Source organism: Archocentrus centrarchus, chromosome 17, assembly GCF_007364275.1.
Source record: "Archocentrus centrarchus isolate MPI-CPG fArcCen1 chromosome 17, fArcCen1, whole genome shotgun sequence".
Taxonomy (NCBI): domain Eukaryota; kingdom Metazoa; phylum Chordata; class Actinopteri; order Cichliformes; family Cichlidae; genus Archocentrus; species Archocentrus centrarchus.
In genome coordinates, this window is record NC_044362.1 from 29,206,442 (window position 1) to 29,278,530 (window position 72,089).

Sequence of the window (72,089 nt, forward strand, 5' to 3'; positions counted from 1 at the left end):
GAAAACATGGTGGCGCGGTGGTTAGCACTGCTGCCTCACGGTTAGAAAACCAGGGTTCAATTCCACCTTGGCCCAGGCCCCTCTCTGTGTGGAGTTTACATGTTCTCCCCGTGTCTGCGTGGGTTTTCTCCAGGTACTCCGGTTTCCTCCCACAGTCCAAAGACATGCACTTACCGGGGTTAGGTTAATTGGAAACTCTAAATTGCCCATAGGTGTGAATGTGAGCGTGGATGTTGTCTGTCTCTCTGTGTTGGCCCTGCGACAGGTTGGCGACCTGTACAGTGTGTACCTGCCTCTCGCCCTATGACAGCCGGGATAGGCTCCAGCCCCCCGTGACCCTGAACAGGATAAGCAGAAGTGAATGGATGGATGGACATGCAAACACTTCTGAGACAGACACACGATGTATAGTACATACTGGCACAATACATGTTTGACAGATCTCTGTTGTTTCAAATTGAACATGCCAAGTTCTGCACTTACCATTAATGACAGCTGCTGTGTTTTTACTGTGGTCTTAGGAGCCTGAAAAAGAAGGCCACTGGATGTCTTTAAGTTTTTGAAGAGGTTTCACCTCTCATCCAAGAGCCTTCTTCAGTTCTACTAGGGTTTCAGTCCCAGGTACTGAAACCCTAGTAGGGGTTGCCTTCTTTGGAGGTACTCATTGACCTACTATTAATCATGTGCATCATCACATTAGCCAAAGGGGTCAACAAAGGTGTGGGTCATTACCACCAGGAGCTTCAGTTGAAACCATTGAGACCTTGCCCCATCCTGTCATGTGACCTACTGAGGTCACCTGAAACAAGGTATGAGTGGGGGTTAACCATCACTGAACTTAACAGAGGTGGTGGTTTATGACTCCAGCTGTCAGCCATCTACATTGCAGTCTTGAGAGCCCTTCCCAGGCACCTCAACCTCAATGAGTCGCATGAGAGAGTGAGGCAAGGTCTCCCAGTAGTTTCACCCGAAAATCCCATGCCTTTGTTGACACCTTGGCTCATGTGATGATTAACAGATGATCAACAACAGTCTCCAAAGGAGACAACCCCTGATAGGATTTAAATACCTGGGGCTCTCCATCTTTTGGTTTTATACCAGAAGAAACCTCTTAGAAGCTTCTGAGCAGTGAAACATCTTCAAAAACTTAAAGAAAAGTAGCCATCTCCTTTTCTTTTTCAAGCTCTTAAGACTACCATGACCCAGATGACTGAACCCACACAAACATGTGTTTTGACCGTGATTCACACCTTTTGTCACAGTCATACAATGGGGAAACAGCCCTCACCTTCCTTGTGCTTAATTTATGGTACCACGATTGTGTCACTTGGCATGTCTTTATGCTCCCATGCAGTTCTCCAAAATCCCAACTGTACATTCCTTGATGCGGATGACACTGTGCATCAGTCATCTGCTGTGACCGGCTGGGGCTGAGGGGAGAGAGACAGGACAAAAGACATGCTGTGGAAGAGAGACAGAGATTAATAATAACTAGTGATTAAATGCAGAGTGGGGTATAACCAGAGTAAAAAGAAGTGAATGAAAAGAAGCACTCAGGGCATCATGGGAACCCCCCAGCACCCTAAACCTATAGCAGCATAACTAAGAGATGGTTCAGGATCACCTGATCCAGCCCTAACTATAAGCTTGATCAAAAAGGAAAGTTTTTAAGTCTAATTTTAAAAATAGAGAGGGTGTCTGTCTCCCTAATCCAAGCCAGGAGCTGGTTCCACAGAAGAGGGGCCTGAAAGCTGAAGGTTCTGCCTCCCATTCTACTCTTAAGTATCCTAGGAACCACAAGTAAGCCAGCAGTCTGATACAGTACTATGAAGTCTTTAAGATAAGATGGTGCCTGATTATTCAAGAAGACGAAGAAAAAAATTTGAATTCTATTCTCGATTGAACAGGAAGCCAATGAAGAGAAGCCAATATGGGAGAAATCTGCTCTCTCTTTCTAGTCCCTGTCAGTACTCTAGCTGCAGCATTTTGGATCAGCTGAAGGCTTTTCAGGGAGCTTTTAAGTAACAGTAGCCCGCTGGCTGGTTGTACAACATATTTTTACCACTGTCCTCATCTGACAAGAGAAGCTTTCTTCAGATAAACAGTCAGTGGCTGCCAATGGACTGCCAACATGCTACTGTATCACTGCTAAACCATAATTTCCCCTTCACCCTGTGAACACTTTCCTGATGTCTTTATGGGCTCAATCACTACTTTCAATTCATGTTAAGGTAATTTCAGAAGTTATGGTCATTTCAAGAGTCAGAAAGGAGGATTGCCTGGGATAAGTGCTAACGAGTTGTGAATCAGAAGCCCTGACCTGATGAAAGGTTTTAAAACACCAAGATGGCAATGGCAAAACATTCGGCTCACAGTGGTGGGTTCGATCTTTTATGCTGCTTCTGCTCAACAGATATGTAGACAGCTTTAGCTTTGCTATCTGTGCTGACCGTCATTCCTCCTGCTGTCTGAAAATTGGTTGGCTACCTCTTCCTTTATGATGGCAAACTCTGAGCACGTCTTCAATGTACAGGTGAGCATCAGAGGGTTAATCATAAATACATGTGTGTGCACAACCCTGCTGAGCATACCAAAACACCATACCAGGAAGCTGTCGTCTACACACATGCGTGGACAGTGTGGCTGCAGTCATATCATCCTGTCTACAGCTGTAATTTTCACCCGTGGTTTCATCTCCGTCTCCCCTGATCTATAAAAACCAGTGAAGCCACCAGAGCAGATGGCAGAGATCTGGCTGTACATTATTTTATAATCACATTCAGCAGGAATACTGGCCGTCTGACACCAAATAACTTTCTCCGCCCAAATGAAAAGTGTCACGTATTTAACACCTAGCCAGACTCTACTTTCATCACACGCACTCACTGCTAATTAGAGAAATTAAATTCACACATGGCCGAAAGAAAACATGTGCAGCCATAATGAGATCTGACCCATATTCATTTCAGCATCATTTGGTTGTTTATTCCCACTAGCCACTCCGGGAGATGGCAGCTCTTTTCATTACCTGTATATTAGATGTGAACCGGCTTTCTTGTTTATAGAAACCACTTAAATGTGACACAGACTCAGACACAGCCCTTCCAGCTCTGCTCCTTCATTTACTTCTTTTTAACGTCCAGCAAGCTGTAACGATGTCAGTTTATGAGCGGCTGACAGTCCTGGTTCTCTCAGGATGATTGTTTCATTATATTTATTTCAGTACATTGTTCCAGTTTGACCTCTGCAGGACATATCTATTAAATTTTAAGCCTGCTCTGGATCACCCAGCATACTGTATTTTTAAATGACTTCCTCTGCAGCTTCCTCTCTGCAGAAAAGGTCTCAGGTTTTGCTGATATTCCATTGTTACATGTCACTTTTCACTGGCATGGCCTGATTCTTCTTTGTCATAGTCTTTCAATTGAATATATGCTACTACTGAGAAATTTATTAATGGCAGAGATAACATGCCACTCTTTGGTATCATATGCTACTTTGTAGTGGCATCTATACAATTAGACTTAATTTTACAACCAGAGGAGTTGCCGCATGCTAGCCACTAGGAAAAAATGCAGGTTTAAGGCACTTTATTTCTTTCTCTTTTCAGATCTGGAAGCCGTATCTGTTTTATATATGTATACAGTTTTTGGCCTAAACCATAAACAAACCATCCATCAGAAAAAGCCAATTGGGATGAAACCCAATTACACTTTGTAGCAGACTGAGGTGAAATAGACGCCACAGTTGAAAACAAATAAGCTAAACAAAAGCTGAGATTAAATAATATGAGGACAATTTTCAGTCCAAATCTTTAAAAGGATTTAATGACGAGGTTGCAGGGTCAATTGCCATTTTTGGAGCCTCCTTAAGCAGCCCTGTAATGCCCCTTTTCTTTAGCATTTCAATGGGAACCATACAAGACTGCCTCCCAGACTGAGCAGTAGAGCAGTTACAGTCCATTGAACAGTGTATAAAGTCTTTACAGGCTGCTTAAATCCTCAGTCAGTAGCCTCTCTGTTTGTCCACACTGTTGGCAGCTAGACTGCCTGATGAAAGGCAATCACTGCGGCCCATCCGTCTGTGCTTTCAGGTGAGAAGGTTTCATTATGCTGATTTCCCAGGAGCCTCACCTTTCTTCAGTTCGCTCCTTGTTGGGTCATTTCTGTTCAGATTCTGAGACCTTCTCATTATTCTGCAGCACAGTACCCGAACATACGGCTCAACAAATGATTTCAACAATGCTCCCATAATACCTGCTCTTATTTTTCTATTCTAACACCCACCTACCCACCCATAGTATCATTTACTTTTATATTCCTCATTTCTGTAAAACCACCAGCAGCCATTAATCACGAGTCTGAATGCTCACATTACTTGTTTCTCATTCAGCCCGCAGGCTGTCGTGGATGCCGCCTTCCCAGAAGGCCGCTGGCTCGCAGCTTGTTACTGTGTCAACTAACTGACCACCCACAACTCTGCCTGCATGCCTTGGCCTGGCCCCAGAGGCTCATGGGTAATCTGTCATCCAGTGTGTGTGTGTGAGTAAACAGAAGAATATTAATTTTTTGTTTGCCAAAACCTCAAATCCACCCCCACTCAGCCTTAATTAACTGTTTCACTGTAATTTAAGGAGCTGATCTAATTATTTCTCTATCCGGCCAAAATGGTAATTAAAAAGTTCTTTCCAGGTCTGAAGCTTTCGGGATTCAAGGGGGCCATGATGGTGCTAAAGCCTTACAGGATTTTTACAAACTGGAATATGGTTGCGTTGTGTTGTGTTGTGTTGTTCAGTCCAATCTTGACTCCTCTGTTTCATGTCCTGACTTTTGAAACCCACATTACATTTCAAGAGAGAATCTAATCACTGCTTTCCAGTCTCGTGATCTCCGTGTTTACTCCAGCAGCTGTGGGCACAAATGAATCCGAGCAGCTTGAAGTAATCCTCATCAATTCAGCACAGTGTTTTCTCAGCAAACATATTGCCAGTGGAGAATGTCGTGATTAGAATCGACTAGACAGATATTAACATGACAATGAACGTGTTCTTTGGTCAAGAGTAACATTTTCAAGGTGCAGAACAAGTACGCAAACACAGAAGCTTCGAGCTATTTGAGTCTGATTACCCATCATGAGCTGGAGCTGCAGTTTGTGCATCACTGCGGCAAGAAGTAACAGGAATGGACTGACACTTTTAATCTGGGTTCACTTCACCTCAAAACAATCACTTTCACAGAGCTCTAGGTCAGGGGTGGGCAGTGCTGATGAAGAGAAAGTAAGTGAATGGCCAAACACTGGAAAACTGAATTGTAACATAACACAAATAGTGCTCATTTACATAGAAACTCCATGACTATGATTATTATTTATTATTTGCCAGCTGAAAAGTCCTCTTGTTATGGTTATGTTGTTGCCAAGACTTGGTAGAACAATTTCATAAAAACAAAAATGTCATTTTCTGATTATCTAGGCTCTAGAGTTAAAGTTAGGGTTTGGCTTGGAATTTTTACTGATGATAATGCAGGATTTACATTTGCATATATATTTGCTTATGCAGACCCTACATAGAGGGGTATGCAAACCTATGCGGTGGGCCAGGACAGGAAGGAAGGACAATGGGATTGACGACAAATCGGCGTACAAAGGAGATTTTTTTTTTTTTAAAGGCGGTGCACATTTTTCATTGTTTTTAAACACTTAATTTCACTTAAGCTGTTTGTATATTAGAACTTAGCGCTTCTCCACAGCTGGCTCATATCCAACAACAGCAGTAGCAAAAGTAGTCCACAGACTGGATGTTTGTGATGCTGCCCCCTGGTGAAAGTAAACAGCTACAACATGTAGACCGTGGTCTGCAAAGCTGTCCATAGGCTCTACATAGGACCAACACACAACCATGTTTAAGCCATTAGACCTCAGAGCATTAACAAAAGTCTGATTGTGAACCATAAATGTGGCAGTTTATTGCTCTTAAAAGAAAATATCCCCTCATAGTAATCCAATCAGTTATCTAAATGTAGCTGGTGAAACAACTTCAGTACATGTCCAGAAACATGATTTTTAGGGGGCAGGGCTGCCTGGTGTTTTATTCAGGCAGAAAACCTGTCAAATAGGCTGATTTTATTACCTTTGGAAATAGTCATTCTAGCTTTTTTTTCCTCTTTCCATTCTTTATGCTACACTAAAAAAAAAAAGGCTGCTGGGTCTGTTTGCTCTCAGTATGAGAATGAAACATTATTTTCTAAATCCCACTGCAGCGAACCATCTGCAACATCTCCAGATGTAACATAATCTTTTTTTAAATTTTCAGTTTTCCTCCCACTCCTCCGCACGAGCCTACTCACTGGCTAATTGGACAATTAGTCGCCACGTATTACAGGATGTGTATTTTTTTACATTTTAAAAGCTTTTGTGATAAATTTCAAACAGAATGCAAATCAGCCACAGATGGATTGTGGTAAGAAGTAGTCGTTAATGCTCAACACACATTATTGAATCACTTTACATTTTTATTGTAACTTACCATGGTCCGTCTATAATTTGATTATGTTATGGGAAAGTTTTCAGATCTTCAGATGACCTTTCTTTGCACTTGATAGATTTTCTTTCCTACACAGCACAACCTTATTGTTTTTTAATAGGCAGAACAATGCTCAGACAGGAGCTTTACAAGTTGAATGCTCTAACATTTATTAGCATAATACATATACAGTACAGCGCTGCTTTGTTTGCCTTAAGCAAATGCTGATTATAATTAGTGAATTAAATTACAGGTCTGCTGCGAAAAGAAACAGTAAAGTAAGAAGATAAAAAGCTTATTATTTGTTTAAGCGTGGGAGTCTGTGTGTGTGTGTGTGTGTGTGTGTGTGTGTGTGCGTGCGAGTGTTTGACCTTCAGCTTGTGTGCATGTTTATTTCCATCACTGTATATTCGTTTTTTTAGAAACCCCAAACAGAGAAATCTCTCTGAGACCTGCACACTGCCTTCTGTAACTTTTGCTCACTGTACTTCTGCACAAATCTGGTGGAAAAATCAAAATGGCGACTTCACAGGGATGCATTGCTAATCTGATTGTTCTGACCTCGCTGCTCTTTGCTAACCTGTAATGGAGGAACTCTACACTCACAGAGACCATGAAAGAGAAATTAGACTCGCAGAATGAAACCATTTTAGCGCCACAATTTGCATAATGAACTTTAAGCTGCTGATCTCTGGCTGTGTCTTTCTTTCTGCTTCACTTTCTTTCTATTTTTTTTTTTTTCCTTTTTTCTTTTTCTGTCTCCCATAACAGGCTGCAGCCTGCTGATAGCAGACCTTCAGTCAGAGAGGATGGAGCTGTGATGTTTCTATCAGCAGACAGGCGAATGAACGAACTTCCAGCTGAGCCTCTGAAGCCACATCAGCTCTCTCCCTCCTCTTCCTCCTCACCCCTTCCTCTGTCAGCCCTTTCTTTTGTCTCACATTATCCCCCTGTGACTCTTTTCTTCTATTTCGTAAATGGTTAAAGTCACTCCTAGAATGCGTTTTATTCCTTTATTGTCCCCTTTGACGCTTTCATCACAGCTGTGAAACGTTTCCATGTGGAAACAGCAGAGTCCCATTAATCATTTCAGTCGATTGTCCAGTTCTGGTATCAGTGTTTGAATGTTTGATGAGGTTTGGACTGATAGAGGATGTCGGGTGGAGTCCAGTGGGAGTCCGTCCAGCTGCTGTTGAAGCGGCTGCTGCTGCTGCTGCTGTTCAACAGCCTGAAGCTGTTTGCCTGATCATTAGCTCACCTGATGTTACTACTCAAACACACACACCTTATTTTTTGGGAAAATTAGACCATACAAGAACATAATATGTATGAGAGAACAGAGGCCCACCAATTAAAATAGATGTAAGCCTTTAGAGTAGCTCTGTTGTACTTTTACTTGCAAATATAGTGTTAAAATAATGGATTCACACATTAAAAATGGCAACTCTTTGAATATGGTGTGTGTGCGTGTGTGTGTGTGTGAGAGAGAGAGAGAGAGAGTAGTAGTGAATGCTAAATGCTCAGTTTGCTCAGTTTGAAACATTATTTCTTTTTCTGTTATTGGCTCTGTGTGATGTCACAGAGAGGGGTCATCCATAATATGGTCATATCAGTCATACAGCTCTGACTGTGAGCACAGAAGCCCCGCCCGCCCACCTGCCGTTCAAGCCTTCTGTTTGTGAGGACCAGCCTATCAGATGAAAGTTCTCTTAAAATGATGCCAAGTTAAATATGGAGCTGCTTTCCATTGGATGTCCACCTGAAGTCCAACTGCTATTAACGATTAACAGTTGGACTACAGGTTTTGACTGCTGGCACATAAACAGGAAACAATGCGGAGAGCAAAAGAGGCAAAGTATTTGCAGAAATGCATCATGCATCAGATAAAATTCAGGTATTGTTTGATAATTTAGCTTTCATTACCTTTTTATATGCATAACCAAGAAATACTCTATTACATAATTCTCTTTAAGGGGCAGTTTTGTAAGACTAAACAGTTGTGATGTTACATGTTAAATTGTTTAAATATCATTTAAAAAATATGCACTTAATAAACCTGTAAGCTTTGTGGGTGTGTAATATGGTACAAATGCAGTTACACACACCGTGTCTTGTATTATAAATCTTATCTTTGTGACAGCAATTTAATTTAATGGCTGAACCCTCAATAAAAAAGTTTACGTGGCAGAAAGATGGGAGAAACATGGGCAAGAAGAGGTGCTGGTGTGGGAAAGTGGACGTAACAGATGAAGGGAGAAAGAAAATCCACAGAGGAGGAGGGAGCTGTCAAGGTGAAGGAGGGTAACAGTTTTGCTTTTTCCTTTGTGTAGCTCCCCAGAGGCTCTGCGTTTATCTCTCTTCCTCTCCTGCTCCTCGCTGCTTCAAATAAGAGATTTCCTGGTGATGTTTCTACCTTTCTGCCTTCTCCAAGTCATTTGGTATTTATTCTGAATCCAAAGAAAGACTCACTTACTGAGAGTCTGGTTGTGTTACTGTGTCCATACTGTTAATGCTCCCTGCCAGCATCACTTTTTTACTTTTCCACCTTCTGTTCTTCTCGGGCTGTTTTTCTTCTCGTTGTCATCTCCCGCTTAGGGAGAGACTGATCTCCAGAATGTAATGGGATTACACCCAATCTTTCAGAGTTTGTTTTTTTTTTGCTGCATCCCTCCTGTGGATATGGAGTCAGAGACAGGCTGTCCTCAGTGGAGCAGACCTCCTCAGGTGTTATGGCTCACCTGTTTGACGTGACAGAAAAAGCTTTCAGACTCCACTAGCATGACCTCGGGGGGAGCGGGGTATTGTTTTTGGTGTGTTTGTCTGTTTCTTTGTTTCTTTGTTAACAATATTAGAGCATAACTACCAGTGCTGTTCATACCAAATTTGCACAAAAGATGGACAGTGAGCCCCAGATCACCTCAACATTTTTGACATAATTCGGTCAAGGTCAGAGGTCAGAGATCATGTTCTTCTGAAAGTCTTGTGAATGCAATGATTCGAGAACAAAGTGAGGTAGGATGTTTAAATTCACACCACAGAAGCTCAGATGAGTTTGAATCTCAGCGACTTTGACCTCAAGGTAAAGGTCAAAGGTCAAGTTTTCTGAAACTCTTGTGAATGCAGTAACTCAAGAACTATGTCACCTAGGAAGTTCAATAGGACCAATATGTTCTGAGACAAACAACGTTCAAATCGGCTAAAATGTCTGCCTGGGGCCGGTTTGTTGTGCCTGGCACCACTCGTTACTCATTTGGTGAAGGTGCCAGAACGCTGTTCCGATCATTCCACCCCACTTTAACCCCGGGCCTTTACACGTGGATCAGACGTTATTGATTTCAGATTTTCCTCCACTTACCAACCTGTGTGGAGCTTTAGCATCCTTAAGCTAATTGTTTTGGTTTCAATGCCGCAGCTTGCAGCCCACCATTCTCTTTTGTGTCACTAAAGATTTAAAAACACTACACACTACGTGCTCAGCACCAGACAGCAGACAGACAAAGTTTGCAGCTGGGTAACGATTGTAATTTAGCAGCTAGAGGAGATGCTCATGGAAACTAAAACAGAGCTGGATTAGATACTCATTGTCAAAGTGTCTGAAAGCAAAAAAAATACAGGTGTTACTCCCTATCTCCTGATGCACACACATCACTCAGTGCAGTTTTTATGTACGACACATATTTACAAAATTGTAATTGTACATTAAAGCTGTTAGGGGAGGGGCTCTTTCTGTGCATATGAGGAGAAGCTTTGGCTTTGGAAGCTCTAACCCATTCACAGAGCATCAAATGCTGCCTGGTCTGAGGTTCATGTCCTGAGTCATGCCTTGTTTTTCACTTATTTTCACTGTGTTTTCAGCTGTGGTTTTATTTGATTTAGGCATCAAAACTACTTGTATACATTTAGGAAAAGATAAACTCATTTACTATCTGCATGACCCTGAAACATTACATTAAAGGCACCTGTGCATTCAAGCTGTCCTCACCAAGCAAGTCAGGAACCAGGTTCTGTCTACACCTTAAGAATATTTGCATCCCCACGTATTGAGCACATAAGTAGAGAGAAATGTGTGTTTATGCCAGTTCTAGTTTCCTGCTTTTGTTGTTGTGATTTTTGAATTTTGTGTGAATTCTTTGTTACACAACTGTTTAAGCAATTAAAATGAACTTCCTCCAGGACTCGTGTTTGTTAAAGGAAGCCTTCAACAGAGCACTAATGCAGACAGAGTTCAGTGACTGGCTCTCCTCACTTCTCTAATGTTGCAGTATGTTTAAAATGAGATAAACACCATGATGTCTCCTGACTGCTCCCGTTGTGTTTGCCAAATGGAATCAGATGAGGAAACTTGTGTTCTCTTAATGCCACCAAGCTAAACGTCTCATCAGAGAACAATAAAACAGATTTCATATGCAAATAACAAAGACACACGCTGCTAAAGCAAATTAACACTTCCACAAGGGTCATTTGTGCCTGGTCTCATCTCAGTTTAGGAAGTTCAGATAAACTCTTCTGGTAATTTCGATGATTATTGCATCTTTTCTGGGATTTCCTGTGTGTGAAAATTCCAGTCATTAAACGCAAAAATGCTTTTGGGTTTCAGATAAACCACATTAGAGGATTCAAACGGCCCTTCTGGAAATGCAAACAAAGGACAAACACACACTGATTTGGACAGTCTGAGGACACGTGAATCACAGCAATGAAGCATCCTGCCGAGACTCCTTTCTGCATGACCTGCACTGACACGGGTCAAAGGATGAGATTGTTTTGTGGTCACGGGGAGAAGAAAAATAAAAACTGAGTTTGGAAACTTGAGGAGCCGCTCCACAGCCGACTGTCAGACACTAATTGGTTTTGCTGCCTGAGGTAGAAAACAGAACCACCGGTCCACTGGAGCCACGGTTGCAGCAGCAGGTGATTGACAGTTTAGGGGTAAGAGCTGGAGCTCAAAGTGAAGCAGGAGGCCGGGCAGAGTGTTGGAAGGGTGGCAGGGTGTGCGCAGGGGTCTGAGCCTCGCAGTGCAGGATGATGCTGAGGATCTGATTAAGACTGGAAGTGGGCCAGAGGGCCGAGTCTGGAGCCACGACAGGGCTCAGTTCGGCAAAATTATAGGAAAATCTCTTTGTTACTAACCTTTATTAATATTTAAAGTGGACCTATTTTCATTATTTTAAGTCAAAGGTTTACTGTTAAAATGGTGGATGCTCAAATTATGGGGTTCGTACAAGTACAGTTAATAAGTGTACTAAAATAAACCCAGACTGCTCTAAAAACTGGCCTGTTTTTCTGCTCTTGGCTCTGTATGATGTTAATCTTTAAGGGGAATCTCAATCTAATGCACACAGCTCTTGCTGTGAGCATTGTAGCCCCGCACACCTGCTGGTGAAACAATTGGTTTGTGATGGGCAACCAATCAGAAGAAAGCTGTCAAGTCAACTTCAGTTGACCCAAGTTCTGTGCAGGCCGTACAAATTATACGTGACTCATAACAGTCGTTAAGCTGAAAATAAATGTACATTAAAATACACAACAAAAAAACATAAACTTCAATTATAAAAACATAGTTTAGGAGCTGTACAAACGTCCTGTATATGATAAAAGTGATTTAAGGAGTGCTGATCATGCAAAGCTGCTCTAGTAGAATCCAAGACTTAAAACACTGAGTTGTAAATAAATATAATAACGTAGGTCCGCTGCAACATCTAGTTGTGGTATATTTTGTACAGATTTTAAGCAATCCATCATAATGTCATAATAAACATTTTCATAGGTACAACAACTGTCATGCAAAGTGACACTGTTTTACACGGTTTAACTAAATTGATACAAATAGTTGTCTCAAATGTTTTACAAAAATAAATCTGAAGTTGAAATATATTGATCCCTCAACCTTTAATGAAGTGCCTGGGCTGTATTTGGCCTTGACTGCAGCATTGACTTGGGGTGAGTCTGGTTGCCTCAACTCACCCACAGATCCGCCTCATGTGGACATGATCACCCGGTGATTTTTTGAATTTGGTGCACAAAATATTTGCATGTGCCATAATTAATTTGCAAAGGCCATACATAAGCCAGATTAGGCCCAAACATGCCTGCTGTCTGGGTGGCCACAGTAATAGTATTGAAAAAGTGCATGAAGTTGGTGATTTAACTTAAGTCTGGTGAATATTAAAACTATAAATGTTTGCTGCCATCAGCTAACCAAGCCACATAAGACTGTAGCAACAAAGTGCATTTTATTTTGTGCAGCTTTTTCTCTTCTCGAACGTTAAACAGGCTGACTGTTTTGTCTTGCAGCCGTCAGGGGACCACACAAACACTGAGACGGGGTTTTTAGAGATCCCCTCTTCCTGTGCCTCCAAATGATGTAACGGGAAGCAAAACTCCCAGCACCTGTTTTGTGAAGAAAAGTATTTTAGAGCTGACCTGAAGCCTCAGCAGTCTTAAATAGATGAATTAAGCTTCCAGCCTTAAAGCTGTTTTAGTGCCAGTTTTCCTTATTATGTTTCTCTCTTAACTTACAGGAACAAACAGAAGGTCATCATGGATACAGAACTTCTGTTCATGGTGACAAGTATATTCAACAATATATATGTGTTTTAAAGCAACATATGAAAGACAATGTCATACCATATCATACAGCGAAAACCCCCAACAATCAGATGACCCCTATGAGCAAGCACCTGGCAATGGTGGGAATGAAAAAACTCCCTTTTAACAGGAAGAAACCTCCAGCAGAACCAGGCTCAGGCTCAACCATTTTGCATTCAAAGCTACAGCAACAGTGTCAAAAGAAGCGGTGAATATGACTCCATCACAGCTTTTATTAAGAAACATGCTGCTGTCATCAAAATTTCAATTAGTGTTTTCTTTTAAAGGCTTATTTTCAGTATTTGATATGCTGCCTTAGTGCTATTTAAATTTTTGATCTTTTTTTCATAGAGGGGTGTTTTTTTAGAATAAACTTTAAGGAAAGCGTTAGAGAAACTAAAATCAAGCTGGGTGTAGAAATTTTTTTACCCTCATTATGTACAGCAGGGGGCAGCGTGCACATTTAATGTTGCAGACTAAAGAAGAAGAGCAAAAACAAGAACTGGCAAAAAACCTGTCCTCAGGTACAGAGTTTCTACTTCTTATTTGAATGTTGAGATAAAACCTGTGAAATGTTTATCAGCGTGGGCGGGCACTAAACTGAGGTGGGCTGCATTATATTGCTGAGAAATTTAGAATTTTAGATGAAAACATCTGCTGTGGAAAAACAGTATGAGAACCAAAGGAGACTGTCTTAGAAAGTTTCAACTTTATGCTGTCACCATTTCTCTCAAACTCACTAAAGCAGGGCCGGTTTCACTCCACTGTGTCAGTATAACCCTCAGTTTGTGCTTTAAAAAATGTCCCAATGGGAGCTTTCAATCTTAAACATTTCTTGAAGATAGATTCTCTGACAACGTTGGGCTGAGGTCACCCTCCATCGTGTTTGGCTCACAGAAAAAGTTATCTTTCAGGTGTCTGAAGTGGACAAATGTTGACAAGTTTGCTTCTAGTAAGTTTTCCATCCCTGATTTGGAGAGGTCATGAACAGCTGTAGCATGGCCTCCATGTCAGACTGCATCTGTGCTCCACTTTTGAAATGTTTGCTTGATTCCAGCGAGCAGAAAGTGTCATTGCTGCTCGGTGAGCTGCATTTTACTGTAGCAATCTGTCTTTCTTCGCCTGAATTTTCTCTCTTCTGTCTGCTTTGTAATATTCAGCTTGCTGTACTGATATCCAAACTTTGCCTCTGGTTACAACACAGAATAACTTACTGATTACTTCAATAATTTAGTACTCCAGTGGTTCACTACAACTTGAAGCAAGGAACAGAATATTTAACTCACAATCAGCCTTCCTTAAATGTACAAGACAGCTGGAGTATCGGGGGTGTTGTATGCTTTTAAGGTCTAATTTTAGACTTTTTCAAACTCAAACAAAGACAGTTTAATGCAGTTTCATTGGAAGAACAATCAAAGTCAAAGTCAGACCTTAACCTGATTGAAATGCTGCATTGGGACCTTTAAAAAGCACTGTGTAACCTAATGCTCGCAAACTTCAATGAACTGAAGCAACGTTGTAAAGAAGAGCACGCCAAAATTCCTCCACAAACATGTGAAAGACTCATGAAGTCATATAGAAATTAATTACTTCGTGTTCTTGCTGTTAAAGGTGGATCTAAGCTACTGAATCATAAAGTTTGCCTAGTTTTTCACAGGACTGCATCGAGTCCTATAAAATGTTTCTTTTTCACAGGATTGTATGTGCTGTTAAATCATTGATGCTCACATTAAATATAGCCAGAAATTTATATAATGAGATCAATACATGCACAAGTAATCCCTGTGCGCCATAAACCTCACAGGCCCAGTATAAGTTAAATAAGGATTATTTTGAGTTGTGAATTGGGGTCGTTCCATCTCAGATCATCAAATTTTTAGAACATTTTCTGTTTGACCATCAAGTTTGAACATATATAATGATTGCTGTGGAATTTTAGCCTCATATAGCAAATACTTTTAAGATATATACTTTTTAAATGGTCTGTCGACACCAGCAGGATTTTTCACACTTTGAAATGTGTGAAACATGAATATCTCAAAACCTATTTAAGATTTCACTGGTCTCTCTTATGGTAAAGATGAATCAGGATCAGTTTTACACACACACACATCTATATATATATATATATTTATATTTATATATATATATATATATATATATATATATATATATATATATATATATATATATATATTATAACAGGGTCTCACTTCTTTTCCTCCCTGTTGAATATATATATATATATATATATATATATATATATATATATATATATATATATATATATTCAACAGGGAGGAAAAGAAGTGAGACCCTGTTGAAAATAATATTGAAGATTTCACTGCACTCAAAGATCAAAGCTAGAGCTGTGAAAATATCTCCTGATTTAGCTTTTTTAAATTTACCTCTCATACCTTCAGCCTACCTTCTTCCCACTGGCCAGTAGGGTGCAACTTTTCAACTATTATTCTTGCTCAGCTAGTACAGTAGTTAGCATTTGCAGACAAGTCTGCATCTTCCATGCAAACTACAGTCGACAGCTGTAATCTGCTAGTGACCAAAGCGATCACGATGAGGTTCAGCACTTTATTTGATTCAGTTTCGCCTAGCAGCTGTCAGCAACTGCCACCAACTTCCAGCAATGACTCACCAACCAGTCAGGGAATACATGTTTATTTCCCCCGTGACTGGTTGCTAGATGGTTGGTGACATGTCTCTATGCCTGTGTGCCTGGGGCCTAAGTAAAGCTAATAATTTTATTGTCTCAATCATTAGTTTTATGTCTTATTGAATACCACATTGTGCTCATTTTGTAAATTATGGTTCCCTTTAGAAGCTATTTGGGTTGTCCTGGCTTGTGTTTGCTAATTCCCACCTTATGAGCATTCAGTGTCTCAGTTTCTTAGTTAGATCCACTCTTTGTTTGTCACATTTTTGTGTTCAGTTTGAAAACCATCTCTCAGCTTCTCAGTGCAACCAAAGTGGGGCTTTTCAGTGGCTCCAAGACTCTAAGTAAAATGAATCAAATCCTATTTGAAACTTTTCTTTTAAAGTGTTTTTTATTGCCCATCATATCTTGTTTTATCAACCTTTCTATTATAACTACTTTCTACTACTGCACACATGATGTCAGTGAGAGGCATGAATCAAATCTTTTGTTCCTTATTGCCATTAGGAGAAATGCACCATTGTAGCCAAATTTATAAAACTATTTTCAGCTTCTCGCTTATTCACAGGGGGTCACCACAGCAGGTAGCGGCGCATGTTTGGTTTGGCAGATTTATTTTATTTTTTTAACACCGGATGCCTTTCACGATGCAGCCCCAAAGGGATTTGTGTCTCCTTCCGGGATCGAGCTGGGGATCTTTCACTCGTTACCCAAATTTATACATGAAGTAAAACGTCTGGAGCAGAATGGTGGTTAGTGCTGTTGCCTCTCAGCAAGAAGGTCCTGGCTGTAGATCCACCTTCTTGGAGTTTGCATGTTTTATTTGGTTTCTATAAAGTGCAGTGTTAAATATCAGTAAACACGAGTCGTTTTTGTACACCTTTGTGTTCTTTCAGTTTAAATAGGAAATAAATATTTTTAAAGTGGGCACGCAATAAGTTGGCCTTACTGACAGCTGGGTAGAAGTTAGGGTTACAGGTCAGTTCTTCTAGTTAGTTCTACATTCACCCCAAGTCCTAAGTTTGCAATGCATCTTTTTATTATCATCTCTTGCGCAGCCTTTTCAACTTTAGTCTTTAATTTTGTAGTTCTGTTTTGTTTTTTTAATGCTTCCTCTGTAAAATGAGGCCTTTTTTACTTTAAGCAGTAAACAGCACAAAAGGCTAGGCTGGTATCTCATAGTGTTGTTCATTAATTATGAGTTCAAGCCGCCTTTGTTTCTGTGGACGAACACGACACTTAATACAGGTCCATTTCCTTCCCTTCTTTAAGCCTTCTTTCTGAAAATACAACTGGCACAAGTGCTCAAATTCCTACCCCGTGCCTTCCTGTGATAACATTTACAGAAAAAAACTAACCAGTTTCTGGCACATGCTCAGTGGATTCACATTTGAAAATGCTTCCAATCATCTTAAAGCATGAAAGCGTCCACACCCCGTTGCTTGCAGCTTCTGTATTCACAGTTCTGCTTCAAGGGTATTTTTGGAGCACTTGTCAGGGACAATCCTGCAACTGCGGATAAATGCATAAGCTACACATTTTCACTATGTTTAATACTTTTACTGACAAGGAAAAAGATAAGCCATCATCCTGTTATGATCACATAAAGCTGCATTTTTTACTTTTTATTTTTTTGCTACATTTTCCACCATATCACACCCCGCACTGCCCTCCTTCCAGTGGTGCTGGAGTGAAGAGGGGTGTCATGTGACTTTGATATTGATGAATTTTTGGACGGTGTTGGGTTCAGTGCAGTCTGCAATTGCTGCTGCGGCTTTTACTGTCCTGCTGCAATTGTAAAATTGATTCCAGTGTCTGCTGAACAATAACAATGCAAAGACAGACACACAGATGGGTTGCTTAGCTTCCCACACAGGCAGGCAGGCTCCCAGATCTCATCTCATTCAACAAAGAAAGGGCCGTTACATTTGCAATGTATGGGAGAGGGGAGGCACCACGGCAGCAGTGAGGAGAGCACTGCTGCACCTCAGGGGATTATTGAGAGCAATGGATAGAAATAAACAGCCTTAATATAGACTGAGCTGTCAGACAATGATCCATATATACTGTAAATGAAATCTCCGGAGAGCTGGGAGGCTCTGATAAAGGGTAATAACACACATATATGTACTCGCATTCACGAAAAGCCTGGATATATGCGTGAAACAGGTTACCAAAGTATCATGAGTAATCTGTGACAACTCAAGGGAGTACTGTGTGTTTATGCTTTACTATCTCATCATTTTAATAGACTGCACCAATCCCTACACGGCATATTTATACAGCAGAATACGAATACAGAATCGATTGAGTTATACTTTGCTCTCAGTTTCTGCCGCTGCCAGAATGATTCCCTCTGCACAGCTATGCTAATCTGCAGCTGCAGAGAGAAGTTGAAATAAGTAAAACTGACAATATCAGCAGTGGGAGGTCCACAAAAAGAGAGCCCCACTTTAAAACAAAGTCTGCACACCACTGCACTCCCGTAGTGTGTTAATAATAACTGCTGCACTGTGCTCTTCCTTGGGCAATTTTTTGGGTACAAATGGTATTTTGAATTCTCGCATATGACACAGTCAACATCAGACATTTTTGTGTGTGGAAAAACTAGTAACGTCAGCCACCCCACAAAAATCCCACGTTGCACAACACTTGCTGGCAAAATACCATAGGAGTGCAGCAGCGTGTTCCAATTTTCTTCCTGTGAAGATTTAACAGTAACGGAGCACTTTGTTCTCAGACTGCAGGCTTACTCGTAGTTCCTAGAGTTTCTACAAGCAGAATGGGAGGCAGAGCCTTCAGCTGGTTCCACAGAGGGACCATCTCCTGTGGAACCAACTCTCTGTTTGGATTCAGAAGACAGACACACTTAAAACTTGACTTTTCTTTTTTTTTTTTTTAAAAAAAACACATTCTTTTTATTGAACATTTTCAAAATTATAACAGTCCAGTACAGTGCATTTACAAATTATTTAAAATATGTAGCAAGTCCAAAATACAACCACAGCAGTGTCCTTATTGGATATAATATTTCAGGCAGTTGCCTTCTGAGTTCTCAGGTACTCCAACACTCTACCAAACTTTACTGTAAAAAGGTCCTTCTGATGGTTAATATGGAACCTTAGCTTTTCCAGAGAAATGTAGTCTGATATCCAAGATTTCCACAAATATATTGAAGGGGGCTCATCTCCCACCCATTTGGTCATAACAACCGTGTGACCTAACATAAGCAAAAAATGTATAATATCCTTATGTGATCTTGCTGATTCAGGGATAGGTCCCAGTAAACATAATATTGGATTAGGCTGTATTTGCCACTTGATTATCACACTAACCTCGGCGCATTTAACCTTTTCACATTCCCAGAGGCAGTGAAATCTTACCCCTAAAATAGTCTTGCATTTTGGGCAGTTTGGAGAGGCTCTTGTTGTGTATTTACTATACATGTACGGAGATATAGAGACATTTTGTAGGATATTATATTGCATTTCTCTGAATCTGTTACATATGGATATTTTTGAGGGTAAAATTACAATTTCCTCCTATATTTTAGTGTCTATTGTTGTCTCCCATAATTTCCTTAGAAATGATAGTCTGTATTCAATTGTTGCAACTTGGCATAAAATTTGGATACAAAGTGACCTTGTTTGAAACTATCAAGAAGAGTCTTTTCTAATAAGTTAAAGTCATCTGGGCAATTGAGAGTACCCATTTTAATATATGTGTAGTGTCTGAGCTGAAGGTATTTGTAGCATTCCTTCGTTTGTAGTTGTATGTGGCCTGTAAGGATATTTTAAATGTTTCCCCATCCCAAAGATCGTACTTACATTAAATTCCTGCTTCATACCATTAGATCCAGTGCCCCACCACCACCCTCGACTAAATCAGGATTATCAGTCACTGCTCTTAAACAATTCGGTTTATGTTTAGCATCAAATTATTTCCATAAAGAAATCCAGGTACTACACACATTAGTAATTAGTAATCGCTATAATTGGTAATTCGCTCCTGCATTTATCAAATAAATTGATAGGAGAGTGCAGTTTGGAGAAGGTTGCTTCAATCTCAAACCATGGTGGTTTAGGTTGAGCAGTTGCCCATATTGAAATAATTCTGGCTTGCATTGAAGTTATATATTTTGTAATGTTGGGGAGGCCCCAGCCTCCTTGTTCTTTGGGTAGTTGTAAAATATCTAATTTAATTTCCTGCCAGCTCATATGAAGTCAAATAAAGCTTTGTTTCAGAGATATAGAAAGCATAGATAGAGGGTAAATAATTTTGGGAAGAATTATCTTGATAAGATTGATACAGGAAGCCTCTTCAAGCCCACCATCCAATCCTTAATATGTTTTACCTTGGGGTTAACATTTTCAGCATAAAGTTGACTAATTTTAGGTGTTATTTTAACCCCCAGATATGTGAATCCTTCTGGTGCCCAACAAAAAAGGTTTCACTAGTGCTTGGTCATAGGAGTTCATCTGGTTATTGGGGTGCTCTCTCTAATAATGTTGGGTCTTTATCTTACAGTATAAAGCACCTTGAGGACAGGTGACAAAACTGAAGCCTTATCTTTTATTTTATCTTTATACTTATTTTTCCCTTTTAATTTAAGCTGGTTTCACATCTGAACTTTAGAAAAAATCAGCAGAATCAGGTCAGGAGAGGTCCACATTTGTCCTTTCTCACGTGCAGCATTTTTCACTATTAGACAAGTTTCGCTTTATTAAAGGCAATACAGTTGACTGAGTAGAGCATGCAGATGGCAGTGCACGACTTTCCTTCACTTGCTACAAATTTACTGCATTAACACACATCACAGAATTTGTACTGGAGGCCTGACAGGCTGGTAATCTGTAGAAAAGTTCATGGCTGGAGTGTTTGAGTGAAAACAGATTTACTTGGCAATTTATCAGAAACTCCTGTGTAATCTCGAGCATTTCAGCACCACACCTCTTCCATAAATTTCCAGAAGGCACACATGCTGCAGAGATGAGCACTATGATTATTAATTAAATTTGCTTTCACTCACCAGTTAGGTTCAGACACCAAAAAGCACTCAGGCTGAGGAAAAGACTCTCGTTGAGTTAAATATTCCCCATTAACAAAATTCACCAATAGACAGCTTTGGCTCTGACTTCATCAGCTTTGACAGAACAATAGTACAGTATATGTATTATATTTGTACTACTATAAGCTTAGGCAGTTTCACTTTAGTTAATTCCGTCTGTTTTTTATTTAGCTCCAGCTAACAACAGTCCTCTTAACATGCTTTATATTGTAAGGTGAGCCATTTGAGAGAGAGAACCCCCAATGATCCCCAAAAGCCCTTTGCGATTGTAAGGAGGAAGGGGAGGAAGTCTCTGCTGTGAGCATTTGGGGGTTGAGGGGAGAAAGATAACAAAGCTCAACAAAAAGAACAAAGCACCAGCTATGAAAGGACAGAAGGGGTTGGAGCACACATTTATTTACAGCCTTTAATTTGCAAAAAGACATGACTTTGTCTTCAACAGAGCAGGCACTATGCATTATATAAATGCATGGGGAGTGAAAGTTTGGTTGATCTTGTTTGAAGGGCAGCCCATCCACCCATCCATCCATCCATCCTCTACTGCTCTCCAGCTTCAGTCTCAGCACAAATGCTCAGATTATCATCTTCTCAGCCACCACCTCTACCTCTTCAGAGGGGAAGCTGAGACATCCCCAAGCCAACTGAGTGATATAACCTCTCCAGTGTGCCTTCAGTCTACCCCAGGTGCTCCTCTTGGTTGGACATGTCCAAAATGCCTAACCTGCAGCAAGGAATTCCAGTGAGATTCCCAAGCCATCTGCACTGGCTCCTGTTAATGTAGAGAAACAGTGGCGCTACTCTTAGCACTTCCCAGGTGTTTGATTGTATCATCGTGTCTAAAGGTAACCAGACACACTTCAGAGAATGTTGTTTTTCTCCACTTGTATCTGCAACAGTCTTCTTGTACTTTGGGTCACTGCTCAGGTGTAAATGTGTAAATAGTTTGCCTTCCCACATAAGAACATGTTGAACCATTAATGATTTTAAATCAGCTTTGAAGGCTTACCTGTTTAGTCAAGTCTAAGTAACCTCTTGGTTTTTGGTCGAGCTTTCTGCTGCTTTTATTTGACTGTTTTAGCATTGTTTTTGTCATAGTTAGAACTTAGTTATCATTTTTGTCATGTGTTTTGTGCTTTTTTATTGAGTTCTTGGAGACCTAGATTGCAAATAAGTGTGACTGTAATGCACTTTGGGTCAACTTCTTGTTTTTAAATGTGCAGGTAATCTTAGGTAATCTTAGGTAATCTTAATATATTATTGAGCCACTTGTGTCAAAGCTTAGTTATATCAGAGTTTGAAAAGTTGCAGATGTTATGATCGGCTCTGTGGAAGACGGCATCAGCTAAATGTTTGAAATGTAGATGGAGAGACTGTGTCTGCAGCATGATGGACGAGGCGAGTAAAGAGACAAACACAGACAGATATAGACAGAGCGAGCCTGGGGAAAGCTGAACTCGGCACAGCCACAGAGGGACTCGTGACAGACAGACTGTTTCTCCCTGCTTGGCTGCTTTAATGACAGGCAGCAAACTCATTCTGCAGGACAAACAAATCACTGGGACAAACCTCAGCAGGCATGTGCCGTTACACGCTGACACATACTAACACTGCTCCCTGCTGGAAAACCTGTAATTCTGCTGGGGTCTCCAGTTACATTCAAAAACCGAAAGGTTTGTCCATTTCACGGCACCCACTGAGAGGTCAGTGGGTCATAATGAAAGAATAGAGCGAAAGAAGAGAGACTTGCTGAGAAATAAGACACAGGTGGATTGTATACACTGCTCTTTCCCCTCCTTCTAATGTCTATGCAGTCAATATACCTCCGAGTTATCTCACTCAGGGATGAAATTCAGCTTTTATGGTTCGTTGGGCTGAATGAGTTTTTCACCAACGAATCAAAATGAAACTGTACAACAGGAATGATAGAGGCGGTCAGCAGGCAGCCTGAAGCTTCATGAAAATGAACTTATCATTAAGCTATTTGCTTAAAAAAGGTTAATATAACTGTTACAGAGACTTGAACATGTCATTTCAATTTAATGATTGATCACTCCGTTTAGGAAACAAAAATCTTCAGAAAATCACCTCAGAATAATATCAGTCTGCTCTGCTGGAGCACCTGAATTAAACGCTCAGATTCAGGGAGCAGAGGTAGCTCAGCGAGGAGAGATCATTTGGAAGAATTTAACATGATTTATTGAGATAGAGAATTCAATTAATAAGCTACATGGCAATTAAGCTCTGATGAACCATCACAGCAGAACAGAATCCCAGCAATCATAGCAATTAGGACAGGACCCCTGTAGGTTTAAATGGACAGCAGTCCTGGCCTGACAAGGTAGTTCTTATTTGTTGTGCCATTTGCTTAGCCATTATTTGTTTAGTGTCCCTGAGTGTATAATTCAAAGCAGTCCTCTCAGCTCATAACAGGCTGAGGAAACTTGAAGTCACTTGGATGAATGATGAATTGTTTCTCCCACTGAAAATGCTGCAGCGTGATGAGCAAAATCAGCTTTCTGTAATTTCCTTACCTGCATTATTGAGCATGCAGAATGGTGCTGCATTTCCTGCATTTGCTGCATTTTAGCAAGAGAATTTGTGAGTGGGAAGAGTATAAGCCGAATGAGAGTGTCAGCATAACAAGCAGCAGAGGGAAGTTTTGGACAGTAATTCACACAGTCATAAGTCCACTCATCCCCAATGAGGCAGTTAAATATAATTAGATCTGCAGACAGTATAAAAGATGGACACAGACTCTGTGGTGTTATCCACTGAATAGTGAAGTCCTGTTATGAAGCTTTGGGCTTCATAACACCAATCGCTGTTGCCTTCTTGGTGTTCTGAAATTTGATTGTGACACCACACGATCACTGGCTTAGACAATCCTGCTTTCTGAGTTTAACAATGAGAGTAATTCACCAAATCAACATTTATACAGTATGATGTGAAACTGGCGAATGAGCCCAGAAACTCATCAGGAAAGTGTTTACAAAGCAAAGGAAACGAACATCTATTTTCCCAAAGAGTTCTATACAAGAAAGCTTTTTTGCAGCCAGAGGCGCTGCCCCCTGCTGGCCAATAAAAAGAATGCAGGTTTAATATGGCTTCACTTTTGACTTGTCCTAACAGCTAAGCCATTTTAAGGCATGAAGGAATTATTTGATAAACAGAGTTGTATTTTAGGGATTTAGAATTTTAAAATAAGCAATTTAAAATTTGTTTAAGCTTTGCAGGTAAAAGAGGCTTAGTAAAAGTATCACCTGTGATATTGTAGAGGCAAATGTAGACAGAAAGAAGAGGACCCTTCCGTCAGATATGCCGAGAAATCCATTTCAAACCTCTTGATTTTGGTGATAATGGGTTTCCATTTGTACGTTTGATTCAGTTATTCATGTATAAGAATGCCAATTATTTGGTTAGCTGATATTTATCTTATTATTTCATGTTAATTAAGGATGAAATGAGTGAAAACCTGAGGGGGGGGGGGGGGGGGGGGGGGGGGGGGGGGGGGCTGCTGATCAGTGTGTGGAAAGGTTGCAGGATTGACTGGCAGGGATAATATGCTTCTGAGCATCCCAACTAATTCTGACAAACAGCTCGATGTGTGCAGCATCACAAACTGCAGCGGCATGAAATGAGCTTTAATGACTACCTGTTATTACAGCTCTAACTTTGTTTATTTCACTCCAGCAGACACAGATTTGTTTGGAGATGAGCAGAATAAGTTGTTGTTGTTGTCAAAGGAGAACATCTGAAAACATTTGTGTTCAGTGTGCGTGGATGCATCAGTTGCTATAGAGATTAAGGTACCTGCGGTTGCATGTTTAACCTTCTGAGTTTTCCAGTGTATTTAAAGTAAGTACAGACGTCAGGAGAGGAAAAAAAATAACAGCTCCTTTTGTCTTGACAACATACTCTTCATCAATTAAGAGCTGGGGTTGAGGGTGATGTAATCAGCCACCAGCCCTTCTGATCCAAAGGTGATGAACACCTGCTTAAAGCTTCATCAAACTGTCACTACATTTTTAAAGAGAAATCACGTTATCAACGCCTACATGCTCTGAAAATGAAAACAGTAAATTTAAGCTATAGCACGAAGCTGCTGCAATATTCAAACATTTCCACCCTAACTTGCTGCTCCTCCAGCTGACTGACAGCAACAGTTTGTCTCTGACCGTCAATAGTGCCACATTGAATAAGACACAGCAATTATCGTTCAATACTTAGTTTAATCAGATGCTTAATAGATGGTATTGGAGGCCTGAGGACTTTGCTAAATCAATATCTTTATCAGCACCAAACACTCGCAGTGTCTTGAGATTAGCAGCTGACATGCAGAGCTGCAGCCGGGCTTCGTGAAGCGCATCATTATGTCTTTAAAGTGAGTAAAACAAAACAAAAATTATATGTACAGTCTGTTTATGTCCCTTTAAATCTCTTCAGTCTTTTGTTGCTGCCTTCAACATGTCACTCCTGAGACACAAGGAAATGTCTCTTTTATTTCATCTCAATTTATCCTGGCTGTGAAATCAATCTTATACCTCTGATTATTAGTATGTACCCCTGCCAGCCACTTAAATGATCAACGGTAAATGGAATAGTTCTTTTATAGTGCTTTTCTACTCATGACCACTCAAAGTGCTTTATACAGCCATGTTCAAAAGGGGCTGAGATTATTTAAGCTTTGTGAAATGGTGTGTTATCCTGCTGGAAGCAGCCATCAGAAGATGCATACACTGTGGTGATAAGGGGATGGGTAATGGTCAGCAAGGGTGCTTAGGTAGGCTGTGGCACTTAAAAAAAAAACCCTAGAGATGGTTTTACAGGCAAATCCCAGCAGATCAGCAGTTTCTGAACTACTGAAGCCAGAACAACCGCGCCACGTTTAAAGTCATGCTTTGGATCAGGACCTGTGCGGGATCTTTAAGACGTTTAATAGCAAAGTCTAATTCTTCAGTGTAACCAATGTTACACGGTCCTCCTCCTGATTTCAGTTTGGTTAGATATTGTGAGGCCTTTTTTCTTAAACATGGAAATAATTCTGCAGTCATACACTTTGCATGTCTTCTGTGGTCTTTGAGGCCTTTTGGTGTTGCCGTCAGTGCATCCATTCATTTTTAAGAATGGACCAGTGTTAATTTCGTTAGTTTTCGTCAACAACCCTTTTTTTCATTACGAAAACGAGACAATAACTAAATAAAAATAAAAACTACCTAAAAGGATAAAAAAAAAAAAAACGATGACGAAATTAATTGACACTTTCGTCAATGAATGAAAACGAGACGAAAATGCTTGGCGGGGACGACATCCAATCAGAACTAATTTAATTTTGTGACAGGGCGGGACAAGTTAGGAAAACATCCAATCAAACGCACAGTTGCACAGATTTGGTCTAAACCCGGGAAGACCAAACTAGCTGTGATTTGTCTTTACTTCCGATAGAACTAAGTTATGTAAACAGTGTCAGCAGGGAGAAAGAGAAGAGCCGATGTATGGACACATTTGTCCTTTGACGTTGTGACAAACAAAACGATGTGTAAACCATGTGGGGCGACTATCTCGGGTAAAAACAGACAAATCTTAAAGGACATCTGCAAACCAGTCACCCAGATCTCCATGCAAAGGTAAGCATTTTAATGTCATGCAGGGTAAAGTGTTTTTCCCAGTTTAGCGTTTGTGTTTAGAGAAAATCTCCACACCGCGTGGATTAGCCTTTCCTAATCTTAGTCCTGAACACTGCCCTGTACCTTTCAGAGCGTCCTGCTGTAAAACACTCCTATTATCTCAGTAAGGTGGTGTTAATGAGCAGGTGAAACGCTAATGTTAATATTAATAATATTCTGTAACTTCTAATAAATGTTTAATTTTGTGTAAGTGTGTATAATGACTAATTCAAGAGAACTGAAGAAAAAAGATTTAAATTTTACACCCTTTATATTTTAATCGACTTAACTGACTGTAGACTTAGTCGACTATATTCTTACGATAATTCGTCGACTAAAACTAGACTAAAACTAAAATTATTCAGATGACTAAATTATGACCAAAACTAAATTAGATTTTTGTCAAAAGACTATGACTAAAACTAAATCAAAATTTGCTGTCAAAATCAACACTGGCATGTACCAGATTGTTGATTTGGCCACTAAAGTGTTTTGCTGTCTCCCTGACAGGTTTAGTTTGGTTTTTCAGCCTGATGACGACCTCCCTCACTTGCATTAACATCTCGTTGGGCCTCATATTGAGAACTCCGGTGATCAGCTAAAAATTCAACACTTTAAATCCAATCCTGATCATTTGCTGTGGATTAATGAGGAAACAGGTCTCACTTGGGTATGAAACTACTTGCCAATTAAATCTGAGCCTCTGAAAATGAAGGATTGTGCATAAAAATGACTGTAATTCCTAAACAGTTAATGCGATACTTTTGTGAAACCCCTTGAATCAAAACTGAAAGTCTGCACTTCAATCACATCTTGATTGTTGGATTTAAAACTTGCTGCAGAGGTTGTCAGTTACAGCAGGGCTGGTGCAGCATTTTTTAATGTCCTAATCAAAACATTATTAGAACCTTTTTTATATTGTCCTGATCTTTTCAGCACATCTGGATATGCTGAGGTACCGGAGCCCCTTGTTGGGACTCACTGTTAGAAGCTGCTTCACTCGTCTCTATTTAAGTCTCAAGGCATTGGAAACCATTCGGGATTCTGACTTATGTGTTTTTCTGCCAACAAAGCCTGTCAGCAAAGTGCTGCATTATAAATATCTGTAATAACTGCAAAAAAAATACTGTAGGACTAATTTGCACAAAAACTGCTCACACTACATATTTATAATTTCATTGTGTTGTAGTTTGCTTCAGGTAAAAGGTTCATTATGAGAGCGCATTTTCATTACCTGGACATTATAGTGGGAGTTTCCTGCTCTCTAAAAATCAACTTTGCCTCAGGGTGTAGTGCTTAAACAAATGAAAAAATAACTTTCTTAATGTATTTGTCCTTTAGCGTTTTTTTTTTTTTTTTGTTTTTTTTAGCTGAAAGTGAGTTGGATGGGAGAGCTCTCCTGGCTCTCGTACAGCAGGTTATTTTTCTCCGCTTCTCCCTCTCCCACCTCCCAATCTCATCGCAGATTTGTCCTATAATTACACATAATTGGTTTCCTGCACCAAAAATCATTCACGCAGATAATTTCTCATTTGTCTCAGTGAGAAAAATGAATGTTAGATTACAAAGACTTGCATTTTAAATGCCACTCGGAGGCGGCTGTGTGCACGTCTGCAAAATGTTTTGTAATGTTTTCAAATGATGGCAAACTAATCACATGTCCAATCAATCACAGTGAGAGTGGCAACATAAAGAGGAGTGTGCTTCATTGTTTTAGAAATGTCAGAGAAATGCAAGAACTCAATGGTGTGGAAAAGATTACATTTAGTCACTCCAAAACCACAAAGAGAGGCTGTTAAATTTAACAGGGTTACGTAAATCATGCCAATTACGGTACACAGAGATAGACGCTGAACTGCAGCAGAATTGAGGGGCAAATTTAATCAGATTTTTTTTTTTTTTTTTTTTTGCTTAGCTTTAATTAACCAAAGGAGTTTGTTTAAAATAATGAGCACACTGAGAGTATAGATTTCATATGAAACTATAGCAAAATATGGTGCAAAAAAATCTCATGCCTGGAAAAAAAATGCCACACAGAATAGCTCAAAGGATTTTTCAGACTGGCTTCAAAACTTCTGGATGGATTTTCATTCCAGTTTTACCAGAAGCTCAAGTGATTAACTTACAGTTAGGTACATAACCATCCATCCATTCTCTTCTCTTATCCTTTTCATGGTCACAGGGGGGCTGGAGCCTGTCCCAGCTGTCATAGGGTGAGAGGCGGGGTACGCTGTGTACAGGGCTAACACAGAGAGACAGACAACCATCCACACTCACATCCACACCTATGGGCAGTTTAGAATCACCAGTTAACCTAACCCCACTAAGTGCATGTCTTTGAACTGTGGGAGGAAACCGTGGGAGGCAGCACAGTGGTTAGCAGTTTTGCCTCACAGCAGACAGGTCTGGGTTCGACTCCACCTTGGCCAGGACCTTTCTGTGTAGAGTTTGCATGCTCTCCCTGCGTTTGTGTGGGTTTTCTTTGGGTACTTTGGGATCCTCCCACAGGCACATAACCATGTATTTAATCAATATGTGATTGAAGAGCAGACTTTTAGATTTAATTCAAGGGATTTGACAAAATTTTGCATTTAACTGTTTTGGAACTGACTGTTTTTAATACTTGGTTGAAAATCCTTTGCAGTTGGTGGCTGCCTGTAGACTAGAACTTGTAGATAAACCAAATGTTGCGTTTACTCCCTTCAGATGCTCTGTAGGCCTTTGCTGCAGCCACCTTCAGGTGCTGCTTGTTGATGGGTTGATGTCAGGTGAATGACTTGGCCATTGAAAAATCTGTTTCTTTGCTTTGAGAAACTCTGGGGTCCTTTTGCAGGCTGCTTGGGGTCATTTTCCATTTACACTGTGAAGTGCCGTCTGATCGGTTTTGCTATGTTTTTGCTGAATCTGAGCAGAAAGTATAACTCTGTACACTTCAGAATTCATCCTACTTCTTCTGTCAGCAGTAACATTCCCAATAAACACTAGTGACCTGCACTGGCAGTGCCATAACGTTGCTACTACTGTAGGTTTTCCAGAGCTGTGCAGGCTCTTTTAGATGTTTTCTGGCAAAGTCCAATCTGACCTTCTTGCTGTGCTTTGTAAAGTAAGTGCAGTTTATTTATAAAGAACTTTTCACAGGCATAAAGTCACAAAGCACTAATAAATAAAGTTTGTAACTGCTTTTTAAAGGAGTCCACAGAGTCAAATAAACAAAGCTGGAGTGGGAGATTAACCAACCAATCTGAGACTATGAATGAAGACTGCGAGCAGTGGTGTGCTTAATAAAAAGGTGAGATGAATAATCTGAGGTTTGTCCATCTAGTGCTCTATAAAAAAAAATTTTTTAAAGTACAATAATTTAAAAATGAATTCAAAAATCTACCAGTACATTCATTCTTTTTAAGAATAAACCAGGTTGCAGATTAGATCACTCCTAAAGTTTTTGCTGTCTCTCTGTTGGGTTTATTTTGCTTTTTCAGCCCAATGACATGTCTTTGGGGGCTGTTTTAAAATGGCTGTATTTCATAAACAGTTAATGCGATACTTTTGTCAAACCTCTTGAATTAAAGATGAAGGTCTGCACTTCAATCACATATTGATTGTTTGATTTAAAATCCGCTGATGCAACAGACGCAAAACTACAAAAATTGTGTCATCGTCCGATGAATTATGTATCCCCATCTGGCTTCAGGAGTCTTTTGAAGGTTTTTCTTTTTTTTTTTTTAAACTCATTGGTTGATGGGGCATATTTAGATATTTGATTGAAATAAGAAAAAAAAAGACATGGTCTTCATAATCTTTCAAAATATCACTAATCTGGATACAGATATTGTTCTGGATCTGAGGACAATTCATCCCCGGGCTGAGTCTCAGACTGCTCTTGTCGTTTACCGTTCACAGGTCATACAAAAAAAGGGGAAAAATACCCAAACTGTTCATGGGAAAGTGCAGGAATGTCAGCTTTGGCTTTATATACGGTGTCCTGACACTTCAGTTTGCCAGGCAGCCTCTAAAATAGCATGCAACAACGTGTCTGAACAATTGTTAACAAATTGACCGCTTTTCGGAGGTTTATATGTGATAATGTTGCAGTGCACAAACAACACAGGTGGAGTTTAACTGTAGTTAACCTATTGTAAAATAAATACAAATAAATTTTTTCTTTTTGAGGCCTTAAAATAGTTTGTAGATTCAGTAGCTAATTTGTGCTGTTGAGTTGAATGAGTAGGATGCCTCTGAAATCAGTCTTTTATAGATCGATGCTGTTGGAGGATGCTGAGTGTATCCATATTTATCTTTATCCTTTATTTTTCTGTTTTGCGCTTGTCGGTTTCTAAACATAGAGGGTCTTTTTTTTTTTCCTTTTTTGATAGATTTAAAGTTACTGTAGCTTACCGTCAGACATTTCCCTAAATAAATTCATCTGCCTGTGAGTCAGCACCTCATTAAGTTTGTTTTTCAAATGATGCAACGACTGCCCTTAAGGGAAGAAACGTTTAGAAGAAAGTGGTTTATTTGCTGGAGGATTTTTCAAGCAGTTACTGAAGCGTGGTAAAGTCCTGCTGATGTGCAGCTTTTAAAAGTTGAGCAGGATGTTTGTGGCTGTGCAAATGATCAAAATCTTTGTTCTTTGCAGTATATCTTAAAGAGCGTAACTGTAGACTTTTTTGCAACCTTGAATAAGAAAAAAAACATCAGTGTGACAGTGGGAATGTAAAATACAGCATCTGAAATGACTCTACAGATTGTCTTCTATGTTTTATTGAATTGCATTGCTGGAAATAAGAGAGAGGACGATCAATTCCAGGGGAGCTATTCCACTTCCTAATCCCATTGTACAGAGAATTGGCTGCAGTTCAGCCCGGGGAGCAGCAGTGGCCTCTCACAAGCAATGAACAGGAACAGAACTAATCAGCTAAAATAATTATAATTATTTATACAGTCTAAGCAGAGAAGCCCACACCTTCCTCTTCCTGGCCACCACTCGACATTTTTTTCCTGAGGCGTTCCGAAGCCAGCTAAGAGATGTAATTTCTCCAGTGTGTCCTCCTGCCCCGGGGCCTCTTCCTTGCGGACATGCCCGGAACAACTCACCTGGGAAGCCCTCCATGACTTGCCAGCTTATCATGGTGGTTTATGGGCCCTAGTAATCCCAGGAGCTATGTTGTCAGGGACAGTTTCCCCCAGTAGGGTCTCCCAAGGTAAATTTGTCCTGGGTGAGGTACCAGACCAAGTGTGATTCAAAAATACAACTGTGGAGCAAGTTACCCTGCCCAGACTGGGGTTTCCCAGCTCCCACTTCTGAGACCCAGAAGACCTGTGGCATCCCTAATACTTACAGACAGGTATTGAATCCCATTAAAAAAAAAAAAAAATCAATTGAACTAAATCCAATCTATCTATACTCTACCTCAAAGAAAACATCCTCCAGACAGTGAACATGGTTGTATCAAAACAATATACCATGCCACGGATGTCATTATGGCAACTTTGATGCAGCCGGCCATCCACAGCTGCCGCATCAGCTCTGTAATTATGTATAATCACAGTCAAGAACATCCTGTCTGCTGTTAGTGTTCCCATATCACATCCAGACATGAGTGTCACTGAGTAATGGTGTTGCACTTTGTGTCTGTGTGGGTGTTTCATGCAGGGAGAAGAGAGAGGCAGAAGTATGTGAAAAGCTGTTCAGAAAGTCGTGATGAAAGTTTTGGTTTAAGTTTATTGGAAAATGCATAAAACCTCAGAGGAAATGTGTTTACAGAGTTGGTGATTCTTTGCCATTTACTTTATTGTTCGCAGGAGAAACTGCACCACTGCACCGAGCGGGAAAATGGCTCCTGGAGTCCACATTACAGAAGATCCACTCAGGACTGAAGCAGACTGAAGGTACTTGTATTCATTTTGGAGAGTTTGTGTTGTTAACTCTTCTAAAACATACCTGTCACTCAAAATGTTTCAGTGGGAATTACAGTGTCCTCATTTCCTGCTCTCCCAGTTTCTCACTCTTATTTCACTTTATTTCCTGGCACAGCTGTTCCGTTCCCTGCTGCCATCTTTGTTTTGGTCGAGAAGTCTTGTTTAAGTGGTTAAATGTACTTTAGGCATATTTTAATTTTTCAGCAGCAACACATAAAACATCTTTTGCTTTGCTCAATGTAAAGCTTTAATTTTATTTTAATGGAAATAGTACAGCACCTTAGGCAGCACGTTGGCGTGGTGGTTAGCACTACTGCCTTACAGTGACATCTAGAAGGTCTGGGTTCGATTCCACCTTGGCCCGGGCTTCTCTGTGTGGAGTTTGCATGTTCTCCCAGTGTCTGCGTGGGTTTCCTCCCACAGCCCAAAGACATGTAGTTACTGGGGTTAGGTTCATTGGTCACTCTAAATTGCCCATAGATGCGAGTGTGAATGATGTGTGCATTCCCACACCGATGAGCAACTCAGGGTTCAGTATCTTGGCCGTGGACACTTTGGCACACATACTGGAGCAGTCAGCAATTGAACCACCAACCTTCCAATCAGCAGATGACCTGCTCTACTTCTGCAGCCACATTTAAGGCTGCGAAGTGCTAAAAGACTACTGAAGAATCTGCACATGCAGTAAGAATATTTGAATTTCTTTCTGTTAAAATTAACATTTAAATCTTTTAGTTAATCCAAGTTGAATATTCAATTTTTCTGTGTACTCCACCTCTCACCCACTGTCATCTGGGATAGCCAAAAACCAGCTGCTGATTTAAAAAAAGAAAAGAAAAAGTGATTTCTGAGAGAAAATGTTTTAATGAAAGAACCAACAGTTACAGGACAAAACATGAAAATAACTTTGTACCGTTTCATAATCTGAGAACAATTTACAATACCGACACCAGCTGTAAATTAAAATAACCTCCAAGAAGACAGCCTGCACATTTTTAAGAGTTCCTTAATTACTTTTCCTTATTAGCTGTGTTATTCAAACCCTTTTTCTGTGAGGGGCAGCCAGTCAGAAGAACATAAGAGGAACTAAAGCAGTTTGGAGTGGATGAGGGGCTGCAGGATTATTTTGAACCATTAAATTAAGTAAAGTTACTCTGGTAGAGTCCAAGCCAAACATTATAGATCCACTTCTTAATCTTCTGAATTCACAGATTTACAGTATAGTCACGCAGACTGGGAATGTAGAATAATGCGACTCAGTGTCTTCCATCAAAAAAAATAAGCTTGAGAAATTCAAATGGACATTTATCAGTTTATAAGCCATTTTTCAATCATTGTGAAAGTCCCATTTCACTATACTATACTCTAGTAGTTGATTTCTTATGAGTTGATAAATCAAATTTTAAAAAATGCCTGTAATTTAAAGTTAAACAGCAACAAATATTTAGGAGATTATGAGGAAAGTTTCCGAGGAATATTGTAAAATGAATCCTACTTTGTTTCATTTCAGAACTACATTTGAACTCTGGTTTGTTGTGTTTGCAAACAGTTCAAACTGCCCTGCGCATTGGCTTGTTAGATTTCTGTTTCAGAGAAGAAAAAAAAAAAAAAAAGAAGCTCTGTTTGTGTGAGACAGAGACGGCGACACCAGCCGTGAGTAAACACAGACGCCGAGTGTGGAAAACCCGATTTCTCCTCAGAGTTTTCCGAATCAATGTCAGTAATGGCTCCAAACTGCCTCTGCTCGCTGAGACAAAATAAAAACCAAAGTTTCAAAGTGTTTTAAGTAGCAAGACACAGAGAAAAGGATGAGGGCAGATTTTACTTAGTAACTAATCATTAAGTGCAGCATCAGCAGTAGATTACTTATCATTTCTAATTATGTGAAACTTGCAGCAGGTTTAATGAACTGTTTGGCTCTTGATCTTATAAGAACACATCACTGCACTGCTTTTTAAGGTATATCAAATTACCTTCTATACGGTTATAGATTCAAATTTGAATAATGGCATAAAATATAATGATGATGTTACTGTATTAGTCACTGCGTGATTCCTAAAAATAAATTTGATATTCAAGTTTTACCTTTTAAAATGCATTTCAAGTAAAGTTTTAATCCCTGAGCTTCAAATCTGCATAATTCAGTGATGAGAGATTTTTGTCCCCTTACAGTTTTTACTCTGTCGTCCACGTTGGGATGGCTGCAGAGCTGGAAATGATTCCCGTGTTTACGGACTGCTGAGCTTTGACAGCATCCGCACTACAAACAGCGTTACGTTTGAGTTTAATTACCTCCAAAAACAATCGGCTCATGTGACGTTGTTTGCTTTATCATTTATTGCCAAGTTAGATCAGCTTCTCAGGTTGACTTTCAACTTGAAACTTGACTCCAATATGACACGAACACAGCACGTGTAACAGCGTGAAAAGAAAAACAAAGAAATGCAGAATTAAAGCTATTTAACGAAGGTCATCAAAACGTGCTGATCTTTAGGAACAGCAAATTTAAGCAGCTAAAGTTGGACAAAGGGTCTTCAGAGAGCAGCAGCAGGATGCATAGCTGATAGTCTATAAAGTTTGATAAGAAAAAAAAGAGCTTTAACTGACAGAAAAAAAAGGTAAACACACATCAGCAAGATCACAACAAAACTACATTTTCTACCTCAAACAAACACAAATGCTGGTTTACTAATCAGTTGATTAACAGATTACTGACACAAACAACCCATCTCCTTCGGTTTTTCCCTTAAAGCTCATTTGTAACTTTAGCTGAGAGATGTGGCGTCTGCCAGCAGTGGAGCTTTAGTGAGCGCCTCTGACCGTAGGAAGACAAATGACTGTGAAAGTTCCCCTTCATAAGTTTTTATCGCTTGTGAGGAGATGCAGATTACAGCTTTGAAACACTTCCTAAAGACGGAGCTGCTCTGGAGCGGAAACCGCGTCTCAGTCAATACTTATTATCATCTTCCAGCCTCCAAACATCCTCAGATCCCATCGTCACTGCAAGCTGAATAACCTACAGGCACTGTACACCCAGTGATTAAACAGATAAACTGATAAAAAAAAAATAAAAAAATTAATAGCAATCCTGTTAATAAAATCTGTTTCTTTGATTTAAATACAAATTTATGTTTCACTTGTATGAATTATTTCATGCAGCTCATTTGAATAATTTCCTTAATGAGACTTTAATGGGAAAAGCTTCCAGTTAAAAAGGCTGAGCTGAACGAATCGCATAATAAAGTCATAATTTTTCTGCACTTCTTTTTCTGTTTTCCTGCCAGAGCAGATCTGCCTCCAACAAAGCTTAAAAGCTGAATGTGCTAAATAAAGGGGATTTATTTAGGGGTGTAATGTGTTAAAGTCACAGTTCAGGAACAAAAGAGGGGCTGAGTAACTGGAAAAATTAATCTCAGACAGAATAATCAGGAGAAAAGGTCCATAATTAATCTTCAGTAAATCAGAAGACAAATGAACTGAGCAGACAATGATGCCACGCCTGCTGTACAGAGGAACATGAATTAAGTTTGTTTTTTTTATTTGTTTAAAATGAGAATTTTCCTTTAACTACTATCAGTAATGTTTCTAAACAACTTTATGACTCCGCTGCAGAATTCACAGGTGAGACGACCCATGAAGAAGGTCTCTGAAGAGTCTGTAAAGGCAGGAGCAACGCTTCATTTAACACAGAAAACGCTGTACAGTGACTCACAGCCAGCTGTGCAGGAGTTACAGCAAACCTCTGAAGAAAGCAGCATTTTAATTTCACAAATTATTTTCCACAAAGTTTCACTGGAAAGCTCGAGCAGCTACTTACTCAAATTCAAATCAGTTTCTCTTCTTTTTGGAGGACTTTTTCTTTTTCTGAAATAAGAAAAGAATATATATTTGTAAAAGTGCTTCTGAATGCAAATTATTTGGAGAGGAAACTTTGTGTTTACTTTAAAATGCCTCACAGCTAGATGTGCCAACACTCTGGCAGATCTATTTTAAAAAATAAATAAATAAAATAAGCAAAGACTGAAGATTTGTTATTCTTGTCTCTTTAAACTGTCACTCAGACTCGTTAATGAGCGGAAAAAGTAATCAGTAGCCTACCGTAACGATGAATATCTTAAAAGCAAGGACAAGTGTTTTCAGGAACGTTTCTTACCCGAGGAACCGCTGAAGGAGTGTGTGTGTCTGCAGCCGCCTCTGCCTCACTTTTCTCCTTTAGTCTGCTCGTCTCTGTGAATATTAGCACATTGTGAAATCATCACGAGTCATTTAAAGTAACTGCTGCACCTCAGTGTGGTACAGAACACCTGAAAGGTCAAACTTTTCTTCCCCTCTGCAAGATTACATGGATTACCTTGCAATAAGTTTTTTTATCCCCTCTTTAACACACAGAGAAAGGCAGAGCTGTACGTATGACAAAAAAAATGAACTTTTCAGGGAAGCCATTAAGACATCTGGGCCAAGACTTCCTTTTCTATCCGTGATTGGTCTGTAGAACTCAGACTACAAGATTCTGTATATGAAACATCAACTTCTGTTCACAGGGATTATAAATATGACAATATCACAGCGAGACTCATGCACTCTCAGCTGACGCTGCTCAAGCACACAATGTGCAGCAGTGAATTGAGAAAGGAAAGTAGAGCAGCTACACCTTTGTTTCAGACGCTGTATGAACTGAGCGGCTGCACTAAGCCCCAGCGTGCTAACGATAAGGTGAAGTCACGGCCCTGAAGTGGAGGATTTTACAGAGCAGTCGAAGCGGTCCTTCTTGGACATAAATGCATTAAATCTAAAGAGATGGTTATAGATTTTAGGAAGACTCCTACAACCGTCTCTGCTGTGGTGACAAAGGATCAGGCTGCTGAGGTTGTGTAGCAGTATAAATATCTTGGCACTGTAAGTGATAATAAGCTACCTTTGAGTTTCAGGTAGATGCTGTCTGCAGAAAAGCTCTCCGGCTCATTTACTTTTATTGTGAGCTGTGTGGATTTTATGTTGACAGCATCTTTTATGAGAATCTTTTACTACATGCCATTCTGTCAGCCAGTACAGGTCATGACACTCAAAAACAAAAACAGACTGAGATATTGTTGAAGAGCGCAGTGAAACTGCACACTAAAATAATGTATAATTGTGAAAAATAAGGTTTTCACAGGACTCGACGCAGTCTCATGAAAAACTAAGTACACCCTGATGGTTTCTATAGGAATTAAGAGGCTAAGAAACAATCAAATGCACTTGATTAACTGATCTTCAGCAGTGTGAGCACCTCTATAAAAGCACAGCTTTGGTTGGTTTGCTCGTCTGTTGACACAATCTTCCCAAAAGTGGAAATCCCAGCAAATGCCCCCCCCCAAAGTCAGACTTTCCAATGCTCAGATAAAAAAAAAGCCTCAGGTAGCAAGTTAAATGTTGAAGTTCGTGAGAGTGCAATCAGGAAAAGACTGAACAAACCAAGTATGGCTTGTTTTGAAGGGTCTTAATAAAAGTGAAACACGCACATCCAAAACCTTAACCTGGGTGCTGGATCCAAGCAAAACTCAATGAAAAAGGAGGAGGTCCGCACACCAAAAAGCTCCTTGAGAAATTTTAATCCATCAGTATTTTAAGAGTATTCAACACACTTGAGTCAAATATAGAAGTCATTAGCAGGACTCTGGAGAACTTGACTGCATACTGAGGAGGTAATTCAGCCATTTGATTCAGGTGTGTTGGATCAGGGACACATCTAAAACCTGCAGGACACCGGCCCTCAAGGCCTGGAGTTTGAGACCCGTGATCTACACTAATAGAAAAGCCACTGTGGCCAAAAAAAATGCCTGCAAATCTCAATGAACTGAAGCAACGTTATAAAGAAGCAGGCCAAAACTCCTCCACAACAATGTGAGAAACTGACCCAGTCATACAGAAAGCAATTACTGCAAATATTCAGATGAACAGTATGATATTGTTGTGTTTGTGTCACGATTTCATGAATTGTTACAGCCTTACTTATTCTAAGTAACAGAAAGTCTTACTTGTTTTCTTAGCAGGTCCATCTACGCTCTCGGTGATGGGAGCTGAATCTTCTGCAGCTTCCTCGCCTTTATCTGCCTTCTTTTTCTTTTTCTTCTTCCCACCGTTTGAAAGCACGGCCGCATCGGCTTCCAGCATCGCAGCACTCTGGTCATTCACCACACTGCTCTGATCCTCAGCCTGCAACAGTCTCTTCTTCTCTTTCTTTGTCTTGGGAGGTTGATTTTCCTTTGATGAATTTTCTTCTTGCTCAGGATGTATTTTCATCTTTTTCTTCTTCTTTGGTGTTTCGTCCTCCTGGATAGGATCAACTTGGGGTCTTTTGGTTGGCTCTAGATGAAGCGCCTCTTCTGTTTCCTCTTGTATCCGTTTTTGTCTGAAAAATTGTCAACTTTCCTTTAACTTTTACATTGATTTAGGTATTTTAAGAACTTTCCAAACATACTCCTTGTAAGATGCATTAATTCTGCAGACACTGTACAATAAATATCTACTGTATAAATATATTGCAAAGTGACAATTAAACAGCAATACTGGCCTCACTTTTGTTTCACTTATAGTTTTAAGAAGAAATATGCCAAAGAGAAGCAGAAACTACTGACTTCTTTCTTCTCGTGTGGTTCTGTTCTGCAGGTAACTTGTTGCGCTTCATCAGCCTCATCGCGATCTTCTCCTTCTTCTGCAGTTTTAATCTCCTCTTTAGGCTCAGCTTCTTCCTGAGACGTCTTTTCTTTTTGGCTGAGGGAAGCAGAGGAGACTTTACCTCTGCAGGAGGCAGGGAAAAAGAAGAGGGAAATATACAAATTACTGAACTTATCTAAAAATCACACCAAATCATTACTAATGATTAAGAATCAAGGCAAAATGGAATTTAAGTTAAGCACTTATTAAAGGGAACTTTCAGGAAAGGTTTTTCCTCTCTCTCCCTACCTGTGCCTTCCATTTTCTCTTCTGTGCTATTGTTGCCCCCTGCTGGTTGTTTTTCAGACTGCACCTCCTCTTTTTCCTGACCTCCTTCCATTTTCCTCTTTTTCTTTTTCTTCTTTTTCTCCTCTGTTGTCTCTTCCGGACCCACAGGATTCTCAGCCGCCTCCTCTACCACTCTTCCTGCCTCACTCTCCTCCTCTTCCACATCTTTAGCCCTCTTCTTCTTCTTCTTCTTTTTCATTTTGTTTTCTGAGGGTGTGACAGCGTGAGTGTCCTCTTCCTTCTCTTCTGCTTCATCTCTCTCCCTTTTCCTCTTCTTAGCCTTCTTTTTTTCCTCTGGTGGAGCTACCTGAGACACCTCATCCCCATTCTTCTGAGCCTCCTCATCCTCCACCACCTCCTCTTGTCTCTTTTTATCTCTCTTTTTCTTTTTGGCAGACTTCCTAGAAAGAGGAGTCTCACTGAGTGGATCTGCGCTGGATGCATTGCTGCTGCTGGGTGTGTCTGTGATCAATGTGTCTGCTGTTGGCGTCTCAACATCCTGTTTGCGCTTCCTTTTCTTTTTCTTGGAAGTGCTGGAGTCTTTACAGGACGCAGCAGTCTCCTCAGGGGGCAGCTGGCTGGTCTCTCGCTCAGCTGCTTCATCATCTTTAACTGTAATGTTGAGGATGATGGAGGCATCTGCGTCCGATCGCCCTTCTGAAACCAACGTGGCTTCCTTTTCTACAACAGAACACATAATAACATTAAGCAACCAGCACACACTAAAGGAGCTGCAGCTCCCCTTCGCTTAAGAGCAAGTCTCTGCTTTAAATTGGTTCTTAGTTCTCTTATAACATCATTTTTGGTTGTGCCAACATCTAACATTAAAATCTGAATCTGATACCAATTTGAGCGACTGAGAGGTCACCATTGACCTCGTGGTCCACTGGGATTTTTGACATCTCTGTCTCTTCCTCCTGCTCCAGTGTGAGGTCTCTGCCCTCTGACATCTGAGTGCAGAGAGACAGACAGGAATTTAAACATGCTGCATACACACAAAGTCTTTACTGTTAGTGCAGATGTCCTCATTATTATTCCCTATCTGCTTCTGGCAAAGGCCTGATTTCACTGTAAGTGGCCGCCAGCCAGCAGCATCAGTCTGACAGGAAAAATGAGTTTTTGGAGAACCTCAGATTTCGTCTCATCAGTGTTCTCATCGTCCTCCTCGTTTGGATTTTCAGATTCACCATCAGGGTCTGCAAAAGATTATAAAATAGTTACAATAGAATACAGGTGTAGTGTTTTGTACCTGATCAGGGCTTCAGGACTGAGGTACTTAAAAAGCATGACATAAGACTCAATAATGAAATTATCTTTTTAATCAATCATCAGTCAATTACAGTAATCAAAAAATGCCATCATATGCATCATTGCAGTTTGGTGCTTCGGCAGGTGAATGATCATAAAAGAAAGAAAAGTAAGTTCCTACAAATTGTCCTGTTGGGGTTCCATGATGGTGGTAAAGGAAAACACAAACCTACATTAACATCCATCCATAGGGCCGCTGTGGCAAATAAAAAGCAATCTATTTTTTTCTCCAGACTACAGACACTTTAACATACAGTAGACACAAGGGGCCCCATGACAGCTGGTGTAGGCTCCAGCACCCCCGCAACCCTGAATTGGATGGATGGATGGATGGATCTCTGATGTATTCAGGATTAAGTTGAGAGCAGAATAAACTATTTTAGATTTATCTGACATTTCTATTTGATGAGCATCTCCAGCCTCCAGTCCACCTTTTACTTTATTCTTGGTAACATTTCAGCATCAGAGCACTGCCCCCCCGTCATGAATCAATTTCAAGTTTTTGGGTGAAAGATGTGATGGTTTTCCAGATGATTGTAATTCTCAGAGAAATCATAACTGCAGCTTACTTAACAAGTTCTGACAAGCTTTGGAAACTCCTCTGAGATGTTACACAAGTGGCTGACGTAGAACAACAACGGCTGTTTCTCTGGGCTTTGGCAGAAATCCGTCAGACTCTTTTACAAGTTTTGGCATTGAATCCAACAGCCTTGGGGTAAAAATATTCAAACTGCATGTCTTTTTTTTTCTCTTCCTTCAGTGAAATGGACTAAACCTCCTGCTCTTAACCAGTTAAAGATGAAGAATGCTCATTTTCCCTTGTAAATAAAATGGAAAAAATATGTCCAGAGAACAGCTGAAGGAAATGCAGCAATGAAACAACTTTACTCATCCTCCCCCCGCCCCCATTTGGAACCGCTTTTTAAGACTGGTGAACAACTTTTAAGGTCAGCGGCTATTAAATGAAAAGAAACTCAAGCCTCACAGCTGGAAGCCTCCACCCCAACAAATCAAGTTCAACTTAGCATTCATCTCTCCTTCTGTTCCTGGCGTACTTCATCAAATCGTGACAAGAAAAGGGTTTCTGTAAAACGCTGTGAAGCAGCTGGTTTCTCACTAGATTTGCAAGATCACAACAACTTGGCATGCTTCGTGCTAGATGAACCGCAGTTGGTTCAGGAGTGGACACTGAGGTGTTACAGATGTGTTTTAGATGTGACAAGAGACCCATGGTTCTCCCATCTGCACATTTTTCAGTGATATTCCTCTTACATTCATAGGTTGTGTATAATGACACTGCGGTGATATACGACTCGCCCCAGTTGCCTCACAGCTAAAGGGTCTTGGGTTTGAATCCAGGCAGGACTCTCCTGTATGAAGTTTTTTTCTTTCACATCTAGTTTTTCCCCATGCTGCATATCTGAATCCACGGCGCACTCACAATAGACTCGGAGTCTCAAGAGTTAATTTTCTGCTTATTTAAATGTTTATAAAAAAAATGCTGAGGAAAGCCGCAGGGCGAAATGCATCCGCTTCTTCTTGATGCCATGTAATGTAAAAGTAATGTATACATAACAGTGAGTGCTGACGTTCTAGTTTTTTAGGTTTTTTTTTTTTTTTAGTTTTTAGACTGTGTAGTCTTCTTTTTTTTTTTGGACACAGTGGCTTTTTCGTGACAGTGGAGAGAGACAGGAAATGGGGGAAAGATACAGGGGAAGACACGCGGGCAAATCAGGAACGGCGTGTGTATGTGGTCGCCGGCTTCACCACTAAGCCACCCAGGCGCCCTAGACTGTCGTGTAGTCTTCTTGAGTTGAGGACATCTGCTTTTTTGCTTAAAATAACATTTTTAAAATTGGCGTAGCCACCGTGATGACACCAGTTGGTTTTTGAAACACTGACTTGAGCATTTCATTCATCACAATCTTCAGATCCATCAGGGCTGCATCTAAATGAGAAACCGCAGACCTTGTGCTCACATGGTAGTAAGCGCATCTTAAAGAGTACACTGCTTAACCTCTTCTCTGTCTCAGCATTTTTTAAGTGAGAAGTGGCGTTTGTAGAGTCTTCTATCCATCCATCCATTTTCTTCCACTTACCCAGGGCCAGCAGCCTAAGCAGAGATGCCCAGACCTCCCTCTCCCTCTCCCCAGCCACTTCCACCAGCTCATCCGGGGGGACCCCAAAGCATTCCCAGGTCAGCTGAGAAATATAATCTCTCCAGCATGTCCTGGGTCTGCCCCGGGGCCTCCTCCCAGTAGGACACGCCCAAAAATCCTCACCCAGCAGGCATCCTACTCGGATGCCTGAACCACCTCAACTGGTTCCTTTCAATGTGGAGGAGCACCAGCTCTACTTTAAGCCCCTCCTGAATGGCTGTGCTCCTCACCCTCTCTCTAAGGGAGAGGCCAGCCACCCTTCAGACAAAGAGCGATTCAGAAGACCCCCATGAAAAAGTCATCAAGGGAACTGTAACCCTAACCCCTGCCTGGGATAGGGTTACTGGGGCCCCACCCTGGAGCCAGGCCTGGAAGGGAGAGCGTCTGGTGGCGGGGCATTAGCCCGTGGTGCCCAGCCGGGCGCAGCCCGAAGAAATGACATGTGCCCGCCCTCCTGTAGCCCCACCTCCCACAGGAGGCATCATAGGGGTCGGGTGCAGTGTGTGTGTTGGGCAGTGGCCAAGTGCGGAGGCCCTGGCGGACCGATCCCCGGCTATCAAGACTGTATAGTCTTCTATACAATCAAATTTCTTTCTTTAACCAGAGGAGTCACCCCTACTGGCAGTCATACAGAATGCAGATTTAGAGCATTTCCACACTAGCCTCATTTTGCAGATCTAGAATTCATCTTTTATATACAGAGAATACTCGTAACACACTAACTGCAGCTTTCCAAAATCCTAAAGTTGGCCTTTAGTAGATGGTGATGCTGTTAAAGCTTATACATTCTTGAGTTATGATCAAAAAACATGTTTAGTGAGGTCAGAGTGACCTTAATCTTTGACCATCAACATCTAATCAGGTTTTCTTAGAGTCTAAGTGGTCATAAGAGATTATGAGAATGGGACAGATGGACTGCATACAGACATGGAAGGAAAAAACATCAACAGAGTACCTCTGGTCACGGGTGAATGTACAGAGGCGTAAAATATTTTTCCACTTATGTAGAAAGTATCAACTAAAAATCAATGAAAATACAGGTTGTAAAGATTAAATGGATATGTGCATTATTTTAATAATGCCAGTTAATTATGAGGATGTGCAGCTTCTCTTTGTCTTATGTAATCATATCTTGAGGTTTGGGTGCACAAAACTTGAAATTTGGTGAAACTTTGAGCTCCGGTTTAGTCAATGATCAGATTACAAATACAACTCTAAAACATCTGCACAAACACAGATCTTACTATATTTTTCTTAAATCCAAAACCTTGCAGCGACTTTCATACCTGAGCAGAAATGGTAATAATATGGAAATCTATTGTAACTGTGGAAACAAGCCTGGACTGCAGAGTCATCCGACTGATTTTCATAATAAATGAAAGAAACGTGCTGCAGGGGCAGCCACACTGAAGTCCTGGTTTCTTAACAACAGCTTGCGACTCTTGTCAGTGCAGTGAGAAAGAGATGGAAAACATGCCTTACATTTAACAGGTAAAGAACAAACTGGTAATTAAAACCCTATTGGCAGCTTATACCTGCAGAAGGCGGGGCTTGACTGTCTTCCAGCTGGTGATTGGTTTCCTGAGCTGTCAGGTCTGACGCAGTGGGCTCAACTAGGCTGGGCATCTGCAGGAGGTCAGCAGAGATCTTCACCACCAGACATGAAGTCTCAAATTATTATTTTTAAGATCTATTTGATCCATTTATGGCCCTTTAGTTTAACTGAGCTTCAGAAATGTGACCACCATAGCAAAAATATATGAATGCTTAGGCTTAAAAATGTGCAGGCACTTCAGGGACGTGCAAAAGGTCTTTGAGATACTAAATAATAAAAAGCAATCACAGGTTCAGTACTGATATCAATAAATTAAAATCAACCAGCACTGCACCTCTCCTGCTGTGGCTTCTTCGCCTTCTGGAGACTCGGCTTTACCAGCTTCCTGAGTGGGAAAAATGGCAGCCTGTACTTGATCAGCATCCGTCTGCTGTGACACAGAAGCTTCATCTATGACCTCTGAGCTGTTTGTGACAGCTTGTGGCTCCTGGAGAAAAACACAGAAAGACAGATTTAGCTTCCTTTTTTTTTTTTAAATCTTAAAGGAAAATACACGGTAATTAATACAGCTTCTTTTCTGACACTTTCTTTGACTGTTTTTAATTTTGGCAAAACTGCATTCAAAGCCACAGTTAAGTCTTGGAAACATGAATGCTTTGCTAAAATGAAGTCAGATGGATAATGGTTTAAACACTTCCAGCCTGGAGGCCCCTGTGCCAGCACCGACAAATATCTGCTTTAAAACTCAGCCGGCACCATTTCCTGAAGGTTGCCAAGCATGGCACATACACTGAAGAGGCCAGCTGGTACTGTTGAGACAAAAATGAATTTGTTTGTTTCATTTCTTCTGCATCAAATTTGATACTGTTGCAGCTGAGAAGCTTTAGTTTTAGGCCCAATTACAGCACAGTCTCTTGGCTAATTGTGTTACATGTAATCTGCATTTTGTTGATTCTACCACTGTGTACTCCGCATATGGTCAATAAAGAGAACAAGACCCGAGTGAGGCTGATACATTTTTACTGATTTACTGCATTTCCCATTTCTCCTAAATAGCTTTGATGCATAGAGTCAGAGGTTGCAGAAGATGATTATTAAATCATGGTGGAAATTATAAAAAAATATCCCAGGACTTTGGATATGAGCATAACCAGAATGAAGGTAATGCTCTTTCAACGCATAGTGCACCATGCACGCTGTGCTAGTCTGCAAACAGAGCCAGATGTTTACGACAGACAGTTTGGGCAATTACTTATTTGTTTTTTTTCTGTAAGCACGAAGTACCGCAGCAATTTCCTAATGCTGTGAACCTGTTCACCCATATGGCAATAAAACCTTCTGATTCTGATTCTGATTCTGAATTAATTAATATTTGGCTAATCTGGACTGTTGTTTACAGCTTTTAGATTGCTTATGTCTGATTTATTATTAGTGGCGCTTCCATCTTCACAGCTATGAGAAATAAATCTTGTAAATACAATTTTATTCAACTGATCAAATAAAAACCAGCAATGAATAATTCATGTTAACACATCTTTTTTCTGGCACTTGGAGAGATGAGTGCTGCAGAATTATTGTTGTGGTGCAGAGTTTGGAATAAAAATTCTCATCCTTATGTTAAAAATCATGAAAAGCACAATTTTTTTTTCCCCTTTTCTTGTTGACCACAACTGGCACCAAAAAGCTTGTTTAAACATTATGGATGCAAATTAAATCTGACTGATACTAATTAAGAGCAACATCAAATCCAGTGACATTCAATCGCAAACCTTCACTTTCCAGCTAAGTCTTAAAAACCTCAACATTGCACCAAAGAAAAGCTGCCTGCAGTGTTGACTACTGGAAGCTAAACAGCACAATCCGTCCCGTGCAAAATAAGTTTCAGATGTGCAGAGGTGAGCTGAGGGGAAGGAGGCTCGGCTGAGCCAGGAATCAACAGCTACTCCGGCTTTTTATGAGTGCGGTTTCAGGTGATTAACATTTCTGCTCATTTCAGAGCAATCCAGTGCAGCAGGATTAAAGCTAAACAGTACAGGCAGCTGTTAAAGACGATAACGTGGGAGTGAGTGGGAGTGGGAGTGATCTTTGCTTGCTGATGAATAAAACTACATTCAAGTGTCATGATGAGATAAAAAGGAAAATGGATATCTGATACAAAGGTTTGGGATGAAATTCATACAAAAGGAGAAAATCATATTTTAGTAGCTAACCTGCTTCAGCTCGTCGTTGCCCTCTTCATTGTCACTTCCTGAGATGGAGGCCTCGGGTGGATCGGGGGCCTGTGGTTGGTCCTCGGTCTGATCGGGCGCAGGTTGTCCGGGGTGCACCGGGCTGGTGTTGCCCTGGCCGAGTGCAATTATTTCCACAGAGTCTGAAGAGGCAGAGCTCAGGCTTTCTGCCTCATTGGACGCCTCAGCAGACACTTCAGTAGGAGCCGACTGCAAAATATGTACAAGCGGGCATTTAGAAGAACTTGCATCCTGCTGATTATAGAACTCAGAATATCTGCTAGTTTCACGAAGATAAATTCAAGACACTTGAGGGTCCTTTTACTGCTGTATATACCCCATTTATTGGGCACCATCTTTCACTGCAAATGAGGTGCTCTGCTGAGTACAGTGTGAGGGACTCAGTACAGCTCGTTTGTGTGCTTTTAACAGTTTGGGGAAAAACAATGGAACAGAGCAATACGTTTTTAAATACTCAGACTTTGATGTATAGGAACAAATAAAAGAAGAAAAAATAACTTAAAATATGTGATGTCAAATATGTTCAGAGGATTATTTCACTGATATAGAGACGCCCTGCTTTTAAGTTCCCGAGTGCACGCAAACCCGGACAGGTCTGAGAGCAAGAGCACCGTTTTAGTACCTAAAAATCTTAAATTGAGTATTATGAGCAGTCATGAGCAGTCTGAAGCCTGAGCTCACAAAGATCACCTGTACATACACTGATGTCATTATTTGAAACTTTGGCCATGTTATAAGTAAGTGTGCAGCACTGTAACCGTGTATATAGAAGTACACATGTCCACTTTAATCCTTTCTTGCACAGAGACCAGATTTAATTTAACCAGATGGAGGAAAACACAACAGAAGAAACTGCAGCCGAAAACTCTGCTTTTAATTCTGCTGAGTAGAAACATCTCTGCTGCTGCTGCACTGCAAAAAGAAAGCTGCAATTCTTTTACATTACACACAAAGTAATCAGGGTTTGCAGCAGTTGTCGACAGAACCACAATGAGCCATTCACACAGAAGCACGCAAACACACACACACACACACACACACACACACACACACACACACACACACAATTTGTCTCAGAAGATTATCGCTGTCACACACACACTTTTTGTCCAAACAGTATTATCTACTGCATCACTGGGCCAACATAAAAGAACAGACAAGACTCTCTCTCCCACACGCACACACACACACACACACACACACACACACACACACACATTCTGCAGTAATAACAGAGGAAACTAACAGATACAGGACAGATAAGTAGACCTGAAATGTGTCTGTGCATTTCAGAAGCGTATAACAACACTGCAGCTACTGTCCATCTATCAGCACATTATTACAGTGGCTGGACAACAGTTATGTGCTCACATTGGTTTCCTCCTCCCAGAACAATGTTCAGCACTTGTTACCCACTTAAAAGCTTTGATTTTATTTTTGCTTTTAAGTTTAATGCCATTTTATTTTCTTTGCCAGCCAACGCAAACTTTAAAGACACAAACCCTGGATGAAAATATTGCTATATTAATCATCGTTAACATGTTGCCCTGTCACCTTTCCCTGCTTGTAGTCTTTTCATGAGTAGCGTTATGACATAGGAGTTATATATGTCATGTTCACATGATGTTTAATCCTACACATAAGGTCCACTGTAGATTCCACGCCTACTTTAATTATCTACTTTACTTTACTTATTGACATTTCGCTTAACCCTCTTAATTGGAGGGGAAGGCGAAATGTCAAAAAAGTAAAGGGCCAAATTGTATGTTATTTTTGACATCAATTCGTGGACTGGAAGTGGGCGGGGCCGGAAGCGGCCCACAAGTTTGGACACCCCTGGTTTACGCACATCTTTGGAGACGCAGAGTGAGGGATTATGGGTATGCAGATGTGCTTCTGTGCAATCCTCCAAAAACAGCACATAGCTATGATGGGAATGTTACACTAAAGTACCAACAATGGCACAAACACAAACAAGAGCACCCCACATTTCCAGCTCTTCCATGTCCTTTAACACTGCCCCCTGGTGGCAGTACACAGCTACAACATGCCGATGTTGCCGCAAATCTGTGCGTAGGACCAACACGCAACCATGCCAGATCCTTTCTGCAGCAGCTGTTGTTGGGAAGCCTCCATCAGATTTTACAAAACACATTTTCAAAGCTTGACGACCTCTTAATGTGACATCAAAGCATCACAGGTATTAAAGTGAAGACTATACTTTGACTACTTCCATGAAAGCAAGTCATGGTAGGAAGTAGTCAAAGTGTTTCCATCTTAACACTTTAGTAATGACATAACTTTAACTGCATCACACCAATTGTGAATATTCTGTCTCCTCATTTTGAGAAAAAGGTGGCAAAGCTAACACACAACAACTTGGAACTCATTCTTCATGATATGCGAGATGTTCACCTCTTGCTCTGTTTTTGTTTCTTCCGCTTTTATCTTTTCTTCTTCCACGTCGCTGTCAGAGAAGTCGGTGCTCTCGCTGTCAGAGTTTGTTGTTTGGGGTTTACTATCAGCAGCCAGCAGCTGCTCGGAGACACTCTCGGAAATGCTCTCTGCTTTCAGTGGCTCAACAGCACCGGCCCTGGGCTCTAAAAGAGAAAATCAAATATATTTTAGACTGGGTTCATAAAACTATGGGGCAAAACCATTTTCTGGACAGTGCAGTCATCTACCAGAACCAGTTAGAGAAACAAGGGAAGAACAGACTACACAACAGAGAAGACAAAAGCTAATAACATGCAGTATTGGCATATGGGGATTGAAAAGAAGGCAGTGAAGAAGAAATGCTTAGTGCATGATGAGGGTTTCCCCAGCAGCCTGAGCCTGTAGCAGTGTCAGGGTCACCTGATCCAACCGCTACATTCTCCAAAAAGTGCAGGGATGCGGAGAAATACCAAAAACATGGTATCTGTCGCCCGAATCCAAACTGGAAGCTAGCACCACAGTACAGGGACCTGAGAGCTTAGCCCATTTACTGCAGTAAGGCCATTCACAAAGACTCAACACAGGGGACACATTACTCCAATGCTGGCAGAATTACACTGGATTCCCATTTGCCACAGAATCCAATTAAAAATGTCATTGATTACTTTTAAATCACCACATGGCAGGGCTCCACTTTGCAGCTTTGAATGCTTAACCCCTTATTCTGCACCCAGAGCCCACAGATGAGGCGATCAATTGCTGTTACCGGTTCTGCAGTCCGGGCTCAAAGCAGAAGGAGACTGTGATTTTACAGGTTTCATTCCAGCAAACTGCCACTTATTTGATTTGCCACTCAGTCCCACACTGAAAACAGATAAATAAAATCCTACCTTTATAGGCAGGTTCTCATATCGTTTTCCTCATTTTATGCAACTTCAGAATATAAACTCATGAATCAGTAGTAAGACTGATTCAGTTCATTTCAGCTGTAGATGAGTAATGGCTGTATTTTATCTTAACTACTGCAATCAAACTAAAATAAAAAGGCATGAAATTTACCATGTGGAGGCTTGGAGTCCACATCATCTCCTCCTGTGACACTGGAGAGCCTGGTGTCAGCAGCCTCCTCTTCTTCGCTGGCGGCAGGTTCAACTTTGATGCTTTTCTTTGAGTTGCTGGACTCTTCCGTCTCCTGCTTGGCATGTTGGGCTAGAGAACACAGTCTACAACACACAAGCAAGCGCACACACACACACACACACACACACACACACACACACACACACACACACACACACACACACAGTGATTACATTTTTCATACTGACTGTGGTTATACTTAAGGTAATTTAGATTAAAAGCAACACCAGGGCTGAAAAATGAAGCCTAAACAAACTTGCAGTTCCTCCAGTGGCCACTTGAGGCTGGCTCTAAAACCAAGACACCAACTGATAGATTTCCAAGTTAAAATGCCCAACTTCAGACATGAAATTAATAAGTTAACATGCTGGTATAAAACAGCAGTTTGGCCTCTGTGTATAGTTTCCCCCTTCATCATAACTGTACAGGTGGTTAATCTTTGTTAAAACTCATTTATATGGAATCTGGTGAGTCTTAACATTATGGCTGCAGCTGCTTTAATTAACACACAGATTGCTCAAGCTGACAGAGGTCTGCTGAATTGGACATATGCACTGTGTTGTAGTGTTTGAGCCTTTTGAAACATTTTAATGGAATTACCTGACCATCCAAGAAGCCTGTGCTACAATTTTTGGTAAAAATTCTAGTTTTTTTCGTCACAGACAGTATTTAAAAGGTCTGAAATGTTCAGCAAATGTGGAAGTGCCTTTAAACAAGTACAGTTTTTAATGGCCAGCAGGGGTGCGACACCTCGGGTTGCAAAAAAGTTGTGTGCTTGTACAGAAGAAAATAACGCTCAGCTCCCTTGATCGACGACTTCAGTAAACAATGTAACTAGTTTAAAATTGTATTTAACATTATGTTAATTTTATTAATTATGGCTCCTTTCTTTTTTTTTTTGAGTAAAAAAAGAAAAGAAAAGAAAAAGTAATAAGGTTTTACCGTGACATTGTCGAGTCCCTATTCTGACAGTGTGCCAGTTTTCCAGTCAAATATTCACCTCGTTAGTCACATCAGGTTTCACCAACACCAGAATGGTGACAGTAAAAATATCTAGTGTTCTAACACTCATTAACGGGTGATGTTGCGGTGGCTACATCCATCTTTTATATGCACTCTAGGATTTTAGTTGTCACTTCATACAAATTAGCAGGTGCACCCACAGACAAGCCTATGGAGCCTATGCTAGTGTTAGCTGATAACTTCAAATATCCAGTGGGCTGAAGTCACAGAATGACCAGACTGCTCACACTGACAGGAAGACAACAGTAACTCAAATAACTACTGGTTACAACCAAGGCATGCACGAGAGCATCTCTGAACAAACACCACATTGAACCTTGAAGCAGACGGGTTAGAGCAGCACAAGACCACACCGGGTGCCACTCCTGTCAGCCAAAATCAGGAAACTAAGGCTGCAATTTACACAAGGTCACGAACATTGGACAACAGAATATTGCAAAAACATTGCCTGGTCTAATGAGTCTCAATTTCTGCAGTAACATTTGGATGGTAGGGTCAGAATTTGATGTAAACAACATGAAAACATGGATCCATCCTGCCTTGTATCAACAGTTGAGGCTGCTGCTGGTGTAATGGTGTTGGGATATTTTCTTGGGACATTTTGAGCCCCTTAGTACCAACTGAACATCATTTAAACACCACAGCCTACCTGAGTATTATTGTTGACCCCTTTATGAGGACAGTGTGCCCATCTTCTGATGGCTCCTTCCAGCAGGATACTGCACCATATCACCAAGCTCATATCTGAACATGACAATGTCTTCACTGCACAATTGATTTCAATCCAACAGAGCCCCTTTGGGATGTGACGGAACAGCAGATTCACATCATGGATGTGCAGCTGACAAATGTGCAGCAACTGTGCGATGCCATCGTGTCAATATCATCAAAATCTCTGAGGAATGTTTCCAGCGTCTTGTTGAATCTATTTAAGCCCGGTGCTAGGATGGTAGCAGTCACAAGTGTAAACATGTCTGCAGTTATTAATGTAGGACAAAACTAGCATGAGTTTTAAGCACCAAAAAGAGCTGGGCAGCCACTCACACAGTGGAAATCTGGCCCATGCTCCTTTGCTGGAGAAGGGAAAACAACAATAAAACAGAAAATTTTACAGGGCTGTCACCAGGTTTATTATGACAGAGCTGCAGCCCTGGACTCCAGTGGAACCAGAGTGGTTTCACTTTGCTTGGGAGCAAATAGCTAGCACAGCAGTTTATTGCATTATTCTGTTTACATATCTTAACTGTTTGTGAGTGTAGTGAAGTAATTTTACTTTTTTAAACCCGTTTCTGTGCATCTGAGAAGCTTAAGAACTACAGTTTTTTGATCGTTTGCATAGTAGCATTAATAAGAATATCAATCAGTACTTTTCCCAGCGACTAGCTGTTGAAAAAGAGGGCTTTCTGATAATCAGAGTTGCTTTATATCCATGAAAAAAATGATACATTGCCACTGACTTCAATAGGTTTGTGTTATTTTTGTGCTAGATTCACGTTGGCAAATGAGCTGATGTCATTCATTTAGCCATTTATCTGATGCCCATTTAATCCTCATTAGGGAGTCAGGGATTTGAAGGTGATCCCAGAATGCACTGGGCACAAGGCCAGGAAATCACTCACACGAAGACTAACACAAACAGTACCAGTCGCATCCTGCTCATATAAACAGCGCGGAGTCTACAAATCACCTAAGCTGAGTGTCTCTGATCGCATTACCTGCTGAGCTGCTGAGCTGTGAAGCAAAAAGTCATAAAATGTGGAGATAAAGGAAAACACGGGAGGATAAGAAACACTTCAAGTGATCAACAGTAAAGTCTGGAACAAAAACAAGGCCCTTTATGCACGGCATTTGGCTTAAACCAATTTTAGACCATGAAAGGCCTGTTTTGTTTTTGGTTTTTTGGTTCCTTGGGAGCTAAAGAGCCCCATCCTGTTTTTAGTTACAGAACAAAGAATGTGACTTGCATTGACTTTTAGAATTTTCTAATAATTACTTTCTCTCTGGTGATTTCATGAACCATTTGTGGCATTATACATTTATGTAAACAAGTGTGCAACATGTGTGACTTACTTCATCCAGCCTGTGTAGATATCATGTAGGTTGGAGCTCTCCACCGGTGTCTCCACCTACGACAGAAACACACGAGAGCCACTCTTCAAGAGTGTTTTCAAAGGACAATTTCTCATTTTCAGTGATGCTCTGAATGTTACATCTGTACTTGACATAAACCTCCAGTCTATCCTCCCCATGCCTGTGTAGATGGAAGACAGAGGAAAAAAAACAGATGAAAGGGAAATAGCAAATTTCCTGTGCTGCAGGAATGCTGCCACTTTGATGCCACAAGCTTCCCGATGTGAATTCAGGCATGCGAGAGTATGAGGAATACAACATGTCCAAACGGAGGAGACTCACAATATTAAAAGGTGGAAAAGAAGGTTTATTTTGAAAATGGTTGGAAAAGATTTCTGCTGTAACTTAATTCAGACTTTTAGTTTATGTATTCTTCTTTAAATAGGGCCTATTAAGCCCTTTTCCAGCTATGCATTTTTAGTTTTATTTTTGGATTCTACTACACTAAAATAATACTTAAGTATGTTTTGGTGGACCTTGGTGGAGCCCCTCAGTTGATCCACTGTCTGAAACAAACCCTTCCCCTCTTTTTTAATGATTTGGGAAACAGTCTATCCAGGGTGTACCCTGGCTCTGGCATTATGACAGCTGGGATAGGCTCCAGCAGCCATTATGAAAATGAAAGAAGAGATAAATTATACTGAGTCTCACCAGAGCTCCTCACTTCATTCACTATCTGAGAAGTGGATGAACTGGGGCACACGAGATGTTTGAGCTTCTGCTCCACTCCCTTTAAACCAGCTTTCTTCTAATTGGCTGCCCCTTGTAAACAGAAGGATTGGATGGCAGGTGGGTGGGGTTTATGTGCTTACACCCAGTCCTGTGGAGACCATATTAGTCTCAAGGGTCCAAAAGTAGAAAAACTGTCACAGAGTGCTTAAAGCAGTCTGAAGTCTAAGCTTTTGGCTCACATGGATTACTTGTACATTCTCTCATTGAAGCTTTGGTCATGTTTAATATCAGCACCCACCACTGTAAGTATACACAACTTTTGACAATGATTATTTTTAAATCCAATAAGCCCAAAAAGTAAAAATTATATCACACAAAAGCTCATGTTTCCCAACAGGCAAACTCATCAAAGCAAATTCTGTGTGCATGCATGTGCTAATGTTATGTAGGGAAGAACAAGACAGTAAATTATCTCACAGGTTTGCTCGTGTTAAAACATGCCAATAAATAAATAAATATCCAGGAGATTCAGTGTGGTTTATTTTACAGTCTGAATGCGTCTGGTTGCATCATAATAGGTCATCTGCACACTGGCTTGATATTCAGGGGCTGATTATGTGCAACAGGCCAAAATCCAAAAATAATGAGTCCAAGACTCTTATTTAAGAGCATGACCCATTAAATACCATTTCTACTTAGTAGTTCACCTCAGCTGGTTATTTAATTGTAAAGTAGCTGCCGATTATTCTTTTCTTATATAGAACATCTAATCAATTAATCAACTAATCACAGCAGGTGCCGGAGGTTTAGATACAAACGGTTATCAGTAAATATTATTAAAAAAGGTGAGGAGGTTTGGAATGAGGGACAGCTGCAGCACTGGGCCTGCAGCAGGGCTGCTTTTACAGCCATGCAGCTCCTGTAACATAATGTTCTTTTCCTGCAGGAGGCCTGAACGAGGAGTCACTCACACACACACACACACACACACACACACAAACTGACGTGCATCTTACTGACAGCCACACTGAAGCAAAAACACACCGAAAGCACATTCTTATTTAATGGAAGTTCTTATATAATATGCCAGATGCGCATGTCAGCTGATGAAATAAAATCAGCCTCTTTTTTTTCTTATCAAATTTAACAAACGTGTGCGAGGTAGAACAGAGTCCTACCGGCTGTACACTCAATTAGACTGCGTGTTTTAAAAATTCAAACTTCTTACCTGGCTAACGTGCTTTTCCAGCACCATAGCAGCTTTCTGGTAGCCGTTCACCTTCAGGTGCTGGTAGATTAAAAACAGCAGCACGTCGTCCTCCTCTGAGGCCATGCTGTCCGACGGGACCGACGGGGAAACCGGGCAAAAGTGGAAATAATATTGAGGAGTTATTTACACTTCAGTACATGCTCGCTATTCAGCGTGCGCCCATGTGCGCTGACGACGCCCCCCTCGAAATGCAACATGGGAAGTGGAGTTTGTTTGTAAGAAAGCGTGGATGAAATACTTCAAGATTTATAGAAGAAGAAAAAAAAGCACAAGTAAAAAATTATAACAAAGCTGAAATGTATATTTGATGTACAAATATACTGTACAGGATTGCAAGCCCGAAAATAATTTAACGATGGGCTGCTTCTGTCATTGCTGTGCAAAATTCTTGAGCCACTCCTGATTTTTTTTTTTTTAAATATATTATTGCTACGAAAATAAGAAATAGTTGTGATGATTGATTGATTCAAATGTGCAAACATAAGGCAAAAACAGAGTCTGTACAATTCCAATGAGCTTGACACACCAATATTTGGTGGGACCACCTGGGCTCTATTTGGCAGCTTTCTTGCCATTTCTTTGAGTAGTCTTCAGGAATAGTTCTCCAGACTCTTGAAGGTCATTCAAAAATTATTCTTTGGATGTTGCCTGCTTTTTGTTTGCTCTCTTCTCTGTCAGGATGATCCCACACTGCTTCAGTAATGCTGAGGTCCTGGCTCTGTGGAGGCCAGTCTAGGACTGACAGCGTGTTTTTCTAGCCAGGTATGTGTTTACAGTGTGTTTGGAATCATCTAAAAAAATGAAGCTGTTATTGTAGGTGAATCAAAACTGGATGGCCAGTCCATGACTGCTACTGTTACCAATTTTGACCACATCCCCAACCGCCTCAAACCGTGACAGAGTCCCCACTGTGTGTTTTACAGATGGCTGTAGACACTCACTGTTGTAAGTCTCTCCTGACCTACTTCGTACATACTGACGATAATTTCAAACAAAAATTTCAAATTTGGATTCATCACTCCATCGCACCTGTGGCCACTGATTTTTAGTCCAGTTCTTGTGATTTGGCATACCATGGTTTTTTCTCTGTTTATCTTCCTTTAGAACGGCTGTTTGACAGCCAGCCTTCCACTGAGACGATTTCTAATGAGGCTTCAGTGAACAATCGATGGATCAGCTGAAGGGCCAGGTGCATCTCAGTTTCTGCGTCAGATCTTTGCTGGATTTTGTCCTGTTTCTTAAGGACATGATTTTGGATACTGTTCATCTGCTGTAGATATTTTTTTAGACCTGCCTATTTTGTCCTCCACTTGTCCAGTTTCCTCATTATTAAGCACACACTGCCAAGTTTTGAGCTAAGAGCTTTTTTGGGCATCACCTCATTGGAGCAAAAATACTATTTTATGCCTGTTAAACTGTGCTATCTTTGGCATTTTTTCAGATTCAGCTACAGAAAAATGGGAACAAGTTCTGTATTTTTGCCACAGGCTGCCTAAAGATACAATTTAAAATTGGTTCTTTGCTCAGTTGTCTGTTATGAGGATCAAGGGATGAACTCACCCACTGTTCACCTCTTGAGTTCAGTGCCTTTTAATGCTTGAAAGATTCATAGGTCGGTGTTAAGTGGCTTAACAAACAAAAAGAAAAAAAATGCTTGGGTACAAGGACTGGACTGAAAATGAGACTTTGAAAGACCTTCAGAAAGCCTGGACAAGCATTGTTCAGGACCACTAAAAACATGAGGGGTGGCTCGAGACTTTTGCACAGCACTGTATATAAATATAAATATATATATATATATATATATATATATATATATATATATATATATATATATATATATATATATATATATATATATATATATATATATATATATATATATATATATATATATATATATATATATATAATGTTACAAAGGTGGATGCAGATATTAATATGGCTAAACCTGAGGTCAGTGTCTGTACAAGTGAACCCTGTGAGCCCAAACCTGGCTTCAAAGTGCTCTCAGTGCTGTGTTCAGACGTCTTGGGTTTTTTTTTCTGACATTTGAATGGTGTCATAGAGAGGGGATATCCCTAATCACTGTGAATCATGCAAAATACCACAGTAGAGTCCAAGAAGGAAAAAAATAGGAGCTGGAAATGAACAGAATATAACTGACCGAGGAAAAGGTCCTCGGTTAAGGCTGGCCTCCCCAGTCAAACAGGTAAGTCTCATCCATTATCTGTTTAATAAGAAGATTACAATTTTTAACACAAAGTAACAATTTAAAGTTAATCAGTAACAGTCAATTATTGGACTAAGGAAAGATTTAATGGGACATATCATTTGGACGGTTATTATAAGTAAGTACATGGATGCTGATTTTGGCCAAGAAATCAAAATACAAGGTGAGTGAAAATTAGAACTTTGTAACCCATACATACATGACTAGTATTAGTTTTTCAGTAAAATAAATCAAAACTACAGTTTATTTTTAGAGTCTGGAACTGGAAGACATACATTTCTTTTTCTATGATTTAGTAGCTGACTGCTTAGACAAAGAAAGTCAATATTTTGTCTTAGCTTAATGTTGGCTTGAGTATTCTTTTTATTGTCATTGCTCCTAATTTCAAGTATAAAATCAATATTGATGTGCTGTCAACAGTTTAGATTATGACCATTTCTATGGTTATTAATTTAACTTTTCCTCATTTTTAAATATCAGAACTTGACTTCCATAAAGTCACTTATAGGCCCATAATAATATCTATGAATTCCCAAATTGGGTGTTGATATTGTTTTATTAGGGAAATTAGGGACTGAAATTCTGTGCTTTACTGGGTGAGCAACCGAGGGAGCAGTAACAATGTCTGGCAATATTCCTGCATGTACCGCTCACTGCCAGTGAATCAGGCCTTAATAAATCACGCATCCCCTCTTTCAACGCTTTGTTTGCTGGAAACTTGGCACAGAACACAGCACAGGCAGAGGGTCCTGCTGCAGTCCGGACTATTTGGACTGAGACAGATTGTTTGAATAAATAACACAAGGCAGAAAAAAAATGGTACAAAGAGGGATGTCAGAAGAGCTCCTTCCACCAGGACAAACAGCCTTACTAGATTTATTCAGACAAATTTTGCTAAGGTCTTCTGAATAACTGCCATCAGTCATCCATGCATCCATCCATGGATGAAAGTGGCAGATCTTAGGAAACATGATTTCTGTTCACAACCTTCAAAATAAAAGCAGGGCCAGATGAAACCGCTGCCTTGAGTAACAGAGCCTTTGTGGCGCCATAATGCCAGTTTTTCCTCCCTCCAGACTCTCATTTGATTTGTATTTATCATCTCTTTCTGTGTCTGTTACTCTTGGAGTTATTACTTAAATGTACTGTGGTGAGTGCAAAATATATCTAAAGTCAGCGCCGTAAAAACTTTTACAAGAAGCATATGAGCATCTTCTCTACAAAACTCTGAATGGTTTTAAATTTTGATTTAAATCAAACAAACTTCTCAGATATATAATAAGGGAACTGAGCACTTTAAATAAGATCTGTTCCCAAGTATAGAAGCCCAAAACTGGAAACAAAGAGATTAAAATGATCAACTCCTCGAAGAATTAGCATTTTGAACACCTCATACATGGGACTTTTTTTTTCCTGTTCTGTAACACTCACTGTCTAATCTGTGTGTACATTTAGAAACGTAACACGCTTCATCCAGAAGGTTCAGCCTGTCTTAATAGAAGACATAGAACTTTAAATAGTGCTCATTTATTATTACATGTTTGTCTACATATTTCCACATATGGCCTTTAGATATTTAGTGTTTTCTTTTTTCAGTTTTGTTTTAATTGAGGCTACAACATTTTTATTAAGGTTTGAATGGAGCTTTTATTTTATTTTTATTTAATTAATCTCACATATTTTCCTGCCTCACCTTGAATACTTTTGGGTCACTTGATCCTCTCTTTTTTTTTCTTTTTTTTTGCATTTCTTCAGCATGTTGCCCTAAAAGAAATTCCAGGCTTCCTGCGAGTGCCAGCAGACTGTTTAACAGTGCAGTCTGCAGCCACGCTGCTCGGCTGAAGTCCTGTTCGTGTTCCAGCAGCCACGAGCAAGGTAACGGTGTCAGCATTCACAACATACAAGAAATACATTAAAGTCATTTAAAATAAAAGGTATTTACTATAGCTTTATTACGGGTTTCCATAAGCGTTAAGTTGCACATATAAAGTCAAGAGGAGCGGATGTTAAGCAGTGCAAATTCCAAATTAATACAGAACTAACGGAGAGCTCTCGTCCAAGGCTGGTTTGGGTTTTATTATTTATCTATTTATTTTAACCTGGAGCAGTCCTCCTTGAAGTCCCGCCACTCTGCAGCCAGCGTGAAATACCTTCTGGGCAATTATTTTGATTATCTAAATACAATTTAATTTCAGTGGTCACTGGGGCATAAAAATGGTATGTAGAGAATCAGCAAACAACTCTGATATATACTGCTTTAAAAAGTTTGCTGACTTTGCTCCAGGATAAGTTTAAAAAAAAAAATCACCCTTTTCTCACAGATTTAACTTCAGGATTTGAAGACACCTGTAGCGTTTAGCTAAAATCAGCTGTCATAATACACCTCTGGTGGGTGTAACAAATATGTCTCCTGTAATGTAAAAAAAATGTAAAACTTCAAAGGAAAATGCTGATTGCACTTTTTCAGGAACACTTGAAGAAGTTATGTTCCAGTTATATATAATTAAGAAGGCTTTATTGTAACTTGATAACAGCTTATTTAGGGTCCTGCATTGGTCACTGTGGTGACTGACACTTTTTCCTCTTTGGGCGGAGGAAGTTTTATTTCATTTATATTTATCACGTAAATAATATCATAATATTTAGTAAATGCCTTTAAAATGTCTTGGTCACGAACACGTACAGAGTGTATTTTATTTTGACAGGTCAGACCGGTAGTGTGAGCGCGTTTCTGTGCGGCTTCCCTTCGCTCGTATTTCATCTGCGGGGAGAGAAGGCACTCTTCAGACTGGAGGAAGGAAGGTTTGGTGGAAACTTAAAGGACATGCGGCGTCTTTTTCAAACTTTTCTACAAACCAGACTTTCTCCGAGCTGAAGGAGGAGGAGGAGGAGTGTGAGGAATGAACTGAAGAAGAAGAGGAGGAGAGGAGAGGAGGGGGCAGAAGAGCCGTTCACTCCCATTGATCCTTTTATCGAGGTATTGATTCAGGCCTGGCTTTGAAATAACAGCAGAGGTGAGGAGCAGATGTATGAACGATGCTGACTTAAAACATTATTTTGAGCTGTTTGAATAATCTGTACCTGGATAAGCTGTGATATCAAACTTATTATAGTATTATTATAGAATTTTTCTGACAAATACCGTATTTAAATATAGATAAGCTTGATATAAACTTAATCAAAGCAAGAGTATATAAGGGCAGTCAGAGCTTCTGAACTAATAAACTCAAGGCAGGAAAGGAGTCACTCAGACTGCTCTGCTTCTTTTCCCATGAGTACCAGTATCTCACCAGTAGTGGGAAGCCAGTTCACGACAATCTCCATTCAAGCTGAGACAGCTGCTTTTCATCAGCTTACATATAAAATCAACATTACACGGTCCTCTTGGCTTTCAAGTTAATAAACATGTCATAGATTATACAGATAGAGAAACTCTCAGGCTACCCTTCCTCTTACAGCTACAGTGTGCTCTGAGAAAATAAAGCTCTGAGTGTTAAATGATCATTTAAAAAAAAAAAAACCCCTGTTACTATTTAATGTCATGGTAAATTTAATAACATTTAAAAACAGGCAAGTTGAGGAAGTAGCAATGGGCATTTGGTGCTTGTGAAGGTTATTTTTCCACATCTGCTAACAAATGATTGATTCATCAGCTCAATCAAGATCGACAGCAGCCTTCAGTTTAAACCTTGAGCTGGCCATATTCACAAAGATAGCGTTAACAGTGGGCTACACATTGGCCAACTGAAGAGAAGCATGGAACACATAATGCAAAAAATGTGAATTGGGTAGAGCATTTCACAATAGGCTGTTTGTCAGCCAAGAAGGTGGGCTTGTGTCATAAAACAAGAAATTATAGTTAGGAAATTCTGCTTTTTTTTTTTTTTTTTTACAACTTTTTTTTTTACAACTGTATCATTCTGGTGTACTCTGAGTTTATAATGAAATTAAGTGTCCAAAATGACATTTTACCCACTGGTCCCTTTCCAGTAGCTCAGGCCCTTGCTGGCCTGCATACAAAATAGGTAAGCAAGCTAATTTTCATGACTATATCTGAGTTTTTCCTGGCTCAAAAGGGACTTTGGGAGTGCAAATATGCACACAAACACAATTGGTCTGCATTTAGTCAAGGGAGTGAGTCTGCGTTACCTTGCTTACCACAAATATGTGCATTTACTTGCTGTATTTCACCATTCAGTGAGCAAAATATGTATTTCAGGCTCAAGTATATTAATTAGTGGAAGGCCAAAATGTGTTTGGTGTGCACCAAAACAAGGAAAGGCCTGCATACTGTATATACCTCTGTGTAGCTTAATCTATAATAATGTCACATAATTTATTAGTAGTTTTATATTTAGAGTTAAGTCTGCAAAATGATCAGCAAGTAATGCTTTTGAATAAATGTAGTGGAGTACGTTCTGCACGTATCACTGCTGGAAAGCCAGAGAGCAGGCCAGCTGTTTTCCGTACATACAGTTTATTTTATGTGAAAATACCGACAGCTAGTAAATTTTAGGTTACTTGCATAACCCCAGTTCTCAGATGGGGATATCTCACTATGGGAATGCGCCTCCCTGCATATTCCTCAGAAGCTTTTATCTCATTCCATCAGTCCTGATTGGCTGGTGACCGCGATGACCATGTCAGGCAGAGCTTGCGCTACAACATGGTCATTATTCAAGATAAGCACCTCTTCTCGCTTCGCCCCAGCAAGAAGGACTGTCTGGTGAGGCATCTCACTCATGCTACTCTGAGAACAGGGGTTATGCAAGTAACGTAACGTTCTCGTTCCTAGCATTCGTTTTGATGTCTCACGATGGGAAATGGAGACTCCCGTATTGCCAGACAAGCTTGTCTCAAGCAATCGCCAGCAAAATAGCAAGCAGTCCACCTATCCAAGTAAGGATCCAGAGCTCAGTATTGCTTGGGCTATACTTGGAGCAGAGACCTTCAGCCTGTAGACCTAGACAAAAGTGAGAGGTGAAGACTAGCTTGCTGCTGCACAGATGTCCTGGATTGACACCCCTTTAAACAGGGCCCGGGATGCTGCCAGACTACAAGTGGAGTGAGCCCACAGGCCCTCTGGAGCCTGCAGCCCCTGACTCGTATACCCCAGCGGTATACGGTATACGCACGGTTCAGCGTCTGCGATTCCTTCCTTGTTGCCACCATCAGCCGCAATCCTGGCTGTGGGCAAGTAAGGATCTGTTCACAACAGGCTAGCTTGGCGCCCGAGACTCTTCATGGTGAACCAGGCACAGTGCGTGCATGAACCAGAGGCTTTGAGCGTAAGCTGGGCATGTTCCAGGCAGAGGCAGCAAGAGCAGACCTGGTGTGTGTCTTTACTCGAGAATTTGGTGCCACAAACGCAGAGTCGAGACCTGGGGTCTCCACTTCCTCTGGTCTGAGGGAATGACGGACTCATCTTTGTTAGCTGGGATGCTAATGATGATGACCACGTGTTTGCTGGTTTGCTAATTACAGCAAAAACAGTGTTAGATGGTGTGCCAAACCGTACAAATAACCACATTACCAGAGAGTAAGTGGTAGGATGCCCTGGTCTATGGTGAAGACTGGGGCTCAGGATGAAACGCACAAAAAAGGCAGCTAGCGCCCAGCGATGGAGAAGTTAGCTAAACATTCCCGTCTATGGACAGTTCAACAAGCGAGAAGCAAGAAGAGGTTTTTGAATGACTATGTTTTAGCGCAAGCTACATCGAAATGAATGCTAGGAATGAGAACTACTAGTTTGCAAGTTAGGAGGTAGTGAGGGTTCACTTCAGTCACAGACTCAGACACAGTTTCACACTCGTAGGTGTGGTTTCGGAAATGCCATCACCTGCCTGAAGGTGCAGAGAGCTGGCCAATCAGCTCGCCTGATGTACTTTTTTACCCTTATTAAAAAGGTGGTTTAAACTGAAAGAAAATTGTAGAGCACCCTAATAATAAAAGGAAAAAATGCAAAATATAGTTAATCAGAATTGGAGCTGCCGAACCTGAATTCATGTCATTTCAAAATGAAAGATTTGTTTCATCCCTAATTTAGTGTGACAGTGGGAAGGGGGTTACTCTATACCCAAAAATTTCAAATATGAGAATTAATTTACTTTTAGGGAGTTTTTGTTTGAGATCATCCCAGAAACACAAACCAGGGTTTGCTAGAAATATCTGATACATGACACTGAAAAGTGTGTAACGTGGTCCAAGCACTGGTGCATTCCTTAGCACGACCGTTATCATCCAGCTGTTACAACATAATATTCCCGTGATAGAGGAGTTTATCCTTGCTGGACACTCCTAGAGTGCAAAATGTGAGTGGCTCTGTGAAATAAATCAGCAAATGATCAAAGAAAAGTGAGTAAAGCCCTCTTCCAGCACTTTCAAACACCCTGTTTCTGCTCTCTTGGTCATGGATAATATTGTCATTTTTTTTCTTCATGCTACTTGGTTCCAGAGATTGTAAATAGCTGAAAGCCCTCCTCAGAGTTTCAGCTCTCTGTCCACCAGATGGAAGTGTTTCAGATCCCAGTTGTAGCCAAGTTGGCAAGTCTGTCTCAAATGTGGTTTCTTGATCTACAGTCAGTCACCACATTGATGGCAAGCTTGTGTGAATTTGTGCTGAGTGCAACATTTTTGAGCTTTGCTTCCCTGGTGTTTTGTTCATAGAAGTTGTCACTGTATTGTTATATTTTTGCTGTTTTCGTTCCCTGCAGAGCTCCTGCTGTAAGGATGCAGGTTGCTCCTGCTGCTGCAGCTGTGGCTCTGGCTGTGCTGAGTGTTTTCCTCAGCCTGGACTGCCTGTCAGCACATCGCCCCCAGCACAACCAGGTACAGCAGCAGACTGACAAGACAGCGCAGAAGAAGAGAAACCAGCCGCACATCATATTCATCCTCACCGACGATCAGGTGTGTGTCAAAGAGTTCGCTTTCTTGAATCAAAATGCTGCCAGTGAAACGAGAAATCACCATAATATTTGCATATAAAATAGATGTACAAAACAAATGAAGCTGTTAGAGATAATAATCAAATCATAGGTTCCCAAAAACGTTTGTAACCAAATGCTTTTATTCCAGTATGAAATTAAAAACCAAGCCAAGTTAAAAGTAGCTGAAAAATCTGTTCTACGAGAAGTGAAATGACTGAAACTCTTCCTCGTGGACACCAGGCATGAAAGCAGCACAGGAAGACTGAAGACCTCACTGTCTACAATCTTCTCTCTGATTTAACCTGAATTTCAATTTGGCAAGTCCGTCTCAAAGTGGTCTCATGGATCCACACACAGTGGCAGCAGTGGTTAGTTTATTATTCATTTTTAAGTACTTCAACATATTATGACTTCTGTCTCCTCCAGGACAGGAGCACAGCTAAAGGACCAACATTACCACAAATACAAACAAGAGTAACCAATAGACCAGTTCTTAAACATGATTTTGACAGCGCCCCCTGGTGACGTAAACAGCTGCAACATGTACAGCTGTCTCCAAAGCTATGCATCGGACCGACGCATAATGGTGCTGGTCCCTTCATGCCCACCATCTGACAATGAAGACCCTCTCATACTACATGGAAACTGTAAGCCTGCTGCAAGCTTAAGACTTTTTCTGGCTACATTAAATTAGTAACTCTTTCGCCTCATCGGGACCTGGCACAAAGTCAAAGTCGAGGTGGCAAACCTCAATCCATGTGTTTTGACTTTACAACAAGCAACCCACTAGACATGTACAAAGATGAAGAGCTGATTAAGCGGTTTTGATTACGAGATATCTGTTTACAGATGAGCTCTCACTGGCCTTAAAAAAAAAAAGAAAAAAAAAAGAAGGAGATGAGTCCACTCCACAAGCATCAGTAACCACGTTCATGTGTTTTCAGGGAGGATGTCAGCCAGAGTGATGGATGTTTTTTAACAAGTTTCTTTGCCTTGCTCAGGAGCTCTGCCCAAAGCAGAATCATTATTTGTTCAGTTCCTGCGATTTCTTGTTATCAGATTTAGAGTGCTCAGCAAGCAGTGTTTTGATGCTGTCTGCACACCTCCGTCAATTTTCTTTTTTCATTGTTGGTGAAATTGGTTTTTTGATTGTTTTGCTTAGATTTTACATAATTGCAGCAAATCAGAAATGTTAAATAACCAAAACAGTACATGCCACTTGTGACAGGTTGCTAGTAAGAAGGTGCCTAAAGATATAATTTAAAACTGGTTGTTTGCTAAGTTGTCTGTTATGTGTAGACACAACACTGGTTCATCCCTTGAGTTAGCTGCCCTTTTATGGTTAAACGATTCATAGGTCAGTGTTAAGTGTCTTAACAAGCAAGAAAATAAATTCCTCAGTATTGTTACAGGCCCCAGGAGCTTAAAATGACTCACAAGCCTTAAAAGCCACTGAGGGGCTGAGTAAAGAAGCACGCCTCTGATGGAGCGTCTCTAAAACTCTTGTGACACAGTTTCCATCTTACATATAACAAACAAAAATGTCCCATAAAAAAAGACCACAAACACAAACAAAGGCTCGCTGCACTCAGCAACAAACCTGGAACTGTTGGCCCGACTTCCTTACAGCGTATCCCAGAGAAGAACAAAGCTCCACCTTGTGGTTTGAGCTGTAACACAAATCAGCTTAAACAAATACCGCGCATGGAGATGAAAGTGGCTCATGAGTGTAACAAGAGTTGGACAGGAATGAATGAGGCTTCGGCCAAAGAAGGTTCAAATATAGACTGTCTGTAGCTTCTTTAATGCATTCATGAATCTGTCGCAGGGTTTCAATGATGTCGGTTACCACAATCCGACCATCAAGACCCCCACTCTGGACAAACTGGCAGCAGAAGGCGTGAAGTTGGAAAACTACTACGTTCAGCCAATCTGCACGCCATCGCGCAGCCAGCTCATCACCGGCAGGTACAAGCACACCTGTATCAGAACATTTAGGCCTGTCTCTGTTCAAGCCTGCTATTTAAGCTGTCTCTAATACACCAATAAATATTATTTGCTCTCTGTTTGAGTTAAAGAATAAATTATTCTTAGTTATTATCAGCCTGCAGCTGATCATTATTTTCACTTCAGGTGAAACAGGAAGTTTCTTAGAGACATAAAACTGAGAAGCACTGCTAATTCTTAAATTTTTATTAGTTAACCCCCCCAAAAAACAATTAAGAATGTCTTAAATCATTATCTTATTATGAAAACTGTCTTAATATTGACACATTCTTAATTTATGGCGCATTATTGCACTAATTCATATCCTGTGGTCTCGTTTGTCAGGATTTATTGTCAGATTGTTCCGCTTTATTGGCAAGCAGTTTACAACATTAAGCTATTACCACATCAAAAAGCTTTAGAAGCGCACCCACATTCTTTCCATTATTTATACCGTCCTGTCGATGGGTTGATTTGAAGCTCTGCTCTCGCGTCACCGCTTTGAGTCTCGGCATTTTTTTTTTTCCATTTTTCTTCCAGCTGTACTTGTTGTGTCAGGTTTTCCTTTAGCCACCAGTCCTTTGTTGTTGGCACTACCTTCCCCTTTTCACTTAGTACTAATTGTGTCTTTGCCAAATATGTAGCTTGCCATTTCATTTCCTTTTCTAAAGTATGTAACAGCTCACAGGCGCTCACAGCCTGACTGTGTCTTGACAGCACCAGATGATCCACATTATGTCCCTACATTTCTGGCATGTTTGATGCATCTTCCATGTTTTACCAATCAGCACTGCTCTCCATTTCTCTTCAGTCAATTTGGTTTAGTGCTTCTTTTTATGTTACTGTTTAATATGCTGTACTTATGAGTTGTTTTGAATTCTTTTCAGTATTAATCTCAGTATTAATCATTTCACCAAGCTCTTTTTCAATCACTGCCCATTGTTTAAATCCATACTCACATCAAGCCAGTTTTAAATCAGCATAGTAAACTGCCAGTAATTTATATGAATATATATATTATATATTGGGATTTTATTCACTAGCAGGTAAATTCACATTAGAGAAGCATAAGAATCATGTTAAAGAATTAGAGAGAGCCTGAAATGTGTGAAATGAGGAGGAAATGACTGAATTTGAAGCTCCTGTTATAAATGAGGTAGCTGCTCTGAATAATGAGATTATTGATTAGTCGCTGAACTGCAGCCAGCATTAATAACGAGTTCCCTGCTTCTTCTCTGAGGCCAAAGCAGAAGCTCCTGCGTGAGCAGCTCGTCTGTTACAAAACCATTAACAGCTTCTTTTTTCTTTCTTCCAGATATCAGATCCATACAGGATTACAGCACTCCATTATCAGACCCAGACAGCCGAGCTGTTTGCCTTTGCACATGGACACTCTGCCCGAGAGGCTCCGCGAGGCCGGCTATGCCACACACTTGGTTGGCAAGTGGCACCTGGGTTTCTACAGGTGAGAGGGCGCTGTCACGGATGTTAGTGTGGATCGGCGTAGCTTGGAGAAGCATTATGAATGGTCACACTTGTTTGGTGGAAAGCCTGCTGCCGCAGAGATGGTGGAGAAACAATAATTAGCAGCATTAACTTAAAGTAATCCTTTTCTGTGTGACTTTATCAGTTTCTCTTGTTGTGAAGGGATTTGGGCCCACTCTGCTTTACGACACTGCTTCAGTTCATTGAGGTTTGTTTATGCACAGCTGCCATGGCAGTGCCACGGCATTTCAATTGGACTGAGGTATGAACTTTGACTGGGCCGTCGCAGCATCTTGCTTCTTTTCTTTTTCAGGCATTCGGCTGTAGATTTGCTGCTGTGCTCGGGATCATTGTGCTGTTGCATGAGACAGACTTTGGTATACAGAGGAGTTCATGGTTGACTGCCCAGAGGCCTGTATCATGAAGTAGGACTTTGTTTTAACCGGGTAGCTTCGGGGTTAACCCTGGGTTTTCTGTGCTGTGAAGGTACATCACTATGGTAACTTATAAGCTGAGAACCAGATTAGAGATCAACAATCTTTGTGTTTCCGTGATGAGCGAGAATAATAAATACAGATAATTAGACATAACTTCGTCTGTGTAGATTCTCAGTCATCCAGGTCATAGTAGTCTCTGGAGCTTGAAAAAGGCGACTGGACTTTTTGTTTCTTGAAGACGTTTCACCTCTCATCCGAAAGGCTTCTTCAGTTCTCAACCAAATGGTGGAGAGACCCAGGTATTTAAACCCCTGTGGGCATAGTCCCCTGGAGGTGGTTATGACCCTCTATTGATCAAATCAGCTAAGATGCACAGGAATGAAGGCTAAGGCTAAGATGCACAGGAATGAAGGCCAAACACAAACTACAGAGAATAGGAAGGACAAGAGGAACAACATTGTCACCCCATATGTGTCAGGCTTGTCAGAGAAACTCAGAAGAATTTTCTCCAAGCATGACATCTCAGTATACTTCAAACCAAGTCACACCCTAAGACAAAAACTGGTTCATCCCAAGGACAAACCCGCCAAACACAAGATCAGCGATGTAGTGTATGCTGTTCAGTGCAGTGAAGAGTGCTCGGACCTCTACATTGGAGAAACCAAACAGCCTCTTCACAAACGAATGGCACAACATAGAAGAGCCACCTCGACAGGACAAGATTCAGCAGTACATCTGCATCTGAAGGAAAAAGGGCACTCTTTTGAGGATGCCAATGTTCACATTTTGGACAGGGAAAACAGATGGTTTGAAAGAGGAGTGAAAGAAGCCATCTATGTCCACTGTGAACAACCATCATTGAACAGAGGAGGTGGATTACGTCACCAACTTTCCCCCGCTTACAGTGCTGTCCTGAGCTCCCTTCCCAGACGTCTCAACCCCCATTCACACCTTTGTTCCAGTGACCTCAATAGGCCACAGGAAACAATGGAGCGGAGTCCTAAATTGGTTTCAACTGAAACCACTGATTAAATATGACCCACGCCCCCTTCACACCTGGGCACATGTGTTCACGCACATGATCAATAGAGGGTCATAACCACCTCCAGGGGACTACGCCCACAGGGGTTTAAATACCTGGGTCTCTCCACCATTTGGTTGAGAACTGAAGAAGCCTTTCGGATGAGAGGTGAAACGTCTTCAAGAAACAAAAAGAAGTCCAGTCGCCTTTTTCAAGCTCCAGAGACTAGACATAACTTCATTCCTTGATTTTTTTTTTTTTTTTACTGTTAGCAGTGAACAGTTTTATTGTTCAGTAACCATTAATATATGATCCTAAAACAGGACACCTACTCTGTACTTGTACATAGACTAAGCTAAACATTTTACTGTTATATTTGTTAGATTCTTTAGAGATTTTTAATCACCATTTTAACAACGTCTGATAGCGTCTCTGGAGTAAGTGGCACTCATATGGATCTTTTTTTTTTTTTGTGAAACGCCCCTTTTAGATTGGTCGGATGCTGCCAACACCACCCATTTCATGAACACGTTGGGGAAACCCTGGGCTAACTTAGCGAGCTGATAACCAGCTTTGTGTGACTGCTTATCCCACCTGCCAGTGTCCTTCCGAGCTACCCGTACTTGTTCACTCTTTTTCTAATTGTACTCTCGTGAACTTTAACACTTCACATGCTAACTGAGGTCTGTGGACTCTGAGATGTAGTGCTTGGTTTATTTTTGTAGCTTTCTCTGAGCATTGCACGGTCCGACCTTGAGGTTAATGTGGTGGGACCTCCACTCCTGGAAAGATTGCCATCTGCCTTGAATGTTTCCCACTTTCTCGCTGTAGAAAAATGGACCTCAAATTGTTTGGAAATGGTCTTTCCAAACTCTTCTCAGACTGATGGGCAGCAACAGTTGCTTCTTTAAGATCATTGTTGAAGTTCTTCCTCCTTGTCATTATGTTACCACCCACCTGAAGACTCCAGACCTCCAAACTCCCAAGAGCTTTGTTTTTATAGAGTTGTTCACACTTGCTGATCATCAATTAATGAACTACGTTTGATTAGCAGCATGTGGCTGCTACTTAACCTCTTAATTCCTATGGAAGCAGTAAGCAGCATTAGTTTTTCACACTGCTTCTGCATTTTGGTTTTAGTTTTTGTTAAATAAATAATGATATGGTGTAATATGTTACATGTTATTGTTCATCTGAGGCTGTACTTACCTCATTTTAAGAGGCGCTAAGGACCAGATGATTGTTTATTATGTGCTGATGCGTAAAACCCTCAGAACTAAAAGAGCGTCTCCTTTTTTATGACTAGTTAAAATCTAAGCTAAAGCAGGGCCGTCTTTCTTCAGAGGCATTCATACTGTTTATCTCAGCAGCGTGATGCAGCGTGTACCTAATAAAAAGAAACAAGCTTGAGAGAGAAGTTCAAAATCTGCCTCCTCCACATACCTGGCTCCAAGTCTCAGTGCTTTTGTATTATGCGTGCTGGCTCGCTATTATGGTTTACTTGGACGCCTCATCATAACAGAGTCGCTTTTGTATCGGTTGACTGCACCTGCGTTTTTCCTGCTGTGACAAGCTGAAATATGTGGCATTATAAGTTTTGGAGAGTTACAAGGATTGTTGGACTCAGCCAAACTTTGTGTCTAGATTGAAGGTTTCCTTTATCATAAGTTGACCCCCCCCCCCCCCCCCCACACACACACACACACACACACACACACACACACACACACACACACACACACACACACCGGTCATAAACAGTACAAAACAGCATATCGTGCAATGAGGCACCTACAAGAAATGGCTGGGCACGTGGTCATGTAGCCTCAGGCCAATCTCTTGCCCTGACAAAGGAAATAGAAAGCCCTACCTTTGTTGTGTTGTTCAAAAAGTTATCTCTAATATGTTTCATAATCACCCTGAAGAAGGCCTCAAGCTCAAACTTGCCAAACAACACACAGTCGTTATCCTACAGTTTGTGTGGACGTCTGTGTGATACCTGGTTTGACTTTTCCTTTAGGAAAGCATGTCTGCCCACCAGAAAAGGTTTTGACAGTTTCTTTGGTTCTTTAACTGGAAGTGTGGATTACTACAGGTAAATTATAATTATTTTTATTATTACCCTTCTTCACGATCTCTCTCTGTCTTTTTACTGTGTCTACTCCAATAACTCACATTTCTCCATCTGCGCCTAGTTATGGGTCGTGCGACGGCAAGGACTTGTGTGGCTACGATCTCCATGACGATGAGGGCGTAGCGTGGGGCCAGGAAGGGAAATACTCCACCACGCTCTTCACACAGCGAGCTCGCAAGATCCTCGAGAGCCACGACCCTGCAGAGAGGCCCCTCTTCCTGCTGATCTCCTTCCAGGTATGACGCTGAGGTCTGATGTCAGAAAAATGTCTGTGAATGTGGGTTAAATTAAAGCCAATCAAAATAAAAGGGAGCAGCCAGTATTTACAGCAGGATGTGTTTGCGTGCCGTGTTTGTTTATGTCTGAATGTAAGCAGTCAGAACGCTCTGAGGCCGCATTGAGGTGTTTGTTTGTTTGGCATTTTTTTTGCAACCATTTGGCTCAAACAGACTTTAAAATTTTTATTTAAAACATGCCACCCAGATGTTTGTTTGATATTGCTTTACTGTTGA

General features: G+C 40.6%; 2 protein-coding genes across 5 annotated transcripts in view; one reads left to right on the forward strand and one right to left on the reverse strand.

Moving 5' to 3' along the window:
• Positions 1-33,273: 33,273 nt before the first annotated feature.
• Positions 33,274-55,523, reverse strand: LOC115795477 (treacle protein-like). 3 transcript variants are annotated; one of them, XM_030751415.1, is made up of 15 exons: positions 55,314-55,523; positions 53,354-53,409; positions 50,180-50,343; positions 49,100-49,284; positions 46,646-46,873; positions 44,770-44,922; positions 44,416-44,506; positions 40,542-40,609; positions 40,258-40,363; positions 39,375-40,094; positions 39,047-39,209; positions 38,447-38,820; positions 36,583-36,656; positions 36,247-36,293; positions 33,274-36,084 (listed from the first exon to the last, which is right to left on the reverse strand). In XM_030751415.1, the coding sequence occupies exons 1-14, from the start codon at positions 55,416-55,418 to the stop codon at positions 36,258-36,260; spliced, it is 2,523 nt and encodes an 840-aa protein (XP_030607275.1). In that variant the 5' UTR covers positions 55,419-55,523; the 3' UTR covers positions 33,274-36,084; positions 36,247-36,257. The 3 variants fall into 3 exon arrangements, with proteins under 3 accessions (XP_030607275.1, XP_030607274.1, XP_030607273.1); XM_030751414.1 differs by having other exon boundaries at positions 33,274-34,997; positions 44,416-44,527; XM_030751413.1 differs by having other exon boundaries at positions 44,416-44,527.
• Positions 55,524-60,344: 4,821 nt separating this feature from the next.
• The window catches only part of LOC115795479 (arylsulfatase I-like), a 20,629-nt gene continuing 8,884 nt past the window's right edge, over positions 60,345-72,089 (forward strand). Inside the window, exons 1-6 of one of the 2 annotated variants that reach the window (XM_030751416.1) lie at positions 60,345-60,602; positions 64,302-64,494; positions 66,343-66,482; positions 67,816-67,965; positions 71,464-71,538; positions 71,639-71,813. In XM_030751416.1, the coding sequence (XP_030607276.1) occupies positions 64,318-64,494; positions 66,343-66,482; positions 67,816-67,965; positions 71,464-71,538; positions 71,639-71,813 (717 nt within the window). In that variant the 5' untranslated portion in view covers positions 60,345-60,602; positions 64,302-64,317. The remainder of the gene's footprint in view (positions 60,603-64,301; positions 64,495-66,342; positions 66,483-67,815; positions 67,966-71,463; positions 71,539-71,638; positions 71,814-72,089) is intronic. The other variant, XM_030751417.1, reaches the window with a different exon arrangement.

What these genes read in the sequence shown, in the direction of transcription:
- LOC115795477 (XM_030751414.1), bottom strand. Translation starts at nt 55,418, where the DNA reads ATGGCCTCAGAGGAGGACGACGTGCTGCTGTTTTTAATCTACCAGCAC. An exon ending in GGACTCCAAGCCTCCACATG is followed by an intron (nt 49,285 to 50,179) that starts GTAAATTTCATG and finishes TTTCTCTTTTAG; the next exon opens with AGCCCAGGGCCGGTGCTGTT. An exon ending in TCAAGCCCCGCCTTCTGCAG is followed by an intron (nt 40,610 to 44,415) that starts GTATAAGCTGCC and finishes AATCTTTTGCAG; the next exon opens with ACCCTGATGGTGAATCTGAA.